Consider the following 72,089-nt stretch of genomic DNA (forward strand, 5'->3'; position numbering starts at 1 on the left):
GCAAATACTTCTGTATGTACATTTCCATGCTGTCAATACTCTGCAATTAATAATGCATAAAGTTTGAAATGGATAGGAAGCCTCTAGCAAGTAAAATTATTTTCTTCCTGAGCTGAAGGAATTTCAAGGGATAGCCTGCCTTTATCTCACCCTAACATTTTATGCCGACACAAAATCATGTTCAGCCCACGTTGTCAACAAATCATGTACTTCATGTGCATATTTTAAATTTTTTTATAAATTCCTGTATTCATAGGTTTGATAACTGTGACTACTTTCCACTTTAATCATACTGGATCTAAACTGGCATAATTAAGAGTATGGAAATTAAAAGGTGGAGCCTACACAAAAACAACTATACAAAATCTGCATGCTAGCACCAAGGTGGTATTGAGGGAATGATTCATAGAAGAATTCCAGTTGCTGGAACAGAAAGAACGGCAGGATGGCATAGTTAGTATTCTGAGTATACTAAGGTGTGAAGATCCTTGGCTTCTCCTGTAATCAGCTACCAAAGGTTATCCCAGCCACTAGTGTTATTAGCATATATTTTATACTTAAGACTAGGTTACTTCAGGAAAAACTACATGTCTATATTAGCTTTTCATGGGTATTTTATAAGCAAACAAATACATTATCTCATCAGGCTGAACTAGAAATAATTACATCATTTAGCTCCACTATAGTCACAAGTGCAGACAGCTGGTTTGAGTTCACTGGCAGTCTCTCAGCTGGTACTGAAATACACCATCATGCAAAAGAGTGGAGTAGAAGGCATCTCTCTGCATAGTTCCTGCTCTTCAGTGTTAATGTTGCTGAAAATCCAATCTTTTTCTACTTCTAATGCTGTTCCCAACAAGTTGTTTAGATATAATTACTACTAGTCTATAGTAATGAAAAAAATGTAATTTTAGGGAGTGATCCTTGAGCAAGGATTTGGGGACTGAGCATAGGGCAATCTCATGCAATCAGGCAGTTCTCTTTACAAGTGGTATTACATGAGTGAATAAGCTGTATTTGATTGCTTAAAATAGCTGGCTTGTTCAGCTCAGCTGTATTGTATCCTGTATCTTGTTAAGGAAACAGATGAAAATGGGTCCTAGTAAAAGTTACAGATATTTTCTTAAGTTGTACATAAATACAAAGCGTGGATGGATGTATTTAAATACATATTTGTAACTGTCATAGAGGAAATGATATTATAAAAAATAAATCTTTGAGTTACAATCTCCAGAAAGCAAAGAGGTGTTCTGGTCTCAGTCCTGGAGTACCAGTAGTTTCTGTAGATGAATAAAGCCTGGGATTTTTTATCATAATCTCCAAACATAACTGTAGTTTGTCAATTTACTACACACAAAGGAGTCATTTACATGTACAGTTTAAACTGATGTGCATCCCAGAATGAGAAGAAAGAGATTAAATCAGTGAATTGAAATGGCTAAGGTTTATCAAGTCATTTAACATGGAATCTGTTTAGTTCTTTCTTTCTGGAACTATTTAAGTTATTCAATTTAGGAACAATTTAAGTTAATGAAAGTAGCTACTTTTGATCATCTTAAGTTTTGTTGTCAAGTGTTAGAGTGAATTTTGGCACACAGAAAAAGAGTAACGGAATTAATTTAAAGTAATACAATACAATACAATACAATACATATTGTGAGAAACAACAGCTTCTAGACATTCTGTGAATTGAGATATTTATTGCTTTTGTTCTATTTATGCGACACCTGACATACATGTGGTATGCTTTCAACAAGTAAGTGAAGTATTTTAGATTTGTTCCAGATTAAGTTAATGATAACTGAAGGAAAGCACAGTGAAAAAATGGGAATAAATGATAATAGGATTTTTGCATATTTTTCTGAAAGTCTGAAATCCTGACCTGTAGATCCTTAAAAGAGGCAAAATGAGCAATTCATAAATGTCAGCAATTTGCTGTTTGAAGAGTGTCCTTAAATATTTCTCATTACTAGAACAGATTCTGGGATGCTTTCAAAGGGAAGTGCAAACTCAGGCTGCTCTTACATTGAATACCTATGCAATAATGAGAATATGAAAAACTGTATGAAATGGTGCAACAGGTATGGTCCTAGCTGGATGCAGCATAAAGATTGGTGTACATAAGCAAAACAGTCCTACCACCTGAATCTACTGCATGTTCTTTAAGATAGTTTTGACAACTTTTAGAGAATTTCTATGGTACCCTTCAAGGAGAATTCAACAAGTTTTTGCTTAAAATAGAAAAGATAGAAAAAAAAACCATTTAACAATGTATTGGGAAAAGTTTCACTGCACAACATGGTTCTACATGGCGTCTGCAAAGATTCTCCACAAGCAGATTCCTCATAGGCACTTGAGCCACCAGCAGCACCAACCCCTTGGGCGCCTGAGTCTTGCTGTGGGTCCATTCCCAGCCCAGCTCTGTTGCACCAAGGTTCACCCTGCATTCTCCAACTCCAGGAAAGTCCACAATATTGAGGCTTGTTTCTTATCCCATCCACAAGGGAAACTAATCTCTGTCAAGGAGTCCTTCTGCCCTTGGCATTCCTGCTCTCAGTGACTTAAACCCCTTTCTGCAGGAGGGCCACCTTTCCCTCCACACTGTCACAAATAACTTTCCCTTTCACAAATAAAATAAGACTTATTTTTCATGTCCTAGATTCGGATTCTTCTGCACAGAGCAGAATAAAGTGCAATCATTTAATCCCTTATTGATCTAGGGGATTTGCTTTCCTATTTTTCTTGCTGTCTAGCACTTGATATTATGCAGCTAATTCAAAGTGTATTTCAGGTATTTATATGGACTACTTTCTGATGTGGGATCATCAGCCAAATAACAATATTTAAAATAGAGAAAGGAAGGTAACTGACGTGGCATTTATTAGTGTCTTGCCTCCTCATCTGCTTGGAGCAAGAAGTCTGCCCTGGAGCACTGGCTCCTTATGGGGTTGCTATGGACACTATTATACTGCTGCAAACAGAAAAGGACTGAATTTTCCAGGGGTCCTTAAGTAGAGTAAGTTTAGCAACTTGGAAAATGTTGAACTTTTGAGGTTAATTTTTCAGCAGTAACAGTCAAAGTCACATTTGCAATAACACATCATTAGCATTTGAGCATGCATTAAAAGTGTTTAGGTTACTTTTTTTTAATACATGCCAGCAGTAATTCAAGTTTATACTCAGATTTTGCCTTAATTATTTTGTTCAAAGTCAGTTCACTGGAGTCAAGGCTAAAGGACTTTCACAAATGAGCAACTCAAAGTAAAGAGTCACAGCTGGAAAGAAATACAGTAAAATCTTGGATATTAAGATCTTTTCAAGACCAAGATTAAGTGAAATTTTATCAAGTCCAGAAGGGCTCTGCCTAGATGGTAACCATTGTCAGATCATGATTATATTCAGGGGATAATTCAAAATGTATATGTGGAATGTGAAATCTGCTCTCAAGTATGACCTGGGAAGTGTACTTTAGATGAGTTTTCCTAAAAGAAAGTTTTATTATGCTTCCTACGTTAGACCAGATACGCAAATGCTGTTAAGCAGGTTCAAACAGCGCAGAACTAATTAGCTGACATCAAAGACATTAGTTATTTGGAAGTGGATGAAATAAACATGATCCACCTGAGCAACACAATCATTTTCTGTGAAATAAGCAGAGCATGACCAAGAGCAGAGCTGTTGTTTTTGAAAGCCTGACATCCTAAGGAAGTTTCTAATGCGCCTTTAATTTTGAGCAAGCAGTAAATATTTTCAGAACATTTTAAAACAAATACAAATATGTATAAAACAACAGAATCTACTTTATTGGTTTTTTTTTTTTTTTGTTTGTTATTATTATTTGTTTGTTATTATTGTTTGTTTGTTATTATTTGGGTTTTTTTGTTTGGGTTGTTTGAGGGGGTTTTTTTGTTTGTTTTTTCTTTATTTGATTCGCTTTTTTTAAAACACAGATGAAAATTAGCGGTAACACTGTGAAGAAACAAAATTTCATCTATGTCTTTTTATATATTCATCTTCTAAGAGAAATAAACTTATAGGAATCTGCTATAGTACCTAATCACCTTGCCAAGTAACATGTATTCAGCAAAGCACATTTTTAAAATATTTGAGTTACTTTTTGCAATAACTTCAAATGTGCTAAAAATATGTGATTTGAAAAACAAGAGAAAGGTTTTTTCTTAAAGTTTTACACATACTTACTGAATGGATAGAATTATATAATTTTTCACTGCTCAATATACTCAAATGATCCCTTTTCTTCGGTGTTCACTCTCTGGTAGTGCTTTGATTAGTAGTTCAGAAGCTAGAATAGCTATTCAGCATAGCTCTGCTCTGTGCTAATTAGTTTGATTGGCAGAGCTAATTAGCCTGGATGTAGCATTGTATGCAATTATACACCTTTTTGATACATAAGCTAATACTGTTGCATGGCAATATGGTGTTTCAGTTCATTAATAACTAGATCAGTTCTTTCCCTAGCAGGCATTGCATTTCCTGCTGTGGATGGGCTCACAGGACTTTGCACATGGGACAATATCTGAAAATTTACCATAAGGATTAACGTCCTGCTGGAAGCACTTGGACATTTAAGGTAAGCCAAGTTCGTTTTGCTGCAGCTGATCTTCTACCCTGCCTTAGCAAGACTTCCATGAAACAGATGGATTTGTAAAAGACTTTGAGCTATATTCATTCAGACTAGACTTTAAAGGAAGAGAGGAGAGAGTTTTTAGATAGTGATTTGAAAATTGGCATAGACTATCAATAGCTTTGGATTTCTTTGTTTCACAGAAGCACAGATTGGCTGAAGCAGGAGGGAGCTCTGAGTATTGGCTAGTCCAGCACCCCTGCTCAAAGATGGCCAGCTAGGACAGGTTACTAAGCACTGTCTCCAGCTGGATGTTGAATATCTCCATGGATGGAGACTCAACAGGGGCAGTCTCCACAGACTACATGGGCAACATGTTCTAGTGTTCAACAGTCCTCAGTGTCAAAAAGCTTTTCATCTATTAAATGTAAATTCTTGCATTTCACTTTGCGCTCATTGCCTCTTGTCCTGCCACCGGACACCACTGAGAGAAGTTTGACTCTGTGTCCATTATAACTTCCCATCAGATAATTATGCACACTAAACCTTCCCTTCTCCCTGCTCTCTCAGCCTTCCCTCCTGTGGCAGATGCTGAAGTTCTGTAATCACAGAACATCAGTCTCTTCATAGCTGTTTGCCGGCGTTGGTCCCATATGTCCCATGTCTGTCTGTGTGGGGAGCCCAGAGATGGACCCAGATTTCCAGGTGTGTCTTAGCAGTGCTGGGCAGACAGGAAGGATCACCTCATACAACCTGTTGGTGATACTTTCCAACAGCCCAGACAGCTGTTGGCCTTCTTTTGAGAAACTGCTGGGTTTGACTCGTCCAGAGGACTCACATATCTTGCTTTCATTCAGTACTAACAGCTTTCCATCACTGTCTGGAATTGGGATTACATCATTGGCATTATTTCCTTTCTTGCTAATTATAGGAAACATATTTATCTTGGTATCCTTACATCTGACTATACATTTATTTCAGAAATCTTTAGATTCTCTAATCTTTTTTTCCTACACTTTATAATTTCATTTGTATTACCACATATTTTCTTATTTTAATTTTTTTTTTTAATTTAAATTTAATTTTTTAAATTCTTTTGCCCAGCTTGATCTTTTTAAGTGCAGTTCTCTGTTATTTAGACAAAGATTACCAGAATTAAGGAGTTCTGCCAAACACAGCATTTGTCATAACTTCAAATTTTAATTAAAGAACACACAGTTCAGTTTTCTCTGAACATCCTTCTCCCCAGTAATTTTTCTTACAGCTTTTTGCAGTGGGAAATTTATCCCTTTTGAACATAAAATTGCTTGTGGGCATTATGTTCTGCATTTCCATGAACACGTGTGTTACAATAACTGATCTTTAAGCAACCACAAGTTTGCAATCTAGTAATTCATTAATTTTTATTCTACTGAGATTAAAATAGATATTGGGTAGTTAAAGCAACTTTCATACGCAGTCACACTGCAAAAAATCTGAACTGCCATGTTAGAGAAATCAGTGGCACAGATCTTTCAACTGTAGGCCAAAACCTAGATCAGAATTATAGATCTTCATTAATTACAGGGTATTTCTTAGCCTAAATCATCTACATACCTATTTTACTGAACTGAAACAGTTGCATTTGCCTGCATTTGAAAATAAATTAGGTTTTCTGATTAAAATGGAGATTAACTAACTGCACCACTTCTGTTTAGGTACATTATTTTTGTCTTGATTTTTACAGCTGGTGGAAAGAACAATTAATTTGGATGCATGAGGCTAACCACTGACCAACTTTTCTTTCTCTTTCACCTTTTTTATAGCAAACTGACAGTGTTCCTGATTCATAGTATTATAAATGTGAGGAGATTCAGTTAAAAAAAATAATGATAACACAGCAACTTCAATGCTAATACAACATATCTCCTCTTTTGAAGAACATTCAAAAAACCTAGACCTAGAGGGAAGGGATTGACAAACCTCCTCATTAATGCAAGAGAAAGAGCAATGCAGAACCTGTAATAAGTCTTGAACATGTGGTTCCAAAAGTGACCCGTTGTCACTCCAGCAAATGCCACCATAAGCACAATTAAATTTGGTTGCCTTTAACAGGATGCTAATGTCTAGCACTATGATCTGTCAGTATGCTTAATTATTTATCTATCCTAAAAGTGATGAATCAAAAATTCTTTGATTTTGATAATTTACAGATGATTTAGAAAATTGTTTTTACACAGAGTTGATTTCCTTTCAGAGCATCTTTTTGCCTGTCTGTTACTAGTCCTTATAAATTTGAGGGGTTTATGTGGAAAATTAAGATTTTTCATTACAAAAAACCCGAGGGGGAGCCTATGTCACCACATAGTTTTGTTTTTTTTTTCTCTTAATTTGCTGAGCAAGTGATCATCTGTGATTTAAAGAGTTAAACAGGATGTTTTTTTGTTTAGTAGTTGCATGTCTTCAGCCTTCTTCTCAACAGCACCTGGTGTAAAGTTATCTGATATGGCACATTTCTGAATATGACCTTTATACAGGGGAACGATTAAACAGATAAGAATTTTATTTTGTATAAAACCAAAAAGAAACCCAACAAAAACGGGGGGTGGTGGGAGAGGGGCAGTCCTGAAGCTCATTTGTCTCATCTGGTCTCTACTGACTTCAGACATTTTTCTTCAAATTCCATTTAGGCTTAATTTTCTCCACGTGTTGCCACATTGAAGAGGAAAATGTTCACAGGCAGAAATTGTCATACATGCACTTTTGAACACCTACAGTCACAGAATGGCTTGAGCTGAAAGGGACCCTAAAGATCATCTTGTTCCAAACCAGCTGCCATGGTCATGAATGCCACTCACCAGATCAGGTTGCTCAAAGCCCCATCCAACCTGGCCTTCCAGAGATGTGGGACAACCTCAAATTACTCAGTGAACACACAGAAAAGCAGGTGAAATCCATTGTCAAGGCCGTACACTACAAAGAAAATACACAGCCTTTTCTGTTAATTACATGTGAGCATAGTGTAAGACTAGGGAGCTTAGATCTATAATGATCTATATAGATCTATAATGGCTTCCTAGGAAACTGTCTCAGCACTGTGAGATGACACAGAGAATTTGATGTTTGAAACATATATTACTAGGAGCTGTTACATGCCATTGAGTGTGTTTATTAACAAGATAGCTACAGGTTTCCAGAGGAGACATAGCTAGAGTTTTTTATCCCTAGTTACAGGAAGTCATTCTACAAAAGTGGCAATAAGAGAAAGATTAAAAAATTGTATTATTTGGACAAGGAAAGTGATTGACAGACAATGTGGGAAAAATATTTATATCAAGGTTTGCATAAGGTAACTACAGTAATTTGGATAAAACCATTGATAACTAAGATGAATGGGGAAGTGCTCAACATTTTGTAGGGAAGATACAGGTAAGATAACACCTGGATAGCTTAGATGTTTGCATTTGATTGGGCCTTCTGTGCTTCCTCCTAACTACTGTTCCTAAAGTGCAGGCAGATAAAACCTCAGCCATAGATATAAAGTTGTAATTGTGGAGAAATGGGTGTCGGAAGACTAAAAGCCCTTAATTAGTGCTTGCTTTTTGTTGTGCTATGTATAACTTTCATTCATTGAGAAATTTTCGGAGAAATAATTAAATTTCACTATTAGTGAAGGAAAAAAAAAATAGCAAAAGATAATAGTCTTTTTTTTTCTCTTTCAGTCAATCTTACCCTGCTCTGCAATATGCTAACAGACCTTGAAGAGAGCGTAAGAGTAGATACCAAATAAATTTTTTGGCACTATTCTCTGTGTTGTTCTCACAAGCAATCAAGGGAAACATGCTATATGCAAATATTTACAAAGAAATGAAAAAATGTTTGGAATCTATTTCAGTATATGGCAGTGGTTTGTTTTAGTATAGAAAGAATGTTTTGAGCTGTTCACAGTCTTTGCTCTTGGTCTTTTATAGTTTAGAGTTTTCAGTGGTGGTCCTTATGATGTTTTTGGCTTCATAGTTGAAATCAAACTGAGTGAGTGTGGCAGGCCTCTGCCAGTCAGGATTAGCTAACAAATCTGAGTATGTATCAGTAGTGTCAAGATGCTTCTCAAAAGGCAAGAAGTGAAGAAATAAGACAGTTTTTTGCATTTTGACTATTGGAATCTCAGAGCTTATTGTCATAGGGAAAAGTTTCTCAATAGCAGGACTCAAGTGGTAGTGTTGGCTATCAGTAGACTGATACTTCATATACAACTGGGAAAGCACACAGTTGCAAACACACATGTCTAGAAAAGCTATTTAACACATTTCATATATGTTTTGTGCCACAAATCAGTAGTTTGAGCTGGGTAACAATGAAGTAAGGTGAACAAATCCTTTAGTAGCAAACTCAAAATTACTGGTAAAAAAATTTAGCTTGTAAATACATTGTCAGTTATACAAATTTACTAGTTTTCTTCCAAATATTAGCTGTGGCTGCATGCTTCCTAATGAGAGTCTTAGATTGCACAGTAAAATAATTTTAAGACATAGATTACTAAGAATAATTAAATTGTTTTATGCAGCAGTCCCTTTGTGTGCAATAACTATTTCATTATGTATCCTTTTCTGTAAGTTTCATCCACTCTGATAAAGCAGTTATGGGACGTATTTTCGAGTATTTAGTAACACTTTTTTTGGTAGTTACATTAATTTTTAGCTCTGGTGCTGGGAAATTGTTGTTTTACGAAATCTGGGCTAAGTAATCTTTCTACTCATAGCTCATTTAATAAAACTACATTTCAGAGCCAATACAGCTTCCATTACTGGAAACAGAAAGGATCCTAGTGGTTTCTGTGAGAGGCAGGTTCTTTCTTTCCTCTTTGTTTGAGGTTCATCTTAAATTTATATATGCTTTTCTTCCCAGTGTTTTATAGCAAACTTGAAAAAATCTGGCTGGTTGCACAGCTCTGTAGTGACTCAAGAATTCCTATATCCACCTTTTTAATTCATATTTTTATTGACTGCTAATGGGACCAATTATGATGCTTTTATTCCCAGGGGTTACTGGAAAGATGTCAAGAATGATGATAACACAATCCTAGAAAATACAAGATTATCTTGGAAGACAAGTAGGGGAAGAATATAGGATTAAAATGATAAATAATTTTTGATCTTCTTAATATATCTATCATGTCAAATATGAAAGCAAAGAAGGAAAGAAACTACAGTATTTAACTGGAGTCCAATGAGTCAATTCAATATAAATATTTTATTTGCAGTACCGTAGTGATTTGAAGATTGCATAGGTGAACCATTAATTGGTAATTGACTTAAAAAATGCAATAGAAACCTGTTTCAGTGCTTTATTCCATAGGAAAATAATAATGAGTCTCATTGATTAACACAAGTTTTCTTATTTTCATTGGAAATTCATGTTTGTATCCTGTCTTACAGAGAAATGATTTGTGGTACCACAGTAAAGTTTCTAGTATTTACAATTGGTTTCATTCTACTGGAGTGAATAGGTTTCAGCGTGGGGGTAGAGAGAATTCAGTTGCCAAGGGGACAGAACGTCAACCAGAGGAAAACCACAGGGGGTGTCTGAGTGGGGCAGCCCATAATACCTGGCTTCAGTTCACAGATACTGGCATTCAGTGGACTGTAACCAGGAGAAAAATGAAAGAACTTACAAAGGACTTTAGATTGCTTTGTGAGGAGTGATTAAGGGCAGCCTTGTGATGTGATTATCAGCTGTGAACCTGCCTTCTGTTCAGAGGACAGGGTGGAGTGCAGGTCCCAAAGGCTTCACTGCACCACTGGGGCTGGGATGGGGGATTTAACTGGCTAAACAGGGGCGAGGAAGGACACAAACCCAGGCACTGTCTGCATTCACACACACTGCAAATACACACTGGCTGCCCATAAGAGTGAGTGTGGTGAGTGCTGTCACACTGAGAGCTAACTAAAGATGAGCTGCCAGTGAGCTGGGAGAGTAATTGCTTGCTGTTGCTGCCCACAGCTCATGTTTCATAACTCCTGAGGCTGAGCAGAGAGCAATGTGCCCAACTTACACTCTAAACTGCTGCATGTAGCTACCTACCAGTCACCCCTGAGTAGTGCATTTCTTCAATGAATTTATTTGTAACAGCAGACTAAGAAAACAAAAATTACCTTTACTGTCCATTATTTTCTAGTCAACATCTGTGACTTTAACTAACGAACGAGTTACATGGGACTAGAATGTAAAGAACAAGGGCATTGCTATAATATTACACTGAGGCTACCAACTTTAACTCAAACTGAAGTGAAACTTTGCAGCATGCAGCCACATCAGTAAACAGCTAGAGTTTTGCAAAGGTGTAGCCTATTCACACCTACAGAAATACCTAGTTAGTTTTGAAACATATCAAACATGTAACTAAACACACATAAGGCAGTGCAAACATAGCTATTTTTTCACATCAAAGTCTACACTTCATATATGAAAAACGTGGTACATGAAAAACATAGGTTTATATATACATGTACACATGCCTATGTGTTTTTAAATGTTCTGGCAGAAAACTGTCTTTCTTTCTCTTTTTTCTCCTTCCAAGACTGGAAGGAGAAATTTTGCATTTCTGTTTTCAAGGTACTTCTGCCAATGGATGATTACTGATAATTATTACTGATTACTGATAATGCTTTAGACATCCTGGTTGAAAAACATGGCAAAAAATAACTGACATTCAAATTTTAATGTGTATTAAAAATTATCAGTTTACTGGGACAATCCAGTTTTTTTGGCTTAAAATTTTTATTTTAAAAGCTTAAATGTTTTGGCTGGGAAGTTTAATCATCTTGTTTGACCTAAGTAAAGGTGTGAACAGTTGTGCTTACATTGGAAGGTGGATAGTAAAATTATGTCCAAGGAAAATTTTCCTTAACTGTTCCTGAAATGGGGATGTAGCTGCTGCAAACAGTGCTTGTTTTGCAGAACTGTAAATCTTTATTCCATGCAGAATAACACCTGGTGATAACTTAGTGGTTTTGACAGCTGGGTTGTGATTACCTGAGGGGATTAATCATCACAGCTGGTTGGAGATGTGTTTTTCACACTCCAGAAACACCACGTTAGAGCTTTTAGTGTAGATTGAGCTTTGAGAAGTGACCTGACCACAGGTTTGAGATAAATGAAGAGATAAGGCAAAACCCCATAAAATTCCCTACTCTCTGGTAGGCAGTAAGTCCTTAATATCCCTTGCCCTTACATGTATTTACATTCGCTAAAAAGAGATCAGATTTCATTCCAGATATTGAAACTGAACAAGAGTCATAACATGAATTAGTTCTGCTTGAGTATGTCACCATCTGACTGCTCAGATTTAACTGCATACTTTCTTCTCTAAAAGGATTCTATGCTATAACAGAGCTAGTTAAACATGGAAGAGAACTGAATATTTGTGTATATTTCCAATACATACATACATACATGAATATAGTATATAATTTCAATTGGTTGATATGCTGTGTAAGAATCTGAATATCAGCCTACATGAATTTTATGTTTCAGAATATATAAAGGCAAGTGATTTGCTAGGAAAAACAGTCAAACTCTGTGAAATATTAAGACTTGTTAACAGTGAAAGCTATGATATTTAGAGAAATAAAGCAACAAGATGCACAAGAACAGGAGAAAACTAGCCAATCTTTGCAATAAATAAGTGGTTTAATATTTTTCATACTACACAAATCTAAGAAGCAGAAGGAGTATACTGTGAATATGTGTGTTACACTAATATTGCTGGTTTAAAAAACAAAATAATTTTTAACATAAAATATTTTGTCAGTAAGGTATTAGTATGCACCATCCTGTGATAAAAGGAATCTTGGCAGCTAAAGAATAAACAGAAAAATAAGGGCGTGAATTGTGACATTTTTAAACTATCCAGATAAAGGAGTACTCTGGAGCAGCCTTGCTGGCTTGTCATCGAATTTCCTTCTAATACATGGAATCAGAAAACATCTGAATCTGTGGTTTCTATTTCTGTATATCTCTGTGTGTGTTTCTGACATTCCATTCGTTATTGCAAATAAGTGTGACACAGAGGACAGAGATGCTCAGCCAGATGAGACTTATTTGTCTTTTGTTTATAGCCAGTGGCCAGTCCTTTTCCTCAGATGCTTGCTTAGGGTGGAGAGCAGCAAATAAAAAAATAATGCAAATGAAGTTAAGGGTTATGTACACGCCAGCATAGATTTCTTCTGAAATGTAGTGGAGCTGAGTTTAGGTAAAATCCTTGTTTGGCAGGAGAGGAGGAAGGTGATTTAATAGATCAGACAGTCAATATATTTTATTCAGTAGCAAATTTTTCACTGTGATTTGTTGGGAGGAAATGCTGGTCTCTGACTTTATTTTAATCAGGAGCTCATCCAGCTGGTTCAGAACACCCTCAGTGGGCAACAAGTATAAATGAATTGAAATTAAGTCATGAAATCCAGTCTTGACTCCAGAACCTGTCTGACTTAAGGGGACAGAAAACTTCTCTGATGGTATATGGGCAACAGATGAAAGTGAATGTCAGCCTTGTGAGCTGCCTGATGCAGCTGTTGAACTCAGTACAGGCTGAACTGATGATTTCTGATTCAGATCTGTACAGGAGCATGGATGATATTAGTCTTCCTTGTCTGGACTAACTTCCAGCTGAAGTGGCATGCTAGTTTATTTCTGTCCAAATTAATGACAGCTACCCATTTTTAATCTCACATATTAGCTAATCAGCTGCTTATTAAGTACTTAAAAGATGAGTAGTACTCAAATGATCCTCTTAATATACATGTTTTTAAGCAATGTTCTGCAAGGAAATTTCTTTCTTATTCTCATAAGCATGTTCCACTTTTGTTAATCTTGTCTAAAATTAACATTTTACATCAATATATACAAATATATATGCACATACACATGAAATAATGTACATTAAAAGAACTGCATTATCTTCAGACCAAAACGTAGCACATAATAAAGCTATTATTTCTAATTAATGCTAATAATTAGTACAGTTTACTCATGTTAATTGATAGGGTGAGACTGTAAGCTACATGAATTTCACTTGAGAAACACTGACAAGTAGCACACACACTGTAGTGGTCAGCACACAGGTAGCAAGTGGAACAAGATTTGAACCCACTGTGTTAGCTGTGCTGATTAAGTGCACAAGGGTCCAATGCATGGAAGAAGTGCAGGCTCAGTGCATGTGTTGCCTCTATATCTGCAGAAGACTGGTATGCCCTAATGTCTGGTAGCCACAGAAAGCAGATGCTTTGATCAGGCTGCCAGGGATGCATAAAATCCTGTAAAAATGGCCAAACTGTAATTTCAGCTTGCACCAAGTTTCTGGGGAAAAGAAGGATCTCTTGGGGGAAGGTGGTGTATATGGATTACATGTACTAGTCCCACACTAAGCATCATCCCCTTCTTTTTAAGGGCTGATGCATTGAAACACACAGGTGGCTGACATCTTGTAGGTTTTATGGATTTGCAAAGCAGTTTTCTGTGTAAAAAGGGGGAAATATCTGATTACTTAGGGGTAGAAAATTCATAGTTCCTAAAGGTGACATTCCGTAAAAGTTTTCAGAAATTTCGTTATAGTATCAGTTGTTTTCAGTTAAACTAATTGTGAGAAATTGAGCAAGAGGAATGAATTTTTATCTGATTGAAGCAGTTAATACCTGAGAAACCAGGTTATGCATTATTTATTGGTAAGGATGACATACTTCAGATGTTGTAGTAATATCATCCAGTGAAAACTATTACCACTGGTAAGGAAGGATTTATTTTTTTTTAATAATTCAACAGGTCTTTTCCCTATGGCACATTCCTTGAAGTAAATTACACTAGGAAGAAGAGTGGATAGTACTAGAAATCAGCTGTACTGTTCTCAAAGCAGTTTTTAAGCATTCCATGCAAAGAACATGTATTATAAATTAGACTGATGGAAACAAATCCTTGCCCAATTTTCTGACTTTCTTTGACAAAGAAATTACGCAAGTTTTAAAAGCTCTGAGGTTGCTTAAAAGTTTTCTGTTAAGGTTTAATCTGATTGATTGATTGATTGATTTATACTGACATGATTCTTTGATTTTATAACATCTTCCTATTCCGTATCACACAGTATTGGGTATTATCAAAAATTAATGTATATCAAAGCTTAAGGCCAGATTCTGCTCCTCACAGTCAATTGGAATTGCTTGTGATGGATTAGAGCCCTGACAAGTCTAAAGTAAACCCAGTAGGGTACAAGCCCTTGCCCCAGGGCATCTAACTCTCCAGACTGGCTCACAGGAGTCTATCTGATATTTTTGTGTGGGGGGTTTTACATTTCTTCGTGGTAGGCTTCAGTTAGTTTTGACAGTAGGAAACAGTCATTGGTTAAGTCATATTATTGTAGTGAAAGAACCTTTCTAACATAATGAAAGCATTGTCTTCCTTTGTAATTATGACACAATCTTTAGTCTGAGTTTCCTCTTCCTCAGGGTCAGGCATCTAAAATTAGTCACTTGCAGAACAACTTTAGGATTGGCCTGATTTTCACAGCTGACAAACACAATCTGTGCCACTGTACACTTCACAGGACTAACTGAATTTCACAGTTTAAGAAAACAGCACTGCATGGATTTTGGAGCGGCCCCCAGTGATGTTGGCAGGTGGTGGCTGGATCAAAACTGAAGCACAGGGGCACTGCAGGCAGCAGGGGAAACTTCTTTTTTCCTGGGCTGGATAAATCAGTCACAGTTATCCCAGGAAACTCTTCACTGTGATCGTTAATATGTCCTTTAGGGATATCTGGCTTTAAATTAGCTTGGTTGAGCATTGGGATCATATGCCAAGTACTCGACTATTGCATTCTTCAATTTCCTATATGTCTACATATGGCTGCATGACAGGTGGTTGCCAAGTGCAACCAAATATAAACAAACCTGGCAGGATCCATATCCTGTAATTAAAGTTTCAGTGGAACTCCTGACAGTTCTTCTCCAACTTCTCTTCTACAGCTTTCAAACACCTGTTCCTCATGTTGGTCTTGTATTAAATATGAATCCCCTCTTAATTCTGTCCCTTCAATTTTGTAAGACAGAAGTGACTCTAGTCTTGCAAAATATGAAGACACATGGAAGTCATTATGCAATGCATCGAGAGGGGAGTTCCTCTTGTTCTTAAAATAGCAGAAATCACATTAGAGGGAGAGAATATGACATAATTAATTTTGTCTCTTTTCTTCTTCAGGTGGAATGAAAATATGAGACAAAAAAATCATTGTAATTTCAAAAAGATTTTTTTGTTTATCTAAGAGAGAAGGAAATATGTTAAAGGAAGCTGGTAATAAGAACAAAGAATAAAGTTGGAAGTAATGTAAGACATATAAGTAACATAGAACATTTCTCTTTAGGAGAAATGCTCTTCTCTTTTGGATGCTACTAGTTTCAGGAAATAAACACACCACAAATTTTCCAGCATATTGCAGGTTCAAGCTTATGAAGAGAAATTTAAACATGGACTTTCTTATCTGGGTGTATATTTGCCATATGAAAGCAGCTATAAACCCTACCACCTTGTCCTGTGCGACTTCTTTGGGATGAATGGACAGTTTAAGCTGCAGTCTGGTTTGTTGCAGAATAGAGAAGGTGTTTAGTGAATAATTCTACTTAGTCCCTAACCATAATCTGTATTTTCAAGGCAGTTTGTTCCCTAAGAGGCTTGAGCTGCAAGTGAGGTCTCCTGGTGGCTCCTGTTACACAGCAGTAGCTTTAATGGTAAAACACTAGAGAAACAAATAAGAATTGAAACCAAAACAATGTCTTTTGCTTTCTCTCTTACGTCACCCTTCCTTAAGGAAAAGTAAAATAATGGAAGAGGGTATTATTTACTTATTTCTCAGAAGAATTATAAATGGACTTAAAGTTGCATTTGAAAGACCTCTTTCAAACTCTGTATGTTAAAATTCTCACTTGGTTAAAATTTTCTTCAAATCTTGCTATTTTTCCAGAGGTTTTTCCTTTGCCAACATATAAATTTTTTCCTTTTCTTTCCTTTGATTTTCCTAAAACATAGAAAATTAAATTAGAACTTTATCAACATTAGTAATGTTGAAATATTCCACATTTAATATTTATTTATGGTTTTCCAAAAGTAAAACTGACTCAGCCTTTAAAGGATGTTATGTGTAGGTCTCTATGCCTATAGAACCTATGAAGGTATTTTTAAAGACACCTAGAAGAATGTTGGGTAAGCTTGGTTTTTGTTTGTGGGTCTCAGTGCTTCTGGCCAGCTTTTTATTGGTCAGTCTGGAATGCAAGGAGCTCAGCCTCTGCCGAGATGTCACTTTAGTTGCCATTAAAATACAGTTTGGTAACCACAGAAGACAAGCAAGGACTTGAATATCCTTTAGTCTTTGACTATGGCTGAACATTCCTTTTCAGATCCTGAGGATTTAATTGAAATATGAAAGCATTATTATTGTCATTAAGTGTGAAATGTGCTTTAAAAGCTATTCACAGTCAAAATGCAGTCATTCCTACAGGAATTATTTTGCACTTCAGGATGTTATAATCATGTTATTCTAATCCATAATGACTGTTGGTATTCACTTTCATATGTTGTCCATTATTTTTTCAAAATTTCAGATCTCATGGATAGAATTTTTTATAGCATTATGATATAGTTATTTTAAGTAGTAAATTTAAAATGACATAGCGCAGAAACTCAGGAAGAGTAGATTTTTAAAATAAAAGTTTGTGCTTTATATAAATATCATTTATTTAAAAAAGAAGTTCAAGTAAGAACAATTATGAAAGCGAGAACAATTATGAAAATCTCTGGCACTGCTACAATGGATCATTTAAGAAATTGTTTATTAAGAGCATAACTTTTTCAGTTGCTCTGGATTGCTTGTAAATAGTTTTTATAGGTTTTCTTTTTCCGCCCCTCAAATTCCTGAGTTCAAAAATATCCACTGTTCATCCTTAGTTTTAGTTTAAAAGCTATCAGTTTACAATGACTATTTGAAATTAGAGCTGTCCTTTTTTCTACAAAAGACAAAGTGACATGAGTTGTTTTTCCTCCTGTATCAGGTGAGAGAATATGATGGCCTCTGTGCTGAGAAAAACCCCAGGAGTCAGCAGAGCACATTCTACTGTCATACAGCTATAAAGTGGTATGAAATATAACATCCCACAGCTTTTAGTGCTGCAGTATAGTCAGCTAAAGCACTTACATGTCGTCACGGCTAAAGTTGAATTCATTGCAGCTGAGTGTGCATCAGCTGTTATTTTTGAGTTTCAGAAATCAAGTGCTTTAGGAGGATGGTCAGCCTGTCACCAAAAACATTTATGTTACAAACACAGAATTAACTCCTCATAAGAGTTCTTGAGTATTTACGTGAAGGCAATTTCACCGACAGAAAAAAAGTACATTGGAATACTTATTTTTTTAGTTTTTTTTCCACTTATGTAAATATTGGGAAAAGTGTTTATCAAGTCTGTTAAGGGATTTAGGCTCAAAAGAACATATTATTTTTCTTTATGCTTTGGGAGCAGGTGAGAGGCAACCCTCTTTATTAGTCCTTTAGAGGAAGAAATGTTCAATCAAATTAACTTGTTTCCTTTCTGATTTTATAGTGTGTTGCTGAGATGAATTGTCTTCTCTGCAATTTCCATGCTGAGAAAAGAAGACTCCTTAAATAGGTAGAAATGAAAAAATCATGTGGCTTTATAACTGTATGATTATTTTATGGTTTGTTTTATTTTTCTGCTCTGTAATCTTTAATCTCTTTTGGTTTAAATCCCACATTAATTTTGTTTAATGTTTTCCTCTTTAGAAGATCCTTTAGGAATGCTTTAATACATCTCCATTTTTGTTCACCTTTCCCATATTTTATGGCAATAGTTTTGGTCATACATTGTAATTAGCAATAACTTATGGTTTCTGAATACATTAATTTTATTTCTCTCATGATATAAAAGTAACCCTCCTCAGCTGGAGAAAAGTCAAATTGGCCATGTTCACAATTATTCAGCATTTAGATTTGAACTTTTGTTGAAGTATGATATATTCAGGAAGTAAATTCTAATAGGATTATCATCTCAAATGTTATTCTGACCTTTTATAAATAAAAAAACCTACACAGGTTATTTTCCTACCCTTATAAATTAAAAATACCAGGACTGACCTCTCTGGCACTGAGGTCAGTGGGCATGGCAGTGTTTACTTTATTATTGAACTGGATGTGCCTTCCAAAACAGGGCGGCCACAGCAGAAGTGGATCATCCCATCTCTCAGTCGGTGCTCATTGAGACAGAGACTCACGGGAGATGCTAGCTGTGCTGCAACTGATGATGCCTGGAATTGTTCTAAACAATCTAACAGAGTAGGTGGTTGAGTTCCAGTGTCTTTGTTTGGGACCTGGCACTTAAAGAATCATTAGTTGCAGTCATGGGGACTAAGAGAAACCATCTGGTTTTGGCTGAGGTAGAGTTAATTTTCTTCACACTGGCTGTCGTGGAGCTGTGTTTTGGATCTGTGCTGAAAACAGGGTTAATATCATAGAAACTGTTATTGCTGAACAGGGCTCACATGGAGCCAAGGCCTTCTCTGCTTTTTTGCATGGCTGCACTGGTGAGGTCTTTGGGGGTGTTTGGGAGCTTGTGGGGGCAAGCAGCCAGGACAGGTGACCCCAGCTGACCAAAGGGATATTCCAGACCCTCATGTGGCATCATGCTCAGTATGTAAAGTGTGAGGAAGAAGAAGGGCTGTTTGGAGCATTTATATTTCCAGGTCACTTTATGTGTGATGGGGGTCTGTTCTCATGGCAATGTCTGAACATCCGCCTGTCCCAGGCAAGTAGAGAATTAATTCCTTGTTTTGCTTTGCTTGTGTGTGTGGCTTTTGCTTTCCCTACTAAACATTATATATGCCTTTATATCATGAGTTTTTATATCATGAGTTTTCTCACTTTTACCCTTCCAATTTGGTCCCTCATCCTCCTGGTGGAGGAGTGAGCAAGCAGCCATGTGGGGATTGGTTGCTTAAACCTTGTCACCATCCAGAACCAATTGCAATGGAGTGTTGACCAGTGATGTTTTCCCCAGGAAGACTGCCTAGAAGTCTCAAGCTGTTGGAATCTAAATGGCCCTGTGGCACTGAGCAGCTCAACAGCAAAAAAACCCTCTTGGGATCCACAAGTGAGACATTCTTCCCTCATTCTTTTAAGGCTTGCCCTGTTGATGGTACACATAGTTTGACACAGAGTTTGCCTAACACGAATAGCAGAAGGCTTCATTATGTGAAACAGTGGCAGCCACTTTTGCCTAGGATAAATTAGGAAGAAATACTGAATATGTGTGTGTTTTTTAAGGAGGAACCTGAAGGTAAGAGCATTACACACAAGACTGGAGATGAATTCAGTCTTCCTCTCTGAACTAATTTCAGTATTTCTTGCTCCAGGTAAGCAAATATCTTTCAGATTGTCTTACAGCTGCTCAAGTGATTGAATAGATACCATTTAGTCAGAATCTGTGAAAATAATGTAAGATTTCTTGAGTCAGACAGAGAGAAATAAAAGATGGATTAGTGGTCAACTGGCATATGGAAAATTGTCATCTAGCATTTTTACCAAAGACTCTTTTTGTCTAGTTATAATGAACTGTAAAACACAGATGCTTAGATCAGTGGCTTTGAGCAGCTGTGTGCATCTTAATTCCATCACTGTCTCCAGTTTCTTTGTTAGGACACTTGCATGAGGAAAAAAAAAGGTAACCTTAATTTCCTTCAGGCAAGGCAGTGATTTAAACTTCAATCTTCTGATTCTGGGGAAATGTTCCAACACATTGAGCAAGAAAGTGAGATAGGAGGAGGGTGAAACAGTGACCATTGTGTTTGCAAGGGAAACCTGGACCTGTGTTTTTGAAGGAGCTTTGGCATAATTTTCCAGTAAAAGGTCAAAGCTAATAGCAACTGGAAGGAGGTATGTCTGTTTGACCTAACATTGTTTATCCCTGTTCTGAATAGGACACCTCTATGCTCTGTCATCAGCAGTGCTCATTGTTAAGAGGATTTGCACATAGGGAATTGCATTTTGAGACGTCCATTTCTTTAAGAACAAAGAAGTTTCATCAGTAGATGTGATTTGGTTTTGACTATTAGAATTGAAAAAACTATGTAGACTACCTAAGCCAAGGAAAGCTTCCTGTAAAAAATGAAATTCAAACATATTTATTGCTAGCTGCTTAAGTTATTCAAAAGCATTACAGATTTTGAGAATTGGCAATGTAATAACATGTCTTTAGAACAGTCTTTAAAAGTTTTCTTTTGGAGGCTGGAGATCTCGTTAGAGCAGCATGAGGATGACAGCTAACATGTCCAAATTAGGCCCAGCAGTCATTATCAGTTGTTTCAGCATCTCCATGGCTATTAAGTTGGTCATACAGACAAGCTTTTAAAAAGACTGCCATACTTAATAAATTTAGCAAGAGCATCTTGGGTACCTTGATATTTAAATATCAATGGTCTCTTGTGTCTTTTGCAGGCTGAAGATGCTTCACCTGAAAGGTTTATACCTCAGCCATGATCTGGAGTTTGTTAAAGTGTTATAATACCATGAAGGCAGTCTTTCACAGCATCATTGTCTGAACTGCTAAATTTTAAGGAGAATTTAAAAAAAAAATCTGTATTTCCCAAGAAGCATTTTGACTTTCAAACGTACCTCTTCTTAGACAGAGAACGTCTACTGCCACTTTTTGTCTCACTTATTTCACAAAGTCAAAGCATAAAATTGTGTTCTTTCAAAATATTATTTTTTAATTTCCTGGACTAAGTTTTTAAAGACATAGATTATGCCTTTTCCCCTTAAGAGTCATAATAAGGCAGTTTATCTGAGAAATACAGTCTACATGACGTCTGTTACCACATACATTACCCTTGTTTTTCAATTGTAGAGAGTAAGGGTGAATCATTTTTAATACTACTAAAAATTCTATGCAGCAGGGAAGGAGAGGATTCAGAAATGTCCCATGATCTGTCCAGACTTGGCATTCAATATGTGCACCTATCCTATATGTTTCACACAAAGTGCATGCCAGGATAGAACCATGTAAACAGTTAGTTTAATGCCATCAAAACAGAGTTTAATGCATCAAAGCACAGAAAATGACAGCTAAGTAATAAAAACGGCAAAGCAAGACACCATAAGAGAATGGCAGAAAATGGAAACCAGTGGGAAGGAAGAACCAGTTCCACAGCCCATCTCCTGGAGACCTCCCAGACTCCACTCTGCACATCACCCTCCTCTCCCCTGTACTTCATGTGCCCGTGCACACTGTTCTTCCCTTCCTGCTGGTAGGAAGGTAGAGATGGAGTGCCATGCTGGGATTGTGAGGCTTTGAGATGTATAGTGACTTGTAGAGGTAATAAAGTTTGTGTTGGGCAGGGGGGGAAGAAATTGGAGCAGGTTTATATAATTATGTTTCAGAATGTTGTAGTTAGTATGATGCCTTAGTAGGTTAGTGTAGTTAGTGTGATGTTAACTGTTTTCAGTATCACTGGTTGAGTCTATTTTACTTATGCTCTCTTTATGTCATATATTTGCCAAGTAGATTGCACAGCTTGTATTAAATTGTCCAAACGTAAAACAGAAAAACATGAATAAGACAGTAATTACAAGCACTGAGGCATCATCTCAGCCAACCCCAACGTTGCCACACCTTTCTCTTCTGGTTTACATTGCTCTTCCAATCTATAACATTTAACCTCTATCTCTATAACAGTGTCAAAATCCACCTTTTTCCAGCCAGTTCAACAGGACACTTTAGTAGCCACACAATGAATCCTTTCTTGTTCATCTGTTGCCTTAGGTCTTTCTAAAGAATGATTTAATTTTCTCTTCTGCCTCTTCAGCCAAATAGATTCTTGGGCTATCTTGTGAGTTTCATGGCACAGTGAAGCAAAACAGAAGAGAGACTGAAAACTGAATGCATGGTATATCTGTATCTTCAGTATCTTATGCATGAATTTAAAACTTCTCTTATTAATTTAAAAACTACAATGCCACATAAACAGTGCCTTGTATTTGCATATTTATTTAATTTAGACTGAATTTGAAGAGCAGGTCGTTCTAAGAACAGGGACATGATTTCAGAAGAAAGCACTGTTTCGCCATTGCCTGCTGGGAATCCTGGTCTCACCACTCATGCTTTGGCGTTAACAAACGAAACATTTATTATCTTTGTGCAGTTGTGTCAGAACTATTCAATTAAACCATGGCCTGTCAAGCAATCATTGGCTGTGCGTATATGCCCTCTATTTAGCAGCTCAAGGTCGTGACTTACACTAAAGATACATACAAGAGTACGTAAAAGAGTGGGTAGGATAAGGGTAACTGACCAATGTCAACTCATAAATCTGCAGCCACAAAAGCAAAACAGGTGAGCACTTTGATTCGACTGGGTACTCCCTGTCTGGCTAGTCAGACACACTCAGACCCGGATGAGGCTGTTCCAGTTCACCTCATGAGCTTGTCCATTCTGAGAGCCAAAAGTCCCAGCTCCTATAAACAGAGAACTGGGTTGTATATGCAAGAGAAGTTTGTCCCTTTGATGGTTTCATCAATCCCTAAAGTGTGCCCCATAACACACTTTAGGTATAAAAATTTGGTGGATAGATAAAAGACCATAGAATAGGAAGAATCCTTTTGTTAAATTAATTCTGTTTTACTAAAACACTAAGAAAATTATAATGAGACCACTTTACTACAGTTTTGCAACTGTGTGGTGGAATTGTAATGAAAAATGTATAAAATAAATTTAAGTTTTACTGTTATCTCATACTTTTAAGCAAAAACTTCTATTCCAAATTGCTTAACTACTTTATTTCCTTAAAGTATGGGGAAATTTTACAGAACTTTTTATTGTCCAAAGAAAGATTGTTATCTGTCTGTCTAATCCTGATGGGTTAATAATCAAAAGCTGTAAAAAACCCCCTCCCTTTGAGGACATTCCACGTCTTAGGCAGAGGAGTACTTGATAGTTCTCATTTACAGTGCATGATTTATTGAGGAGAGGTGAGATGGACTATTTGTGCTTTGCTGGATCACATAATCAGGCTATGTTTTGGTCAATAAGGAAATGCTATTTCGACAGATTTGTAGTCTGTTTATCCCAATTGTGTTAAACACAATTTACATTTGCAGATGGACATAAGTGAGAATGAGGAATAATTTTAAAATATCCCTTAGGTTCAAATGGAATCTGAGCCTTCAGTCTCACTTCAACAAGGAAAACATGTTGACTTCTGTCAAGACAGACACTACCTCTTCACAGAGCACTGAAAAGCCGTCTCCTCTGCTTTATTGTTTTGAATGCCTCTTTTGCATTTTCAGTTTAAGATGGTATTTTAACAACCTACATTTCTGAATGTGGATGGTGGGACATCTATGAGCCCATATCCGCAAGGTATAACTCCAAGGCTATTTGTGTCAGCGGGAACTTATCTGTTCAAACTTTGTGTCATCATGTGTGTTTTGGGTCTTCCATGAGGAGTATTTTTATCATGTTGGAAAACGGAAGCTAGGTTTTAACACCTTACAATAACCGCATAGTATCAGGACTCACATTTGATTGCTGCTGGGGGTGAGACGTTTTCACCCTGCCTTGCTGTTTGTGTTACCTGTGCCCTTCGCAACTCGCTGGGCTGGAGGGGGACCCCACACTCCGTGGGGCGGCCCTGTCCGGGTCCTGCCCCGCTCTCGGGGGTGCCGGCGGCCCTGTCCGGGTCCTGCTCCGTCCCGGAGCCAGCACCTGGTTCCGCCTCCCGGCCTGCCTGGCCCCGCGGGCGCGGGGCGGAGCAGGCCCGGCCCGCCCCGTGAGGCGCAGGTAGGGCAGCGCCCAGCCGGTCCCGCCGCGTTCTGCCCGCGCTCCGAGTCTCGGCGCCCGGCGCTGGCCGATGGATCCCGAGGCGGCGGGGGACGAGCTGTCCCGCTTGCGCGCCCTCTTCTTGGCGTGCGACGCCAGCGGCTCGGGCCGCATCGAGCGGGAGGACTTCGCTGCCCTCTGCGCCGAGCTGCGGGTGCGGCCGGCCGAGGCCGAGGCCATCTTCCAGCGCCTCGACAGCGACCGCGACGGGGCCATCACCTTCCCGGAGTTCGCCCGCGGATTCCGCGGCGCCACGCGGCCGCAGCCCGGCGGCAGCGAGCCGGGGGGCGAGCACATGGAGGAGGAGGAGGCGTCAGCGGCTTGGGTCGCCGCGGGGCCGGATCAGCCCTGGAAGGACTTCGAGGTGCGGCTCGGGGACGAGGCGAGGTACATCCCCAGGTAAGGTCCGGCCCCTCCCGCTCCGTCCCGCCCCAAGCCCGGCGGTGGGAGCGGGTCGTGGCCCCGGGGCTGGCGGGCTGAGCCGTGGGCACCCCGGTCCCGGGGCTGGCGGGCCGGCGCTGCCGTCCTGCGGGCGGGAGCGGCCCTCCCGGCGGGGCCGGCGCTGATGCAATCCCGGCTGGGGCACGGCCGAGCGGCCCGACCCCTGTTCCCCTCGGCCTGCAGGTGCAGAGAGCCCTCCGCACACCTGCTTCCCGGCTGGGGTGCCTGCCAGCGCTGTGCTTCCAGCGGGCGGCCGCTTCTGGCTTGCTCCGCTCTGTTCTGCCTGCGACCCACGTGGGAAAGTCAGGCTGCTACAGTGCACGGCATGTAAAGTTCTGCCGGCTCCGCAGCAACTTCCTCCTGCTGTTCCCCGGCATTTTTCTTCCAGCTCTGTCAGCCTTTTCCTGGTGAACGCTGACCGGCAACATCGTTGCCTCCACGTTAATGGTGTTGGTAAATACGGCCCTGGGTCTGATGAGCTCGCTGAAGATTGTGAGAGTTTTTGTCCCGGTCTCAGTGAAATGAAGACAGCTCGGTTTGAGATTTAAACCCATTTACCACGGGTCTGTCGATACGGTGCTGATTCTGGTGTACCGAGACACATTTTGATGGCTCTCACGAATCTGCCTGAATACTGTGGTGCTCAAAATTGGTATGAAAAAGTTGGCCATAGAAAGTAAAAAGTGGTTCTGCTTCATTTTAAAGTTGTAGTTTATGATGGGAAACAAGTAACTTGAGATTCAGGATTTGGCAGCTACTCAAGAGAGTTTCAAAATGTCATGTGTGCGAATATATATCTATGTTGTCTGTGAATAAACGGAGATTTTCAGTTACTTAACCTACTACTCGTGCAAATCTGGAGTCAATTTTCTTTTATTTTTGGACTCTTTACTCTCTAGTCTTACTGGACTGCCCCATTTCAGACAGATCAGTAAATTCATATAGGTCTTTCTTAATTTGTTCATGGTGCCTTCCTTGTTGGACACTTGCTTTCTACAGAAAGAGAACAAGAGGCTATTTGAAAGCTTGCAGACATATTTTATCACCTGAAGTCAGAAACTCAACAGGAGCTGAAAAAGATCTGACTCATGAACAGTGGTAACTTGTGAAAGCATCTGTCTCCTCTCAGTAATAGTTCTGTTTCAGTATTCTGGTTACTCTTTGCAGCAGCAGTTTCAGTGTAGTCTGATTGTCTGAAAGGAGAGCAGTAAGGAAGGGGAGCAGCTGTAATTGGTTCCACTATGCAGAAACATCTGATATTTTTGCTAAATTCGTCTTAACATACCGTTATTTCTGTTAGGATACTTTTACTAAAAAACTGGAAACAACTAACTTTTGTTGGCTAAATCCTATCAGATAGCCAGTAATTTGATGTAAATGTTTCCTATTCAGGTTCAGATTTGAACATCCTTCACAGTTGGTTGTATTTATTGAGTATCAGTGTCAACTGAAAAGCAGTGTGCCCTTTGTTTTTTCTCTGTCTTGTCCTGAAGTGCTAGATCAGGTCTGTTATACAGCTCAACATTTTTTCCACTTATACCCCCCATCTTTTTTTTTTTGCTGAAACATACCTGTGAGGTTTTTTTTTCTGTGAGTAGTCCCACTAAAATAATTCGGATCACTTACATGAGTGATGAATGTATTGAAATTCTTTGAGGAATCTTAAGCAGAAGAATATAATAAAATCAAGCTAAGTACAAGCTGGACTTAAAAATATTTATCTTTTTCTTTAAATTACTTAATTTGTTTTAGTTGTTTGTCTCAGGAAAAGGCAGTACTTTGAAAGCTACAACTGTTTGGAACACATCTCCATTTTCAGTGCTATAAAATAGTTGGCATCCTTATGTTGTGTTTTATTGCTCTTCATATATTTGTTGTGACATTGACATCTAGGAGAAAAGTAATTACAAAGGAGAAACTCCTCAAAGCCAGATGAGTCCATATTTTTTAATCTCAATTGTGTGGTTTTTATCTTGGTAATTTTGGGTTTCAGTTATTCAAAATGCTTTGCCTGTGGCTACAGACTTGCAAGTCACTGGCACATGTGACTTAATGCTATTCGGGTTTATACAGAGAAAAATAAGGCATAGCAAATGGAAGTAGTGAGATGAGGGTTGCAGTCAGGAGAAAATGCCACAGTAAACACCTGCAATCTCTGTCACTCCTCAACTTGAGGAAGTCAAAGGCAAAATTTTCATGATACACATGGCTCTGTCTCCGTTTCAGGAACTGAAAGTTCAGTTTCTGTGACTGAGCTTTTTAGGAGCATAAATAAGTCTACATACATGATGAGCTGTGGAAAACAGTAACCCTCACCCTGTCCTCAGTGTAGTAGAAGGCATTTAATGCAAAATTATTTACTGTCAGATACTAAAATAAGCATATATTACAATAAGCATATTTTGAATTACTTTTTTTGAAAGGGTAATTTTATTATTGGGTGGTTCATACTTCTGCAGTTTGGTGTATCAGTTGCACAGTCCTTTTAGATAAGACTTCAAAAGATTGAAGTCTGTGCTGAAGCTGTGTTTTAATTGTTTGTGGTTAAACAGGCAAAGTCACATTAAAGAGTTTCTTTACAGCCTTGCTTCTTTCCTCCTCACCTGACCAGATTTTTTGGACTAAATTAAGTTAGATTTCTTGGTAAGGTTTTTACTGTGATTCACAGTATTGTTTGTCTTAGCCTTTACTTGTGCTTGGTAATCAATTTGCCTCTAGGAAAAAAAAAAAAGTGGAAAGTCTTTCCAGGCTGATAACCTAAAATGTGTAGTGGATCTGTACAGAAGGTTGTTTTGTTTTGTCTTGTTTTGTTTTGTTTTTGGGGTTTTTTTTTTTGTTTGTCTGGTTTTTTTTTGGTTTTGGGTTTTTTTTTTGGTTTTTTTTTGTTTATTGTTTTTTCTTCTTCTTTTTGTTGTCTTGTTTGTTTTTAATTTCATTTAAAATGCAGCTATCCTTGTGCATTGTTACATTCAATCAATGTCTTAAGTTTATATGTAGTGAATTGCCAGCTGGAGATCTGTTTTATTGAGAAGTCATCCATGTTCATTAGTTAATTCCTCTAGAAAGTATTTGCAGTGGTACAGGAATGGACAAAAAAGAATCTTACCTTTTTGGTGCTCCAGGCAGTGAGTGCTTCAGTGTACTGCCACACTGGAAGTGTTTAGCCCTTGATAATGTTACTGGATGTTGCATTCTTTCTTGTGTCCAATCTCAGTTTGAATTTCAGTCGCAAGACTGAACATGCTCCTAATAGACAGGTGTGTTCCCTTGATTGTGTAGGAATGTCTCCCTAGTCGCAATCCTTTTCCATTCCAAAGCTTGAGCAAGGAATAATCTAACATCCTCTGACACTACAAGAGAAATCCTTTTTTTATGAATGCCCTCTGTAAATTGTAGGCAAAAAACAACCTGGAAAACAGATTTTAAAATTTCAGTATCAAAGACTTCAGGCAGAAAGAACAAAGATGTGGGACTGTCAAAAAGACTAAGCCCTACCAGGCAACTTTTATGCAATATTTGGCAAATAGGATAATCTTATTGGAAAATGAACTAAATTAATTAGAGCATGAGTTAAGAGCATGGATTAATCTGAAGCTGAATGTTTGTATCCCTATTTCAAGTTAAATCTGCTGCCTCTGAGAGGCCTCATACTCCATTGCTTTGCTTTTTTGTCTTTGGGTCTGTTTTATTCATGTACCTTGTACTTCCAGCCAAACCAACTATTCATCAGACTCAGATTTCAGTGCTGCCTGATTGTTGGATTTTATGCCTCATACAGTTCCAAGTCTTTTAATGTGATTATGGTAACAGTGTGCCCCCAGTCATTTTGTGTGGAGCTGTGTAGAAAATGTGTAACTGGGGGATGTGATAAAATGTGAAAAGCATGCTGTTCTTAACGTGATACACTTAAACTGCAAAAACAGGTGATGCTCATGGGATATACCACTATACTACAGCAAAGAATAGAATCTCTGCTGCAAAAAAACCCGTCCAAAACCTGTCAAGCTCTTGCTGTCATGAACTAGCATAGACTTTTGCCGAAGTCAATATAGAGCACAGCATTAACTTTTGCCAGCAATTTGTGTTTACTTCCATGAGATGATGAGCCATGATGTCAAAAGTGGAGAGGTTTCCCTGGAACTTGAAACATGTTCCCTAGAGAAGCCATAGAGGCATAAATCCTGAGGAAACAAATGCAGTGTCCTTTTTTTTTTTGCCACAGTGCTGGAGAGGGGATCTCTTCTGTAAGAATGTTGTCTTCTTTTTTTTTAATACATATCATGGCGGGCTTGAGAGATTGAAATGTGAGAGAGATGGTGCTCTGCTGGAAGTGTGGTGGATGTCTTTCTGTGAGCTAGAAGACTTTCTGAGCTACCTTACGGTTTATTGTTCTTCTGATTTTTACTTTAATTAAAACAGCATCTGTGCCAACTAACTTAAGCACTGTAGCATTCATTTTTTTTCATTTTCCTGGGTTATTTTCCTGATACCATCATGTGATCATTTGCCATAATGTCTTTGAGGTGTTCTCCTATTCCACATACTTTATGTTTCCCTGCCTGTTTCACAGTCTTTTCCATCTCTGCTCCACTGGTTCTAAATCACACCTCTAAGGGAACAGCATTCATGCTCTGGAAACATTCAAAATCTTCCCTCTGGGAATCAGACCTTGGCTGGGCTGTCCCAGCCTGTTTGATAATCTTCTTTTAAAGCAGCCTGTTTCTCAAGGGGCAGATACAGAAAAAGAAAACGTAGTCTTAACAAACCCATAGAGCTCCATGTTGACAAATATTTTGAATTTTTTGTAATCTGTTTTTCTTCAAGACACTCAATCTAGAGAAAGTGTTAGACACTCGACAGTGATAAAGTTAGATCGTTTCCAATCTGTATCAGATTTCATTTTTCTTTTCTGCTGACTGTTACAGTGGCATATCCAATGTGCCTGCTTTTCAGAAAAAGGTACTTCTCAATCTCTTTGAGGCACACATAAACTGTTGGTCTCCAGTGTAATGGCAATTATCAGATAAATAATGTCTGAGCTTTGTTTTGTTGTGACCACCCAGCTCAGACCTTCCCAGCTCAGACCATCTTATGCTTCATCTCTTCATGTCCATACCAGAACAGAACTTCTGCAAGTGATCAGAGAAATTTTAGAAAGAGATCATTTAAATCTCTTTAGTAGAAAGAGATCATTAAAATACTGTTCTTAAATCTAATATTGCCCTTAGGGTCAGACTGAGGCGCCCTGTGTACCATAGCATATTCTTTCTGGCAGCTACCTAGGGAGCACATGTAGGATATTGTGCAGTTCTGGACTTGTTATTAGTTGAAAATTTCATCATCTTCCTCTGAACTGCATTCAGAGTGTAGATTATTAGGTAAATGGTAACTGTGCAATCAGCAAACCAGAAATAATACTGTGAATTGATAAGTATTAGTGTAGATTAAAGGAAATTGCGACGCAATGTAATTGAAATACCTGATAACCCCAAAATCATTGTTGTGGGTTTTTTGTTGTGGGTGCTTTCCCCCGCTGCCCTCCTGCTCCTGCTCTGTTCAACCATGGCATTTTAAATCTATCATATTAGAGATTGCATTATAATCAGAGCATTTTTATTTTCTTTATGCAGTTCTTCCAGGAACTCTCTGAATACTGTAACTTTGCTTAAGTTAACTCATGTGAAGCTGTGCAAATATTGACTAATTACTCTTACTAAGTACTAATTTTACAGATGGTTTATGCTATAAAACCTTTGAGATGAAGTAAGGTAAAACCAAAGCAGTCCTTGACCACAATCTTATACTTTTTGTGGGTACTAGTGCTTGGTGTCTGCACTTTGCAGGAGCAACAGAAATAAACATGCATGATGAGTAGTATAACCATAGTGCCAGATGAACAAAGTGACAAACTTTCATGCCATATATTAATAAATGTTCTTTCTATTAGTATTAGTATTTGTGAATACCTTTAATATTAGCATTGTGAATACCTTTAAGTTCCACACTAACACAGTTGTGTTAAATACACAGCTAAATACACTGAAAAATGAATTAAAACCAGTTTTAAAGGGCAAGTCCAAGCATTTGAGATTAGTTTTGCTGAAACACTTTGCCCAGCAAAAGGCAGACTATTTAGAGTTCAAGTTAGCTTAGTGAAATCCATTTGTAAAATCTTCTTTGATAATTAATTTTGCATAACTAAAGAATTTGCAGAAAGAAATAGTGTGTATTCAAGAGGAAGTGAGGAGAAACAAATTGGGCAGTAGTCATTGCAGTTAATTTGCCATGCTATAGCAGTGTCTCTGAAATTCACCAAAGCATGTGAAAACAGAGAAATTATTAAAAATATAAAAATGAAATTTTGAACAAATGATCTTCAAATACTTACTGCATGTTGATACAGAGTGCACATATTTGCTGCTACCTTCATGGATACTTGGAGTGACTAAATCACTGACAGTCTTTCCAATTAATCAAAGTGTATTATGTCTTCCTGAAAGCATAAGTGATTAAGTAATCCTGCTAACTTTGTTGCATGCTTTTGATTTCTCATCTGTTTTGTTATTGTTGTTGGTTTTGGTGGTTTTGGTGATTTTTTTTTTTTTTTTGGGCTGTAGTTTTTGTAGTTATGAGCCTACTTTTAAATTCAAACATCCTGTATAGTTGCTGTAGAAGCTCTCACATAAGAATCATTGAGAGTTTCAGTGACCAGTTGTGATCTTTCCAGGCCCTTTCCAGAATCCTGCATGGTTGTGGTTGTGTGGATATTGCTTGACTTCTTAAGCCTAACTATTTCTCCATAAAACTGTGTTACTGAAATATTTTGAATCCAGCTGTGTGGAAGATGGTCATTGGGCTATGAAGGAATATGAAATATAAAAGTTTTTTTTAATGCCAGAGGGGGAATAAAACCTCACAGTAGGTACTTTGAGTTTCTGGCTACTGCATTGTAAAGCAGTCTAGCTGTGTGGCAGAAGGTAAGCATCACAAGAATATTGATTTTTAACTTCAGTTCAGGCATGTATTCTTTCATATCACACAATATTCTGAACTGAAGGGACCAACAAAGATCATCAAGTGAATGGCCCATACAGGTATTGGACCCAAAACCAGGTGTTATTAGCACCATCCTCTAACTGTTCTCAGATTTGCATATATTTGAAAAGAATTGCAAAATAGTTACAGTTGGAAAGAACCTTTGGAGATCATCCAGTCCAGCCTTTCTGCCAAGGAGGGTCAGCTAAGAGCAGGTTACACAGGAATCTGGCCAGGTGTGTTTTGAATGCCTCTGGAGAGAGAGACTCCACAAAATTTTGGGCAGCCTCTTCTAGTGCTCTACCAACCTCAATGTAAAGAGACTTTTCCTCATGGTGAGGTGAAACTTAGTGTTTTAGTTTATGGCCATTTCTCCTTGTTCTGTCTCTGGGCATCACTGAAGAGTCTGGCACCATCCTCTTGCACCCACCTTTGAGATCTTTATACGTATTAATGAGATCCCCTCTCAGTCTTCTCCAGACTAAGCAGGCCCAGCTCCTGCAGTCTCCCCTCATAAGAGAGATACTCCAGACCCCAGACTATCTTTGTGACCCTCTGCTGGACCCTTTCCAACAGCTCCTTGTCTCTCTTTCACTGAGGAGCCCAGAACTGGACACAGTGCTCCAGATTCGGCCTCAGCAGGGCCAAGCAGAGGCACAACTCCCTCAGCCTTCTGGCCATGATCTTCCCAGTGCAGCCCAGGATCCCCTTGGCTCTCCTGGCCACGAGGGCACTGCCAGCTCATGGACAGCCTGTGATCCACCGAGAGTCCCAGGTCCATTCCACAGAGCTGCTGTGCAGGAGCAGCCCCTGACCTGTGCTGGCTCTTGGGGCTGCTCCTGCCCAGGTGCAGAACTGGCACCAGCTCCTGTTGAACTCATTTTCTCTCTGCCCAGCTCTCCAGATTATCAAGGTCCCACAGAATGGCAGCAGAACCTTCAGGTGGATCAGCCACTCCCTCAGTTTAGTGCCATCAGCAAACTTCCTGAGGGTGCATTCTATCCTTTTATGTGGGTCACTGACTAACAAGTTGAACAAAACTGGTTCCAGTACTGATCCCAGAGAATGCCACTGACTACAGGCCTCCAGGTGGATTCTGGAAATGTCTTTAACCATTTTCAAAATGCAAATAATTAATTGAATAAATATACATTTGAGGAGTTCATTAATGTTACATTACTTATAGAGAGTTTGTAGCATCTGATGATCGGATAAATATGTTTGTTATTGCTACCATTTGGGAACCTAAACCATACTATGTTCAGAATACATTTTGGAAAAGAAATTGTGTGCATTGGAAGATATTTAGCTTATTAAATGCAGGTAAACATTAGCCTTTGTAAAGGAAATCCTTTGCAAGACAGAAAGATGCATGTACACACGTATATGTGTTTACATGTATGTACACAAAATTTTCTCAGGCAACAGTAAATCTTTATCTCTTTGTGTTGGTTTTATGTTTCTCTGTCTCAAAATGAATGTCAACATTTCAGCTGGAAACAAGTTTTGCGGTGTCCTGAAGTAGTTAAATTGTTTGAAAGGGAATTTGAGCTATAAGAACAGTTATGTACTGTTTTAATAAATAAGTTAGACCTTCAGTGGAGAAATCAAGTATACAAGAAGCATAGTGTTGCAGCATTGATAATCAAAGTTATGGAATTGCTTCAAATGGGAAAAAATTAAGAGAATATACAGTGATTGTTGATATGATGTGTTTGGTGAAGGTATTAAGTAGCACTGCCTCTACTGAAGATAGGAAAGCTTCAGCTGTCTAACAGAGAGGATTGTTTAATCAGAATTTGTTCATTAGCAACAAAAAGAGGGTATTCGTGATGTTAGATATGATGTTAGACTTGAACTTGCAAAACATTGTTTTTGGTTGTATTTCTGCTTCTGATAACGTGTGTTTCCTCATTACTGGCCTGTTTTCCCCACTTCTCTAGACTTGATCTTCTCTGTTCCTTTTTTTTTTTCATTCGGTTTTTAAGTTATTCAATAACTGTTCATGTTCTAGCATATAGTCTATGTGAATCACAGCTAGAACAGCTAAATTCTGTTACAGAATATTTTCTGGTATATTGCCTAATGAAATTCAGGAGTTGGAACCTAGGATATGAGACAAAGGTTTGATTGACATACCAGTATCATGAACAGAAAGTAGCATGAACAGTGCTATTTGTGTAGTGATGGACTTTGTAAAAGCTTTTTTGTTTTTTAATCTTGTAAAGTTCTTTGTTCTGACAATTAAAACAGTGTGCAATCTATGTAAATGAGTCTAGATTAAACAGAAATCAGAACATACTATTCCTGTATTGAGGCAGCTTTGCACTATGAATTTCAGGAGAGCTTTTAACAACTGAAATACCTACAGAAATGTTTTCTTTCCTCTTTATGAGATATAGCTGTAATTTTTTGTGTAAGAGTTGTATACATAATTGACTTCTTATAACAACAAATTTATTTGGGTATAGACCAAAATAATTTGTCTGAAACTGAAGACCTCTATTCTTATTTTGCCAAAAGCCCACGTCTCTCTATCTCCTTTCCCTTTTAACTTAGGTAGTTGGCATTAATACTTATCTTCAATCCTTATGCAATCTCCTGCATTCTTAGGTTTCTTCACAGATTATGATTAACATTAGAGCAATTAAGAAACTTGATATACATTGTGGGTTACTCCAGTGGCATTCTTTTCATTAAACTGTGAATAGAAGTTAAAAAAAAAAAATCATTAGGCAGGTTGGGGTTTTTTTTCTGTTTTTGTGTCGGGGGGGGGGTTTGGTTTTTTGTTTGTTTCTTTTTTGGGGGGGGAGGGGTTGGGGGATTCTTTCGCAGTAGCTATATTAAAGTGGAAATGGTAAACATAATTTAAAAGAATTTACACATACTATACTGAGTGTTCAAAGCCTGTATCTAGCTTGTTAAATTTTAAAAAGAGGCAAAGAGAGGAATATCTTAATTTGTAGTAAGATTTTCAAACCTGTAATAGAATATTATTCCAAGTAAAGTGCATAAAATTGTGCATATCTCTCTTTTTCAGACAAGAGCAGGTCAGTGTTCTGTATCAGAACATACACATAGCAGAACCAAGATTAATCCAGCCGTATGAGCATGTTATTAAGAACTTCATCCAAGAGATCAAACTTCAAAGCACAGAGATGGAAACTCTGGCCATAGCAGTAAAAAGGTATACTGAATTGTGTTTTTGGTTTTTTTTTTCTCTCTCTCCTTATGCTTCTTTTGATTAAACTTCTGAGAGTTAATGCCAAAATATGCCATGCAAAGTATTTCCATAAACTGAGTTCTGAAGTTAGCTTAAATGCATGCCCTCATGGATAAGCACATATGGCAGCCTGCAAATGATTACCTGTCCATACTTTTAATAAATTCTGGACCAAATTTTTGCAGACTCTGTTGTTAGTTAATTGTTGTTAGTCAAAACAGTTTGACTACCCATCTTTGGCTGCAGTTTTGAGTTTTATCATACATGTCCACTGTACTTTCATTTTAGAAATCATACTTTTGCTCTGTGAGCTTCAAGGAGTGTATCTACCTGTTTTAACTACTCGGCACTGTCAGTCTCACATCATAACTGACAAAACCAAACAGATTAGCTCAGGACAGAGATCTCATGTGTGTGGGTGATGGAAGTTGCTTTTGAAGTATCTTCATAGGATAATGAGAGGCACCTTTTATCTTTGTAACTTAATTTTAAAAATGCAGATGTGATGTATTTCATGCTAATCATCAGCTTGCAGCTATTATTTATAATCTAATTTGCCAGTGTCTTCAAACTAATTTGGGATTTAGGTTCCCAGCCGCACCAGGGCCTGGGCAATGTTAAACTGTTTCCATGTCTGTCTGTCTAATTTGTTTCAGTTAAGGTAGGCAGATGTGTTTCACACAGTGTTTCTTTCAAGCCAGAATGCAATTCCTAATAAAATATTTTCTACTAAATTTTAGAGCTCAGGACAAAGCAGCTATTCAACTCAGTGAGTTGGAGGAAGAGATGGAACTACGGATACAGGCTGCAGAGCATAAAGTTAAAAAGGAAGTGAGTATTTTACATTTGCAGAATTTCATAATTTCTAAACTCTCAGTGATCTTTGGCAGGATGGATGGCCATGTGTGGTCCTGATGGACTGACTCAGAGGGCAGTACACAGGGCCTGGATATAAAAAAGCTATCTGTGAGATAAAAAATGAATGATCTTAATGCTTTCCTAAAGATGAGTATCTGCTTAGGTGTAATAAATCAAGAAAAAAAAGTCTTTCCCTTTTGTGGGAGCATACTGGCCAAGAAGAGTTTCTTTCTGAGACCAGTATTGGAAACAGACTAGAGATAATGATATTTCAGCACTAAAGAATTCAATCTGTTCTCCTACTAAAAGAATTTATGTAGAATTTAATGCTTGAATGATTTGGTCCTGCTTTGTCTATCTGCGTGGAGTAATGATCCTTCTTTTCTCCATTCTCCTGCAACTACATTTTAGAGATTTAAGAGAGGGCAACTGCAATAGCAGTATGTGAGGGCCTGGCCCTCTCAAACCTAATGGGAAATTCTGTTTTGATCTGCTCAATTTTAGCCATTGTTTCAACTTGCTTGCAGTCTATATGAAAAGGTGTAAAAATCCTCTTTTCTTACTCAGGGAGAGATGTATTAGAGCCACGTGTGACTGCATAATTCAAAGGAGCAAGACCAGCTGCCTGCTTAATTTTGAATTGTTACTTCATTCATTTAAGATAAGCTGAACTTTATATGGGCATAAGAATAACAGTTTGTGAAAATGTTCTAATATGGGCATAAGAAATGCATTAATTGAAACATATACTATAGGCATAATTATTGCTTGGTAGAACACACAGTATGCTGACCATCTATATGTATTTGCTATGGCTTCTTTCACCAGAATATTTGCAGAACCAGAAGCAATAAAGTGCTGTCTGCCAGCTTGCTGATTTTAAGTAGTTCATACTACTGATATGTGAAGGTAAATGGTATTCTGATGGATTTACTTCAAATAGCTTTTTCCTATTCAAGAGAAAACAGTCCTGCCACACCGTAAAAGCCTATTGTGCTCCTAGAAACAAAATATAATGGCATAAAAATGTTAAAGATATCACCCCTGTAAAAAAAAAAGATGTGTTTTAGTATGTTGAACTAGTGGTAATGCACCTCTTAGTAGAGATAAATTTTCCAGAGAAACTAAGTTGTTAATGTTTAGAAAACAAATACATTTTCTCTGAAAAATTACTGTTCTCAAAAAATGATAAAGCCCTGAATACTCTTTTTCACTACTTTGAAAAGATGACTGGGATGTGTGTGTTTCCTTACTCTGAGAACATGTACTATTATGTACTAGCATTATGCAAAATTCAATCTTCTATTTGTTATCTGCATCTCGTCTGTATTCTCAATCTCTGTTTGCATCTAGCTATAGGTATGAAAGAGACGATCTGTTAACTTTTTTCTCACAAGGCTTTTTTAATTTTCACTCTCCAGTTTTCCTTGTAGCTCTTAGCTCCACATACCGCACCTACTAAAACGCCCTGAGAGTAAATGTTAAGTTATTTACTTTGTGGGAATGTACTAAGCCATTAATCTTAATGTCTGTAATCAAGGCTATTGTTTGTCAGAGTGATCTCACTCATGCCACCGGGACACCTGCTTCTGCATGAGCCTATCCTGGATTTTGTTCCTTCAAGGGAAGCAAATAGTTACCAAACAATATTTAGGAGTCTATGCAGTTGGCAGCAGTAGGGGAATCCAGCTTAAATTGATTACTTTGATTATTATTTTAACACATGACTATCAGTGTCAACTATGGGAAATTCTAATTCTGAGTTGTAAGCAAAGTCCATGCCTGCCTTTCTCCATGTGAAAACTCGGCTTGTCTCTTTGGCTTCACCTGTCACTGCTCCATTCTGATTTCTTTTGTTGTGAAACTGGAATCCCTGGAGACTGACAAATGAGTGAAACACACCAGTTTATAGCACTGCTCTTCTCCTTGTGGTTGATGCAGCCTCTTTCCAAAAACTCTGTTTTGATTAAAACAAATTTCAGAATGCTGTACTTGGTTTGATACTCAAACTGGGTACTATATACAGATATTAGTATTTAGACTGAGGATCTGTGCTGGTTTCCAACAGAGAGAAAAATAAACCCATTCCAGTTGTCACCTTTTACCCCTTCTGCTCCTTTGAATAGTAAAGGAAACTAGGAGAAATTATAAACTAGAATTACAGCTTACTGGAAAGCTGCAATAATCACAACATATTAATAATATAGGGTATACAAAGAGAGAAAGTTTTACCCATGAAAGTGCATTCTCCACTGAGTGTCCCCATGGGCAGTGCAGTCTCTAAACACAAGCAAAATGTGACCATCCTGATGTGGCTCCCCATTCCACAGGGAGGAAAACAAAGGCAGCACACCTGGAGGCTCTCACAGCTCAATCTCCTCCCCCTGGACCTGAAGGGAAACAGGGACAACCCAAAACCTGAAAACAGAGCTTGTCTGAATAAGGAGTTTTGCTGCCAAGTTGCAGACTTCAGTAGTGATGGCTGCACCAGTGCAGCCTCTCTCTCTCTCTGGGGTCGTGGTGGGGACAGCAGGGCATATGTCTGGGCTCTCTCTGTGGTGATGGCAGAAGTTGCAGGACAGTGGCTCCAACAGCTGCAGCAGCTGCAACAGTGGCTCTGTCCTGGTGCTCAACAGCCGTGCAGTCCTGACTCCGGTCTCTGCCTGCACCCTGGTAAAAGATGGTACTGCTTCCTTTTCCATCATGGTACTTTTCCTGCTGAGACCGTGCTGGTGATGTGGGAGGTATTGAATAGACAGCAGTGAAACCAGCCCCTTGTCTCTGTTCCTGGGACAGAGACATTTGAAACTGGAGATACTATTGTCTGCTTGCCTTTTACTGACATGGGCCTGTAACGTTCCAACACTTACAAGCAAAAAAAAAAAAAAATAAAAGAAAAGCACAAGTAAAACAATAAGTGACATTGAGAATGTTAAGCACAGGAATCATGAACAAAAAACACTGAATGGACCCATATCTTTGCTTTCATGCTACCATTTTATTTCTATGTGTGTTTTGTAAGTGGACTGCAATTACAGAATCAGAATCTATGGATCTTAAAGAGAGGACAGAATGGAAAGATGCATTTGTCTAAATGAAAAGTGTATGCTTTCCAAACTGATGAATGAATTTTTTAATAAACATTTGAAACCTGTCTCAACTTCTAATGAGATTAAAAATATTGCAGGAGAAGCAGAAAGCTGAAGAAGCACTAAATGAGCTGAAGCGCCAGTATGACACTGAAGTTGGGGATCTTCAGGTGACAATAAAAAAGCTTAAAAAGGTGAGTTGATGTCTGGTGAGTTTTTTTAAGTGTTTGCGGAGATTTTGACCTAATGAAATGCCTTCCTCAGGATGTATAATCATAATTGTAGATTTCTTATTTAATTTGTATTAGTCAATGGCAACTGCAGATAATTTTTAGGTTGTGTTGTCATTCTGTGCTTTTTTATTCATACTGTGTAATTTGTTGAAATACTTAGGAAATAGAGCAGCAACTATTACCTAAATTTTGTGGCTTAATATTTTTTCTAGGTCCATTGGGTTATTAGCATTGTAGCTATCTAGTCTTGTATTTGGTGCATTAGAAATAGTCCAATATATTGCCACTAAGTACTTGTAATTTATGAATAAAGATGGATTTGCAACCCAGATACAGTAATTTGTAGTATTCACAGTAAGTTACAGGTCAGTTAGCCTGACCAAAGTACCAGGTAAGATAATGAAACAGTTCATGATGAGTGCTGTCACACAGCACTTACAGGATGGCCAGGGTATCAGACCCAGTCAGCATGGGTTTACAAAGGGTAGGTCATGTCTGACCAACTTGGTCTCCTTCTATGACCAGGTGACACGCCTGTTGGAAAGCAGGAAAGGCTGTGGGTGTTGTCTATTTAGACTTCACCAAGGCCTTTGATACTGTCTCCCACAGCATTCTCCTGGAGCAGCTGGCAGCGCTCGGCTTGGACAGGAGCACTCTGCTGGGTTAGGAACTGGCTGGATGGCCCAGAGAGTGCTGGTGAAGGGTGCTGCATCCAGCTGGGATCAGTCACCAGTGGTGTCCCTCAGGGCTCTGTGCTGCAGCCTGTTCTGTTTAATATTTTTATAGATGATATGGATGAGGGCATTGAGTCCTTCATTAGCAAATTTGCAGATAACACTAAGCTAGGAGCTTATGTTGAGCTATTGGAAGGAAGAAGGGCTCTGCAGAGAGACTTAGATCGGTTAGATAGATGAGCAGAGTCCAACAGCATGAAGTTTAGTAAGTCTCAGTGCCGAGTTCTGCATTTTGGCCATAAAAATTCCCTACAATGTTACAAGCTGGGGACAGTGTGGCTGGATAGTGTACAGGCAGAAAGGGACCTGGGGGTGCTGGTTGAAAACTGGCTGAATATGAGCCAGCAATGTGCCTTGGTGGCCAAGAAGGCCAACGGCATCCTGGCCTGCATTAGGAATTGTGTGGCTAGCAGGAGCAGGGAGGTCATTCTTCCCCTGTACTCAGTACTGGTGAGACCACATCTTGAGTACTGTGTCCAGTTCTGGGGCCCTCAGTTTAGGAAGGATGTTGAGATGCTTGAGCGTGTCCACAAGGCTGGTGAAGGCTTGGAACACAATCCTTATAAGGAATGTTTGAAGGAGCTGGGGTTGTTTAGCCTGGAGAAGAGGAGGCTTAGACATGACCTTATAGCTCTTTACAGCTTCCTGAAGGGAGGCTGTAGACAGGTGGGGGTCTGTCTCTTCCACCAGGCAGCAACTGACAGAACCAGAGGACACAGTCTCAAGCTACGTCAGGGAAGGTATAGGTTGGATGTTAGGAAAAAATGTTTCACTGAAATAATAATGAAGTACTGGAACGTTCTTGCCAGAGAGGTGGTGGAATCACCATCTCTGGATGTGTTTAAGAAAAGGCTGGACATGGCACTTGGTGCTATAGTCCAGACTCTGAGTTGAGGTGTTGGACATAGGTTGGACTCGATGATCTTAGAGGTCTCTTCCAACCTCATTATTCTGTGATTCTGTAAAGTACCTTTTAGAACCCAGCTGCAATCTGATCTTGTAATTTGATACCTACTAGTAAAGTAAACTGAAATCTCAGATAGGAATGATGTTTTGGGATATTTTGCACTTCGGGTTAAATTTTGACCTTGGTTTTTGCTGTAAGTTTTACCAGAATTATAGCAAGCAAAGTGGATATATTTGGGGGGTTTTGTATTTAATTGCTCTTAAAAGAACATTTGTAGAAATGGAAATTTTTGCAAGAAAGCCTCTTATCCAAATGCTGCATAGCTAAAGTAGTAATAATTTATATAATTTTTTAAAGTTAGTGTTTCTATCTGTTTCTATCTTAATTGCTGTTTTATGTGCCACAGTTGTGAGTATTTTGTACCTAAACAGTGGAAAATGCATATCAGTTTTCTAGAAAGCCAGAAGTTTTTGAAATGCTGTCTGCTAGTACATTCAGAAAAACTCTTTAAGTTTTAAAAACTTTAGTAACTGTAAAACCTTGTAAGCATTATTTATTGTGATTTCCATAAGGGTTTTTTTAAAAATCAGAAGAAGCAAGTACATTAACTGTGCATTTCTTTAATACTTCAAGCTGGAGGAGCAATCCAAATATGTCAATCACAGGGAAGATGTAGCTGAACTGAAAAAAAGAATACATGATATGTTGCTGGTAAGAGATCATTATCATAAACAGTAATTTAGCCTCAGTTTTAATGTCTGCAATACAGATTGTTATACTTGAGGGGATTTGGTTTTGATTCTTGTCGGTTTGGGTATTTTTTCTTTTTCTTTTTTTTGTACATTTATTGGTAAGCTAGAAGGTAAACTTTTAAAGTCATGGTTAAGTTGAAAAAGTACCTTTTAAAATATATACACATCCTATGTAGGACATCTAGAAATGGCTTGAGATGATGTTCCATTTTTTGTATCTGAGTGAAAAAATAAGAGTTAAGATATTCTTGCATGTTAATTTACTGACTTCCCTGTCAATTTAGCATTCTTTTATTTTCTTTCCCACTCTATGCCAAATTGTATAGTGTTTCATTTTTATTTAACCTTGTTTTTTATTCTATTATTATTGTAATATATCAACATTTTGTGGAGGTGACTATGACAGCTAACATCTAATATCTTCCTTTTTTACAGGAAAATCAGAGACTTAAGAAAGATCTTTTAGAAGCACAGACAAATATAGCTTTTCTACAGAGTGAATTAGATACCTTGAAAAGCGAGTATGCAGATCAGTCTTTGAACACGGAGAGGTAAAGTACTTCTGCATGATAATATTTTCACCTGGGAAAAAACAAAATCTATTTTCTGATGTGATTATTATGTATACAGTTGGCAGCTGTTATTTTCTAAATTTGCCTTAAAGGCTAGGTACATGTTTGACACCATGTCATCAATAATGTTCATTTTTCTTGTTAGGTTTCTAAAAGAAAAAAGTTCTGGCTATGATGCAAGCCCTCACAATCTTGCAAGAGTACCCATTGATTTTAGTGGGAATTTATTAGGAATAAAACAACAGTACAGCATCAGGCATTTTTTTTTCTTCATGAGTATCTGTATGAATATTAGGGAGAATAGTTTTGGAAGACTTCCATGTCTGTCTCAACCATTTGTTTTTCTAAAGTGAATGAAAGCTACTCCTAGTTACTCTTTTAAAGGAGCATAAAAGGCATAAAAGTTTCATTGTGTGGTTATCTTGAAGTAATACAAATTATATTTCAAGAGAATATAGGCAGTCCCTGTGGTTATGTTCATCTTTCATTTTTCATTCACAGTTTTTGTTGAGTTATAATGGCAGATATTAATGATGTCACCAAGTGATCTTACTTTACATAAAACTGCTCTCAGTATATTTCAGCATAAATGCAAACTTTGCCTATGGCAATATGGTGAAAATGTAAGAACATCCTGTTAAGTAGGAGTTCATTTAAGTTTGGTGTTCGTTTTTGTTTTTTTTTCCAGGGATCTAGAAATCATCCGAGAGTATACTGAAGACAGAGATAATCTGGAAAGACAAATTGAAATACTTCAGTAAGTTTTTAGTAATTCAATTTTTTATTACCAAACTTTGTCCAGACATATTTGTTATAAATGTTTTGAAATTTGGAAAAAGGTGCCAGGTGAAAACACTGAAATGGCCTTAACTATCAGAAATAGTTTTGTTCTCAGCTGTCATAAATATTACTGTGATATTAACTCTACTGTGGTACTGACCCACTAAAACTTCAGTTGGTTTCTTTCCATTTCTTTTCTAGGTCCCACTTTCATTTCTTTCTAATAAGCTGAAGGTGTTTTGAGTCTATCCATGCTATCAGAAAAATTATTGCCTGGCTCCTATTTCTATTTGCTTTGTTCCTCCAGTAACTTGCTGTCTTATTATTGTCTGGAAAGCACTAAGACTGTGTAGTATTGTACAATAGATGCACAAGAAGGGTCACAATTAAGAGATTTCTTAATATCTTTATTTAATTTCCTTAGCCTAAACAAATTCTTCCTTTCAAGCAGATGAATTGTATGTGTCTTCAGAATCACCTCAGCAATACGTAAAGGGTAGTAATTTTGTACAGAAATGGCTGGACTAGTTATTTTGTTGTGTGGTTTTTTGGGTTTTTTTTTGTGGCCATTCCTACAGTGTCTTTTTTTCCACTCAGCTGACCAGACACCATGCTGTACAAGTGAAAATGGGCTTCCTGGGCTGCCACTGAAGCCTAAAATTCACAATGATTTTTTTCAGATAATTTGAGTACCTGTCAATGTGTTTCTAGTTTCATGTTACTCCTTAGAATTTAGCTAAAGAAAAGAAAGGAGGCTTTAGAAGTATTTCTAAAATTTTTCTTTTTCAGAAATTATATCCTTTAAAATATTTTCTTTAGTTCTGCAAGTTAAACTTTTGTTTTCTTGTTAGATCAGCTAATAGAAAATTACATGACAGCAATGATGGTTTAAGAAGTGCACTTGAAAACAGTTTCAGCAAGTACAACAGATCATTGGTATGTATGATTTTTGTTACATTGTCATAGAAAATGTAAGAATCAACACAGCAAATTTAAATTGGTACCTCAGTGGGTACTCAGAAAATTGAGTTTTATTCAGTGGACTCACTGCAGGAATACTCTTGTGTAGTTTTGTTAGATTTTGCTTAAGTTTTGTTAAATAATGGAAGTTTTTTAGAGCATAGCTGCTTCCTGAAGTACTTTGGAAAGTAACTGTTTTTTTAATATGCTGTGATATTTAGTGAGGTGAATAAATCAACAGTTTCTCTTGCACTAAAGGGAATGTATTTGTGTACGGGAGTGTCCTACCATTGGCAACACCCTTTCTCAGAAAACTGCCCTTTTTTAGCAGCAAGGTCTTAACCTAACTTGAACTTTTGTCTGGGCATGTCACTGGAAAAATTGACAGCATGGACTACTGATAGAGACGTTAGTCAGACCCTTTTGGGCTCTTAGTACTGCACTGGAGTCTCTTTCTACAAATGTCACTTGATGTCCTCCAAACTAGAGAGGGAAGGCTTGAAATTAAGAAAAAAAACTCTACACTGTCATTTTACAATCCTGTGAAACCTGTTAAAGCTCTTAAAAAATGATTGGGCATCATGAGGAAAGCAGACAGCTTTTTAGAAGGATGGGACCAAAATAATGGGCCACAAAGACAGTACTGGACAGGAAGGAGGAAAATGGGGTCAGGTCACTGCCTATTTCCAGTACTCCATACAAGTGAGTGACTGCTTTTTGCTGATACAACCAGAGATTTTCTGCAGATGCAATGATGGATACTATTTCCTACCCTCGTGCCTAGAAATATATAGGAGCATATTCCAGAGAAGACAGAAGCTGTTTCCAGTGAATAAATGTATGAAGGCATAGCAGAATGTACAAAATACTTTGTCACATGCTATTAGTTGAGACCTTTCCTTCACTGTCTCTTTCAAGAACTAGGAGGTAGCTCTCCTGAAACTCACTCAGCTGGTGGCAGTTCCTCCTCTATTTTTTTTTTTTTTTTAGTAGTTAGCATGCTTTTCAAAGTAGGCAGCTTTTCAAAGGTTAGCATTTCAGAGTCCTCAGGTGTCATCAGTGAAATCATCCTCTTTGTAGTTCTTTTGTGGCTGAACGTGTCTCATAGCGTAGTTAGTATAAAAGCAGTGGTGGAGCCTTAATGCTGTAGGTAGTAGGCCTTGTGACCCTAAGTCATATATAAAGCATGAGGTTTAACTAAATGTAATTAGCTAAATATATGTATATATATGTGTGTGTATAATATAAAGAAACATATGTTAAATACATCCAGTTTGTAATTTTGATGATGCACAATTTTTTCTAAACAAATCTGGATACTTCTCTGTGTTCATCCAAGTTATGATGCATTTATTATGTGTCTGTTGCAGCGGTTAGCAAATACCTCACCAGGGAGTACCATTTCTAGAAGCAGTCTTAAATTTAATGGTGAACATTCTCCTTTAAACCCACGGTATGACAGGTAAGCTAAGCTTGCTTTTGTTAATTTAAAAGTGGCTTGTCTTAGAAGAGCAGATTACTGTTAAGTAAGAGAGAATTGTTCTGTCTGATTTGGAAGTGATGTGTGACCATAGCACATGGTCCAAAATATATTGAAGTCAATAGGAATATTCCAATTTACTTCAGAAGGCTCAGGATAACCCTCTTCAGTGGAAACCATAAACTTATTTAGAGCTCAGAAAGCTTCATCTGGTCTTGGCCTCTTTTTGATTCTAGTTTGATTCTTAGTCTCTTTGTCTCCAAGAAACTATGTAATTCTTCTGAGGACCTTTATTAGCTTTACTCAGTACTTGAACATAAAACCAAAAACGTTTTATTTCTCAGCTTGTGTGCCTTTTTCCCATGTAATAATTGCCACAAATATGGGCCTGATTCTTAAAAAGAAAAAGTCCCCTCATCTCACACTGACATGCAAGAGTAGTGAATGCACTTGGATATTAATAGGATAAGAGTACAAAACCAGTTAGTTTTCTAATACAATTAGATTGTCAGAGGTATTTATTTTTGTACTTACTGGATGCAGAACATCGATCAGAAATCCATAATTTCAGAGACTCACTGAGGACAGTGGGTATTGGGGCAGCCCTGAGTGCTGTCAATCGTGCTATGCTTTCACACTGGGTTTATTAAACAGTTAGGTCTGTCAGCAAAAATGTGTGTCCTTATTCAATCAATGGATTATTTTGTATTATTTTTCTTTCAGTATTCCAAACCATAAAGAGATCTCTAGTAGAGGTCTTAGTAGTCTGTGTTTTATATTTTGGGAGAAAGAAAAATATCTTGGATTTGAATAAAATTTACTTCTTCTTCACACTTATCCCCATTAATTCAGTAATGTCATTTTGTTGTCTCCATGTGACATGTGTTTGCTGGCTGTAAAGTTTTGGTTGTCACAAGCTGTTTCCTTTTTATGAATGCACATAAACCCAATTCCCTAATGTTGGACCCTCTGCAAATTTTTAGAGGCATCCACTCTAAAGTTGCATATTAAATTCAGTAATTTTCTCAGGGAGTAACCTAAGTCTCTTTGGAGGTTTAGTTATGTTATTCTCTATGAATATTTATTAGCACGTACCACATGGTGCAGTCCTTGCATTTCCACAAAAGTGAGAAATACAAGCGACTTTAGAGGAAAGTTTATGTGGTTGGAGTAAAGTTTAATCTTAATGTGTGTGTACCAAAAGATAAAGAGAGGTGTGAATGTCCCAAAACCTGTTCTCAGTACTCTGTCTCCTGACATAAGATCAACATTAAGAGTTTTGCATACTAGTGTGTTTTAACCAACTCATTCTAAAATGTATGATTTTTCTTTTTTTTTTTTTTTTTTATCTGTAAAATTCATATTGGTCTAACTTGCTTTAAGCATATATGAAATTCCCAGCATTGAATTCATGGTTCAGTGAAGCTGAAAATTGCCTACTAAAGAGCTTTATTTCAGGGAATGCCTGACAAGCTTAACTTTGTTATAGCATGTACTCTTCCTCAGCATTTCAGTGATTTGATATAGGCTAGTAGGTGCATGAATGCAAAGACCATGTATTCCTTTATATCCTGCAGCAAAGATGGTGTGCATTTGTATGATTATTCATTAGCCTGAAAGAGTGTGAATTGGATGGTTCTGAATGTTACTGCATGGGACAGTGATGCTGCTGTCACCCCCATCTGGCCAGTTGCAGGGGGGAATTCGACCCAGTAACGACTTCATCATGCGGTGATTTTCTCCAGTGAACACTCCTGTGTTGGGCCATAGCAGGGGAGCCCCTCTGGGAGCAAGGTGTTATTACAAGGACTGATGCTGAGCTTGTCTGCTTTAGTTCTGTGCATCACATCCATTCCCAGCAGGGCTAAGCCAGACCTTCTCTACTATGACTTGGAGACCTTTACATCCTCACTTTAGTCCTGTCCCTGTCTTGCTGAAGGAGCATCATAATGATTGTAGCCATTGTAACCTTTTTTAGAAGACTGTTTTTTTGGTTTTTTTGTTTTTTTTTTTTTCTAAGATTAACTCTATTAACTTTCTTTTCTGTGTTTTTATGTACATAACTACAACCATTTTTTTTTTTTTTTTTTTTTTTTTGTGTAAGCCATACTGGCATTAAAGTGTTCATTAGAATATTTTTCTATATTACAGTATCCAGAATAAAAAATTAAAAAAAAAAAAAAAAGAGACTTTTGAAGGAAGATTAAGGAAAAAGAGAGGAATTCTATGTAAAAGTTTAGGTTTTGCATAGACTGCCAAACTATAAGAAAATTTTTCAGTGACTTCTTCCACCATTACCTATGTCCTGAACTTGGCTATAGCTTCTTCTGTATTTATAGCTGTTTCTTACTGGCATGTGTGCCTCTATGAGCAAGTGCATTCTTATAAATGAGATGCAGTATGTCAAGGTCGTGTTATGAGTCAGAATAGGTCAAAACTAGCTAAAAGATGGTATATATTTTTCTTTTTCTGATGTCTTCATAGTACATCTTTCTTTTTTTTCTTTCTGAATTATATTTAGATAGGTTTTTTAATAAATAGTTAAAATTACTGAGATTTGGAAAGTCATCATCAGTAACATAGATGAAATAATTTAATCTGAGCATCCCAAGACATATGATTGAGAAAGAAAGTCTTTATAAAGGCAAGACAGGGGTTGAAATATGTCTTAAAATTAGTATTAGCATTTCTAAGAATTGGCTATTCCAAAAGGGCTCAGATTTTCTTGGGAAGAGCAGTTATTTATTATTGGAATTTATTACATGTAATAATTTATTCTTCCCTTTCCAATATTTTCTTGTTAGGTCATCTCATTCATCTTGTGTCGATGAAGATTATGATTCTTTAGCCCTTTGTGATCCAATGCAAAGGATAAACTGTGAAGTTGACAGCTTACCTGAGAGCTGTTTTGATAGTGGTTTGTCTACCCTGAGAGATTCAAATGAGTATGATTCAGAAGTGGAATATAGGCATCAAAGGATTTTTCAAAGGCCACAGTATATGCATGAAGGCTTTGGTGGTGATGCTTCTGATACAGATGTAAGTGCCAGATTTGCTCCTTCTCTGAGGAAGGCCTTTGGAGATAAAATTAACTTCATGTTCTTGGGACATAAGCATTTAAATTAATTAGTGATTTTTTTTGAGAATGTATAAATAGTTCTCCTTTTGTTTTTGCATTTTTGAGGTAATAATTTCATTTTTGAAGTTTATGTAATTTTTGAAGATTGTTACACTGTGTGCAGAAAGGAGCTCATTTTCTAAAGAGAGAAAAAAGCAGATAGAAGTAAAATAAGTTTCCATTCACTTCTTCTTACTGTGCTGTGGCAGTGGAGAAAAAAAGCACATATGAGATAGAATACTGTTAGTGCACACATTGACTTACAGGCTAAGTATTGGAGAATTAAAAAAATCTAAGATTATGTTACTGTTACAGTTTTATTGTTAGTAACATTGTAAGAGTTACTGGGGACTACATAGCCAAAACAGTATCAAGCACAGTAGAATGTTTGGGTTGGTTTTTTTAAAGTAAACCATTTTCTGTGCATTTAGTAAACATTAATCTCTGTGGAGACTTTGCTATTAATAATGTTGATTACAGCTGTGCTCTACTTAATTTAGTTTGAGTAGTTATAGCATAGACTAATGTATTTGGGGAAATTCTTAATGTAAGCAAAATAAGCTTTGAAATAAACTATTGTCATAATTGTTTATTGTGACTATGTTTTAAGCAGAAATTTTCATCTAGAAATTAATTTTCTTTATTAGAGTACTGAAAGAATGGATGCTGAAAAATAAAAATGTTGAAAGACAAAATGTAGATAATAGTAAAGAGCAGAAATGAATGAGAACAGGGTAATCACATTATTTTGATTAGAATTGCACAGCTGTATCTGGTAATTTATCTCTGTTTAATTCAAACTTTTAAAATGTTTTAATCAGTTTTAGCTGTTCCTTTACAAAAAGGCACACTTTTCTCACTGGAGAACTCACTCATACTTCCAGGTTCCAGAGATCAGGGATGAGGAGACGTACAGTCCTGCTAGCAGCACTCCAGTTTTAGACTGGAAGCCCTCACGACCCGTTAGTCGAAGCAGCTCAGTTGCTTCAACAAGGAAACACATATCTGCTCTCACTCCTCAGGTAACCAGTTCTTCAGGGGACAAATGGAAAAGAATGATACAGAGGGTTTTATTTTATGAGTTGTTACAGAGGGTTTCTTTTTATTTTCAGTCAGATGCAGCTGAATGCACTCCAAAATACCCCAATTCAGAGAAGGCTTACAAGATTGTTCTTGCTGGAGATGCAGCAGTGGGAAAGTCCAGTTTTCTTATGAGACTTTGCAAGAATGAATTTCAAGGCAATACCAGTGCAACTCTGGGTATAGTTGATGTTCTTCCTAAAATATTGAAGTGAATTTCACTGATATTTTGCAGTGAAATGGGTGAACCGTTTACCTTTGTTGTTGCTTGCTAGGGTTTCCTGGATATACACACGCAGGTTCTCACATGGGCTGTGAGATTTAGTTGACTACTAAAGCTTATAACAGATGTTTGTGGTGGACAATAGGGTACTGGTCTAATTTAGTTTTTCTTTACAAAGCCTCTTTCTGAATAATACAAAGCACCAGAGAAGGAATGTCAGTGTAAGGAAATTTCAGTGTGTGTATGAACTCTTCTGCATTTTTCATTGCTTTCTTGTTTCCTCAATACTTCCCTCTTCCCTTAATATTTCATACTATCCTTTGATATCTTTCCTACTATTTTTTGTTGTGATTTCCTCAAAGTGTTATTGAAGATTTGGCTTTTTTTTGGGTAGAAGGATTTTTGACTGACTTCTTGTGTGTATTAGTGTAGTTGTCAACCAAAAAACTTAAGTCTTAACAGTCCAAAGACTGAATTTTATCTTTCAATAGAATCATACCTATATGTTTCTTTTATTGTCTCTTGTCAGGATTTTTGTTCTAGTTTATCTTTCTCTTCCTAGGTATTTGAAACCAAGTTTTTTACAAAACATTTTCACTTCTTTGATAGAAGTTTAGCAAAATAAAGTAGGAGATCTTATTTTTTGTTCAGAATGCAATTTGTGTAAATTCTGGGAAAAGACAAATACAGTCAAGGGATTATTGCAAGTAGTATGTACATGACTGAAATCTCATAACCTATTAAAAAGAGATTAATTTTGGAAAATCTGTTGTATATAGCCCCCGCCTTTTAATTTTCTGACTTTAAGATTGTTAATGGATTTTTTTAGACTATACACATGATTCTTTTCAGGTGTGGATTTTCAAATGAAAAGACTAATTGTTGATGGAGAACCTACAGTGCTACAGCTGTGGGATACAGCTGGGCAGGAGAGGTTAGTGATCCTCTGCACTTACCTAATTTGAATTCTTTTGTTTTAGAAGTCATTTGCCTTTTTTCATCCAGCTGAAAAAAGCCATTAATTGAATGGTCTATATGTAAATACCTGTAAACAGATAGAATTTTTTTCTGCTGAAACCTAGAATGTTTTTGTGTTAGCTTTGGTGATACTTGAGGCAATCTTTTCTCACCATAGAGAGAAATAGTTGCGGTGTACCATAGGATTAATTAACTAAGTCCATGTGTCCTTCCTTGGCAATACTAAACCATTGAGTAGATGCATATGGTTTCTTCTGTTTTTAGTCTTTGACTTTTTTGTTCTTACACACTTGTATTTTTGAGCAGGATTTTTCTTGGAGTTTCTCTTCCCTCCCTCCCCGTCTCCTACTCTTTCCTTGAAAATCCTGGTCCTGATTTGCATTGTATTTAATATATAAAATCTTCTTCCCAAAGACTTTGGAACTTGGCCAAAAATATCTTTGCATGTTGCTGAATTTATATCCAAGATTCTGCAAAATATTGTGTAAAGTTTTCTCAAAATCCTGTGACGTCTTTACTTGAGAACCTTTACTTTACTAACAGCTTTTAAGGCTTATTATGAGGTTTATCTTTTGCCATGGAAGTCAGTTTAATATGTTAATTGACCAAGATTTATGTTGGGCTGTATGTAGGTAGGGATCCAGTAAGTCTCCTCTCATGTAGTAAATTTGTGAAGAATATTTTAATATCTGGCATAAATACATAGTTATTATGCTTGGTTGAGTAGATTATATAAAGCTTGTGACAGAGATGACTAATTGATCATGAAGTCCTGGAATAATTTTGCCGTATTTCTGTCTTTTTCAAAGGAAGTAAAGTGAACCAGTCAGTTTAGGAAGTTACATGTAGGTGGATCATACAACTATTAAGGTTGCAAAAGACCTCCAGGCTCACGGGATCCAACTGTTACCCTAATACTGCTGTGTACACTGCTAAAACATGTCCCCAGGTGCCATATCCACCCATGCCTGTTGAATGCTTCCAGGAATGAATGTTCTGCTGCTTCCCTGGACAGCTCCTTCCAATGCCTGACCACTCTTTCAGAGAATAAATTTTCCCTATTTTCTAATCTAAATGTCTCCTGGTACAATTTGAGACTAGACTATCTGTAATAGATACAGTGTAGATAGTTATGATATACAAAATATTGATCGTTGTTTAGGCAGAATCCCATTGATCCTTAAGGAGCATTTGTAGACCTGCATCAGCAGCTTTCAAGAATTTATTGTATTATATGAAGATAATTGTACTCAATAGTGAAATTAAATAATGCTGTGTTCTTAATGATGTTGAATTGAACCATTATTTGATAATGTGGTCTTAACCAAATATTTTCTTTTTTTTGGGAAGATTTAGAAGTATTGCTAAATCATACTTCAGAAGAGCAGATGGTGTCTTACTACTGTACGATGTAACATGTGAAAAAAGCTTTATTAATGTGAGAGAATGGGTGGATATGATAGAGGTAAGACCCTTACAACTTAGAAGCTGTGCTTCGCTGCATTGCTAGCCTTATTTATCAAATTATATTTTATGTAAATTGTAATTATCCAGACTAGAGGTTGTCATAGAAATAAAAGCTGCATGGAAATCCGAAATGTATTCTGACATACTCAGAATTTAATCTGATCCATTTTTTTGTGTTAAAGGATGTTGTGCAATGACACTCTTCTTGTTCAGTTCCTTTTGAATTGAATGTGGCAGCACATTTCAGATATCCACAAGAAGGTGGCTTGAATATTCCTTGGAGTTTTTGTGTTTCAAACCAATGCATTAGATTCTGTAAATTAGCTATAGCTCAAGTGAAATTTTCAGTATTCTTTTCTGCTTGTATTTCTTGGTTTTATAACTTTAATATGAATTTGCATTTGGTGCAAGGGGTTTTTCACTTGTGTTGGGGATACTTAATAGGAGGGAAAGTGGCAAGCAAAATACTTAAATTGTCTTATGTGAAAGCATTTTCTTTTAGGCATGGTATAGAAGTTAGTTACTTTTCCATTAGTAATTTTGTCATACAGCATTTAGATGCAGTAACCAATTCCATTCCAGTAACTTAACACATTAAATTCCTTTTTGAGAGACAAGGCTTATGGGAATGGAAGCCTATCTTTACAGGCTGATAGTTAAGCTGACTGCTTACATTTTGAGTGTTTTATAAAATGTTCTCATCATAGCTTTCATAATTTGTCAATATTTTTCTACTAGTGTTCAAGACTTTGTGGAAATTAAATTGTTATGTCATGATGGTGTTAGCCACTTCTTCGTATTCTGAGTGTACTAGCAATAAGGAAATAAAATTCTCTTTACAGGATGCGACTCATGAGAATATTCCAATTATGATGGTGGGAAACAAGGCAGATCTCCGTCAAGATGTTACAGAACAAGGGCAAAAGTGTGTGCCTATAAACTATGGAGAAAAGCTGGCTATGGTAAGGTCCAAGTATGCCTCATTAGGATAAAATGGTTTAGGAATTTTAATCTGAAAACCATGTGAGAAACTAGTAAACAAAAGTAATTTTCTGCTCATTTGTCCAAGTCAAGTAATGAGGGTTCATGCATATTTTACATTAAACTAAGATGTTTTGATGGTGTTTGTTGGGCTAAATCACTTCTCAATGTCTGCTGAGGAGAATTTCATTATTGGCTGTGTAAGACTTCTCAGTCTTTTTCGTAAAAAAGTGGATGGATGGATGGATGGATGGATGGATGGATGGATGGATGGATGGATGGATGGATGGATGGATGGATGGAAGACTGAGTTTTTCTGCCAAATAGAAGTTGCCGGTTCAAATAGGAGGCACACTGTTGACTGATTTGTATCTGTCCAGATTTAGTGTGGAGTATTTGCATCTTCAAGAGACTCTTTTGTATTCCTGCCACATGTGCAGAAAGAAAAAGGAATTCTGTGCTATAAACAGAAGTGTGGGCAAGTTTTTTTTCATGTTTTCATATAGGGTAAAAGAGATGCACAAATCCTGTATTTCTAGAATAATAGGAAGAGTCTTAAGGGTCTTCAATGACTGAGCACTTGCACAGCTAATTGATTATACTGGGGCAGATACCATGTCTGATGGAATGATGTCTTTTGGTTAACCTACAATAACCACATGCTGTAGTTGTAGTAGCTAGCAAGTTAGATTAAGTAACCTGTCCTGGCAACTTTCTTACTAGATTGCAATCTTGTCGACAAGACTATTGAGTTTGAGCATTAAGCTTACAATATGGCTTTTACTCAGTTAATTCACAATATATTGATTATAAACCAGAAATAATTAAAAAAACAATTAGTGATTTATTTCACTGTACTAAAATGAATAATGTTGGACCATGGAGAGCACTAGAAGAAATCTTGTTCATTTAAATGTATTATCATTCTTTGTGTTATTCAGGAAACAATTTGTAGTTAAATGTACCCATTCACATGGGAACCATCTCAGATCAGTTAGCTTAACATTTTATTTTTACTTACAGACTTATAATGCACTATTCTGTGAAACAAGTGCTAAAGATGGGTCCAATATTGTGGAAGCAGTTCTTCATCTTGCTCGGTAAGTAACTGTGTTTCTATTTTCAACTAATCACATCTGAGTATATTTTATAATGTGAATATACATAGAAAGATACACACATAGTTTTAAAATTGTACTGATTTAAAAAAAACCTTAAAAAATACTCTATTAAATCATTATAGGTAAGTGCAAGGTGGGATATATTCTCAGTTTAATGAAGTAACATTTTTGCTTTACAATGTTACAAGCTCTCTCAATAGTTATACCAAGGCTCAGTTACAGAGTCCACAACTTTAATACCTGTTTGCTGAATGAACTGTAATTTTAATTCTATATGGATTCATTTTCTTAACTCTTTCATAATTTATATTGAAACATAATAAATCTATGTGTAATTATTTTTAATTCTTTCACACATATTAATATGTATTCAGTTTTCTTACTGATCATTCTAATTAAACATATTTTCTTGGATGTTCTCTTCTCTAAATTATTTACAAGATAAAAATTTTGTTAATGGTCATTTAGCACCCTAGTGTTTCTATGATAGTATGTGAGCCAAATATTACAATTCTGCTACCTTTTCAAACCATTTTTGGTTAAAATATGATTTCAAAAGCTAAGGTGTATAATCCATAATCAGTCATATGTGCACAGCTTTTAAGTCTGCGTTTCTAAAAAACATCCAACAACATACTTTTTCTATGAAAGTTAATTTATACTTGAAACTGAAATTATCTGGTTTTATACTTAGAGCTATGAGCATTCTTTTTTTCTATGGTAAAATACCAAAGCAAAAAAAGAGAAACTTCTCAGAAGAAAACTGAAGATAAATGAGAACATGGAGGAGTTATTAGATATTAAAAAAAAGTTACATTTACATACATCACTATGAATTGCATAGAAACATCAATATGATTCTATGATTCTCAAATTGGAAATCTGTGAGACATGTTGATTCTGTGCTAATTTACATTGTATTAGCCATGCAATAGATGATGATGAACTCTGCAACATATAGTGGGAAAAATAGAAGAGTGAACATGAAGAGAAATATGTTAATTGAGCTAAATTTTTTTTTTTTTTTTTTTTTTGTACAGTGAGGTGAGAAAACGAAGTGATAATCAAGATGATACAAGATCAATAACCAGCCTGGCCGGGACACCTGTCAAAAAGTCAGCACTCATGAAAAACTGTTGCAATATTTAAATGACAGTTAATTTTCCTTAACTAAATAACTTGTATATTTAAAAAAACCCAAGCCAATAACCAAACTGAAATATTTCTTGTGTTTTTATTATGGATTTATACATTTGTATATTTAGAAGCTTCACATAATGTTCAAAATCCAGGCTCTTATTTTCTATTCATTCAAATTTGTGAAATTGCTTCATCCCATACTCTGGTTTCACCTTTCTTAAGGAGTATAATTCAGTGCAATGAGCTCAGAATCAATGCTGCATGGTCACTGCATACAATATTGTCATATATATTACTGTGTCTACCTGCTTGTTTCTTTATGGCATCAGTATTTCCTATATACAGAACTTAATAATATCCAATATCAGTCACAGGTAAAGAAAAGATTACAGCTTCAGTTAGTTTAATCTCTTTCTGATCGTCTGCCTGTCTAGTTTTTGACAGCCTTAAGTATATGGTGGCTAAACATTTCTTAGGAAAACTCCAAACTATTAAGGGTTGCCTATGGCCAAGTAATCCCTAAGTTTAGGTGAACTAGAATGATCTTTGCCAGGAGAAGACAGTGGCAGGTGCATGTTGTTCTGTTGTAGTTTCTCAAAAGTTGGCTAGTTAGAGTGTATTTCATTTTGAGCATTGGGGTTTGACTAAGAACTGAGAAGTGTTCTTTACGTTGTGTCCTACACAGCTCAGGCGTATAAGAAACAGTCTGTTTATCTGGACTACTACAGTTCAAAATTCCAGAAATAATGTAACACCAGTGATTTGTAGGATTGCTGAAATGAGTAATGATTCAATATTTATCTGTTTAGGCTAGATCATTATTGTTATTACAGAGCAATAGGAGTTGTAATTTTTATCTTGTTTTTTCAAATATCTTCTATTCAGTCAGTAATTGAAGGATTGTAATAGTACGTAGGAGTCTGATTTAATAGATATTTTTTAATGCATTTTTTAAGTTTTAAATCAACAAGTGAAAGAATTGCTGCACATGCACAAGCATTTGTATACATTTTTCATTAGAAGAGAGCCCTAGAATGAACAGCAATCACCTTAATGAGAGTACTTTTACCTGACTTTAGACAAGTTCTGAGAAACTTAGCAAGGGGTGGTAGCTTTAGGTGTCAGAATCTCTAAACATTGAAATAGTATAGATTAAAATAGTTCCCAAGAGTTCTGAAGCATAGTAAAAAATTATGGGCATTTACACAGTTAGTGGTCAAAATCCAGTTCTTCTTAACTTTTCACTGATTTTGATCAAAATAAGATAGGACTTTTTTTAGAGCCAGCAAACTGTTGTCTCCTCTGTTTCCATTAACAAAACATCTCCAGGCCGAGGCCTAGTTCAGTAAATCAAACTTGAATTAAGTTTTGTCAACTGATGGAAAATCCATATGACACCAGTTATATAACTAATTCATAATTTGTAAAAAATAAAAAAAGGTTTCAGCTAGGGAAAGTAATGTGTTTAGGTATCCTTTCAAGCCTATAATCAGAGCAGCTAATCCTTGGGAAATTATCAGAAAATTTTTTAACAAGAGAGATCTAATGCCAGAATGAATAAGGCATTTTATTTCACTTTATAACAGTTCAGGGTTAGGGTCAGATTAGAACACAAACATATTTGGTGAGGGTTTTTTGAAGTACTAGGAGAATCTTCACATGCTACCTAATTCCATGCAGGAGATTTCAGATTTCATCTTCCCATACAGAATACAGGAGGCCTCATTGTAGTTCTGAGACTTACTTGAAGCAGGTGGCAGAGGATGCAGGATACTCAGGTGTATCAGAGACATAATGTTTGCTGTTAACCCTATATTATTTACAAAATACAAATACAGCTTCAGTTAGCTTCTTTGAGGAGAAAATCCAAATTTAACTGGCTGCATTGATGAGGGCCTCTTCTTTGTGAACCCTTCCCTATGTCCATATGAGTGAAGTGGAAGTAAAATTAATTTGGAATGTGTTTGCAATAAGGAGAAGAGAGGAAGGTGACTCAGTGCTTGATTTGTGAAGTGTGAGCCTTCAACATGTAGGTATTTGCATTTCCTCAGGATAGGATCGTGATTATAGGCTGTTACTTACGTTTCAAAATGTTTCTCCTTCAGTGTTGTTAACGTGGAGAACCTGGACTGGGGATCTGTGTTCTAATTGTGTGTCCTGAGCTGCTGTGTTTGAGCAGCTCTGTGGTCTTGGCCTGCAGTAAATGAGGTACAATGTTTGTCTAAACATCATTGACACACCTGCAAAGTGTTTTGGCTGGATACAGAGTATCACATAAAGTGATTTATAGGAAGGATTTCTGGAAGTGGTTTTGTAAAACCTTCCAAGGACCCCAGCAGAGATAGACTTTAGCCAGCCCTTGGTTTGGTTATCTGTGGGTTTGTGTAACCAGCCTGTGAAAATGCCCCAGGACAGAGGTACTGTCACCATTCTGGGCAATACGTTCTCATATTTGTCCTCCTTTTCTGGGTAAACATTTCTCTTCACGTCCAACTTCAGTTCTCCAAATGGCTACAAATTTATAACAGTTTTTCCCCATTATATCCTCTCCTGCTACAAACAGGAATTTGACTACAATCTTGGTGACTTTCCTTTCAGTATCTCTAGATCTCCCTTGACCTTCTCTCCACCAGTGTAACAACATCAGGAGCATCTCTTGCAAAGTATCTCTGTGTCCAAAATTAGTGGCATGTGTGCATGTGTAGTAATTGCTTTCATATCTAATATTTTTTTATCATACAGAGGTTGCCATGTGAATTTCCATGTTTGTAGAGAGACTGGTTGAAAGATGTGAGTTCAGGGACCTGTCTTCACACCAGTTTTTCCCTCTCATAGCAGCCCACTGATGTTTTGGGTACTTTTGTTTTTCATTTATTTTAATAACCAAAATCTATCTTCTGTTATTCAGACAATTTATGTAGCCTGAATTAATTTATAAAGTTCTGTAGTTTTTTTGTGTCATGTAAAGCAACTTTAATTTGAAACAGTGTTGTTTTCTAAATAAGATTCAGGGTAGAATGTTGTTAGCTGTTAACAAAGTTTTACCTTGGAGTAAATTTATGATCAATATCTAGATGACTGAAAAAGCACTATTAAATGGGGATATAGCTATAACTCAGTTGGAACTCATTTTAGAAATCCTGTGATGGTCAGATCCATCATGTCTTGAACGTTAACATAATACCATGTTGAATTCATGTTAAAGCAAAATAACTTAGAAAAATATTTAAATCTAGAAATTAAAGCATGTCTTTATACATGGAAATAATGAATGCATAAATTTTTCTGTTGTTTTGCTTTAAAAGGTTACCTTGTCTTCAATCTAAAAGGTAAAATGTAAAGATCAGCTTTATGCTCTGACATGGTTGCACTATTGTCCTTTGAATGTTTTTATGTTTTTTTTCAGTACATAAGAACTATTCATTTAATTGCACAAATTATTTTGTTTTTAGTTAATGGAAGTATTCCCTTAATACATGTATTTATTTGAAAAGGAAAGGTCTTTTATGTTTTTCCTCATGATCTGTAAATAATTTTTTTATTCAGTTGACATGGAAACATTATTTTATCCTGTATTTTTGACCCTTTTTGATTGTAATTTATTCCATACTTCTGAGGCAATTATTTTTCTGACACTCTTCAAATATGTTTTGATCATGTAAAAATTCTTGTAGCCACTTTGTGCCTGTTTAGCATATATTAGTGGCTTAATAAGACAACCTTCTGCTTTTAAGTTCTGTTATGGCCTTACATGGCTTAAGTATTTTAATATTTAGTCTGTATAACTACGTTTGTATTGATGAAAAAAATTCTCTGTTAGAAAAAAAATTGCAGTTATAAATCTTATACGATGCTAAAATGTAGATTAAGGAAAATATCTGTACACCACCCTCCATGGAACATAATTTAGTTGTGCATACATGCAGGTCTCCAAGTAAACTGATAGGTTCTGTGCTACTGCAGGCAATCCACATATCCATCCTTTTAAAGTGGTTTTCTGTTTTTCCCCCTATCTGCTGCTATACAGCAATGGTTGGGGCAGCATTTTAGGTAAAAATACTGCAGTCAAGGATCCCCAATTCATTAACCAAATTGAACCATATATTCATGTAGTCATGATACTTCATTATATTATAAAGAAACATATTTTCAAGATGTTTCTGACCGTGTTAGAAAATTATAAAAATGGACCAATATCTCATGTTCCAATGGGCTTTACCACTACCTCTGCCAGACTTGATACAGCATGTAATTCTCTCTAACTCTGTCTGGGCTACTATCGATTAGAGAAGCTTTTTGGAGTAACAGTTATTTTATTCCTTAATCTTCCACTGTACTGCTATGAGTTCCAATCCTTTCTTATTGGTATTCTTAGGACTAGTAATATCAATATTCATCATTATTATTTTTTTAATTATCTCCTGTGAAAACTTCCTATAAAAGAAAATCTGACTCAGTATGTAAAATGTTACTGAGTTTGTACAAAGAAGTCCTTTCCCTACAATTCTTCTTGAGTTATGGTTTCAGATAGCTGGACTAATAGGAAATTAGTCATTAGGTGGCTAAGTAATAACTAAAACCAAGCTGTGGAGGTTTCCCACTGAATATAAAAGGTAGTATGTAAAATGTAAGTGTATTTTCATACCAGTATGAGGAAAAAATTCCACCCATTGTATGTTCATCTTTCAATAAAAGTCTGTATATAAAGGAGTTATAAATTGTGACAAGTTTTTTTAAATTTTATACTATTTACAAGTAAAACTTGTTTTAATGCAGCTTGTTCCTCCTTAGAACAACTAATTACTTCACTTACTGTAAGTTTGTATGTTTAAAACTGACACCTTTCCTGTATTACAAATTACTGTATAATAAAATACTCTTGAATAGCCATTTTACTTCAGTGTATTTTCCTTTTTTCAGTGCTTATGAACAGCAGTCCAGCATAACATCTGTGACCTGTCAGCTTAATATTGTCATGGTTTTCCAACTTCTGCACCCAGTTGCATGCAAGAGTGATGCAATCAACCACTGGTATCTGGCTGCCTCCAAGTTTTTTAGCCTCAATGAACAGTCATCAGCTTTGAGCTGAGAGATGTCCCTTGCTGTGATTCTCGAATAAATCTTGCTGTACCTCTTTACAGAGATGCTTCAGCCAGGCTGTCTCTAACCACTAAGATGTGATATTGGTGAAATAAGAGAAAAAAAAATAAGTAAAAAAAAATAACCAGCCTCATGCAAATGCACTTTATATAGGACTTCAGGCATCAAGCAAAAAAAACTTAGGGGTACATATATCAGAGACAAAAAATGTCCCAAAATCTAAATTAAAAGCTCCATCAGGTAAAATTGGCCAATTTAAATATTACCATAGAATCACAGAATCATGTAACTTAGAAAAGACATTCAAGATTGAGTCCATTGTATTCAAGTATTTTTATATTTTATTTTTGTAGCCTATTCTTCACCAGCCACAAAAGCAGTAGGAGTTAAAATATGGTTTTGCTTTCTTTATTATTTCCACAAATTAAAAATTATTGTTGAAACTGAAGCATTTAGCCATATTTAATACTTGATGTTATCAATAGATAATCAGAAACTATTTTTATAATTTTACATTGGGAGTTATATCTTCTTACTGATATTGTAATCAGCAAGGAATTCTTGTTCACAAGCTAATGGTGTAGTCCAAGAAAAATTAGACAAGAGGCAACAAAAAATGCAAATGCAACAAAAAATGAAAACATGATTGTTTTCTGTTTACACTTTCCTATTACTTTCTGCCAATAATCAGAGATTTGCTAAGAACTTGCTGTTGTTTCCATTTTGAAAAAGGCTTTTAAAAGAAATTTTTACTTAAAAATAGGAAATAATCAAAGACAATCAAGGGTGTAGTCCTTAAAGGAATGGAAACTCCATGAGTTGCGTATTTTTTTTGCTCCCCACAACCAAATGAGAACTTCCACGAGGACAAAAATTTAAAGTGTTTGCACCAGAATAAAAGATCAAAATGGAATATACAGGAATAAAAGATAGGGACTATATTTAGTACACCATACTGACAGCCTTGTGATTGTTTTACCTGAATGTAGCTTTCCACTTCAATCTGTATCCATTCCTGTGGAGTATCCATTTCCTTTTTGTAGCTTTTAGGGAATTGTTCTTTTCAGGCTTGTGCTTGTTTCACATGGCGGGGGGAGGCGCCTGAGGAGCATCCCGGGGCTGGGAGCAGGAGGGCTGTCCCTCTCTGGGAGCTTTCCCTGTGGGCTGCGGGGACCAGTCAGAGAGCTGATTTACTGGCTGACAAACTGACTAACCAATTACAAGTCATTTCGCTTTCATAAATTACACTGGTAAAGTTATACCGTTCTCTTTTGTCTTGCAATGCCACTCATAAGTAGCTGAAAACCTTTTTTGTGGGCTATGAGGGGACTGTGACTACACTGAAATTCCTTTAAACTGTGAAATATACTTGTGGAGGATAAAGTGCTTGATAAGAGGATCTTTTGCCTCAAGGGAAATGGGGCTCTCTGTTTTGGGACTAGAAATATGGACAGAGACATTTAATAGAAAAAAGAGATGAAGAGAATTTTGTTTTTAGCAGCTTGCCTTTAAAAGTAATACCCCAAGTGTGCAGCATAATCCATAACACAACTCTGGAGGGACTGTGGGGATGAGAGGAAAGTCATAAGTTGCAGTTTTTACCCGAGTGGGCACAGATTGCAAAAGTAAAGACACCCCCTAAGCCTAAACCAAAAAACAAAAAAAAAGAAACTTTTCTCTCTAGAGTGAACGGAAATGATTATTTAAGTAAGTAATTGACTGAAGCGTTCTTTGTATGTTGCTGTTAAGAAATGTGGAAGATGAGGGAAGGGGGAGGAGGGAATAATCTGGAAATGTTATTCTGAATTTCTTTTTTTTTTGTGTTATTAATAAATTTCTTCTTATTTCCTTTTAAGTTTTAAGCCTGCCTTGTTTTTGCTCCTAAATCCTATCTCCAAAAGAAATTAAATATATTAAAATTGGCAAACCCAAGTCAAACCTTGACAATATCAAAAACATATTTTTAGAGGGATAACTGTAATTGGAGTAGTTGGAAAAAATCTTCAGGCATTTTGCAGTAAATTTATCGAAGTTCTCTTGATCAGTTGAATACGTCAAAGTGCCTGAGATTTGCAATGGTTCCACAAAACAAACTCACTGAAGATTTATATACTGAATAGATGCACATGCTAAGATAAAGAAGCAAATTAACTGTGAAAGATATCAAACTAAAACCAGGTCTGAAACTGTAAGTGATGAAAACAAAAATGAAAGCTATTAATTGAGTGAAATGTTTTAGATTAATCTAAATCTCAAACCATGAATTATCGTAACAGTTTGCGAAGTAGTTAAAATTTTTCAAAATACTTCTGCTAGTGTTTATGCTAAAATGAAGACAATTGCTCTGGTACTATCAGAGCTGTAATATTAAACTTGCCCATAGCTGAGTTCTAGGCCAACAGAATCCTAAGTGAACCATACACAGCCCTTGTCAACTGTTGGGATTCTTATTCATTGTACTGGATCAAACTGGTGGACATCTGTATCAAAGGTGTAGAGATGAAGTAAATTCTAATAAGAGAGTTCTGCAAATGCACAAGAATATATACATTTCTTCCACATTTGTTTCCATCAGAAAGTGACCAGAGTCATCAGAAGTAACCAACATGAGTGATAGCATAAGGCAAAGCAGTGACTAGTAAACTTGCGTTGTATAGCAATGTTCTAATTCCTGGAATCAGGTTTAGGGAGGTATATATTTATATATTCCTGTATACACATACGTATTAGAATATATATTCTTTCTTCTTTTTGTATATTTACAAACATGCACCTGTATACGTATACATGCTGCATGCATACATACATGTGAAACAATGACTACTGTCTTTCCCTCAAAAAAATTAAAATCCTAGATCACAAAAGCCTTCCTGTAATGATTTCGTAAAAGATGATGTTGACATCAGTTATCTTGTCACATTTTTCTCTCAGTGTATGTCTGCTCTATATCCAAGGCTGTATCTTGCTAAACATGTACTGGCAACTACTTTTGCTTTTGAAATCCAGAGAACTTTTAGTGTTTAATATAGAATCACAGAATTATTGAGGCTGGAAAATATCCTAAAGATCATCAATCCAACCGTTAACCCAGCAGTGCCAATACTAAACCATGTCCATAAGTGCCACATCTACTTATCTTTAAAATCCTTCCGGGGCTGGTGACTCAACCCGTCCCTGGGCAAAGCTACTGTTACAATTTTTGTATCCCATTTTGTATTTACCTGAGATTGTGTATCAACATGAGTATAGAAGTGTCTGGAAGTAATTTCCCTCAAGATTTACATAGATAATTTGCATTGCAAGTAGGTTCTAAAGAACAGATAGAGGTTTTTTTAAAGAATTAATGTACCATTTAGCCATTACAGTTGTCATAGAATAGTGTGCTTTTTGAAAAGGAACATGAATAATTGTAGCCTCAAAGTGCTGTGATGGACATAAAATCTGTCCTTTCTATGTGAGAAGGGTGCACAGTTTGTATTATGTGCTTAATGGATAGTTTTGGAGGGTTTTTTTGCCTGCTAAAGAAAGTTTTGTGTCTTTTTGCCTCTTTCTCTCTTTTTTTTTTTTTTTTTTTTTTTTTTCTTTTTCCCTCAGTGTATATACAAATAATGAAAGGTGGATAGAAAGTCATGCAGCCTGTGTGCAGTTGCTTTCCCAAAGAGCATGATGACAAATAGAAGTTTTAAGTGAGATCAAAATAAATATGACACTTAAAAGTGAATGAAACAAATAGGTACTTTAGAAAGTGAAATATCTTTGGTGGTTAGTTATTGATAAGATTTTGTTGAATAAAAGTAGTAAAATTTTGCTTCCAAAGAATACATTTGAAGCTAGATGGGGAGCCTTGAAACCCAACCAGTGAAACATGGACATGTTGCCTATATAATCTTGAATGAAAGATGTATAAGCATGTTTAACCTTAATCTTTTTCTTTAAAGACCAGTTCTTAAACATTTTGTTAAATCAGAATATTCAATCTTTTCCTTACTTTCATCTTATATTTGAAATTTAGGCAAGTGAGTACTTTATATATCAAGAATTTGAAATATTTTCTTTTTCAAGCAAAGTCATTTACTGAAAAAATACAAGCAAATATTTGAAGATCAAAAGTCTATCTGCAAAGTGCATGGAAAAAGACTTTCTGTTCTGCTCCCAAGTCCTGGAGTTTTCTCATTCTTATTTCCATATTTTATCTTTTGTTTTGTCCTGGGACTCTACCTGTCTGTCCATCCCATACTCACTACCCTCTCTCCAGGCTTTTCCACATGCTTCAAATCATCTACATGCAATTACTCAACATTTCTGATTTTCTTGCACCCATAGCTATTTTCTTGCAAACCTCCATCCCTTCTGCTCAACAAGTTTCTCACAGACCTGTGTCACAGAAAATTTTCTCAGATAATCCTGGTAGTTTCTTTGCCATGTTATTAAAAAGGGGCCTAGGTGATGGGCACTACCTCTGAGATATTCCAGGCAGGGAAATTCAGGTAGGGATATTTCAGATGGTGTGCTTTTATCACTACTTCTTTTCAGATCATGAATTATTGGTTAAGTAAAGAAGTGCAGTGCAGGAACCTAGAAGAGTGCGTTTATGTGTCCCAGAGATTGATTATAAGTTAGATAGCTGTTTAGTATTTAGCACACTTTGTTCTTCTAAGTTCATTGCAGAACTAAATGGTTTACTAATGACAGAAGAAATAGTTTGCTAGATTCATCTGGAGCATTGTAGTTCTGGGTTAACCAAAAGAAGGAATGTGTTCTGCTTGTCAGAGCAAAGGTGTGAGAGAATTCAAAAGCTGATGGAAAACTGAAAGACTAAAAGTGCATGAGCATGCTTTTTTTAACTATTTATCTGAATGAAATGAGAATTTTACTGAGTCTAGCTACAGAAGACAAATTTGAGAAATCAAAAAAATGTTGTGTCCTCAGGGCTGACTGATCTGTAAGGCCTGGGAGTATGCTCTGATCATGTTCCCCATAGGAAACACACTTCCTGGTGAAACAGGTAGGTTTAAGATTTTGCATCAAGAAACTGCATCAAAGGGTATGATTTTAATAATTTTTTGAAATATGAGCAAGGTCCCATCAGAATACAAATCTATAAACTAAACAAAGAGAAAATAAGTCACAAAATATTGAAAGTGTTGAAAATTTGGAACAACAATATTAAGGACTATCAAACAACTCATCAACCATATAGCTCACTTCTTTGTGGAAAAAAAGAAAAAAAAAGGTTAATTTTTAGCAAACATTAAAGCAGTCATTTATTCCCATTGAAATATTGGGCAATCCTACAAATGTGCAATTTATGGAATGAGGGCAATGATGCACATTTATAATTTGCACAGCTTTTTGTTGAAATGTCTGACAACGTTTATTGTAAAATATGTATTTATTTACACTCAAATAATTTGTTTAATCAAACAATATTTTAAGGCTAAGGTTAATTAAAATTTTAGTATAATTTAATTCTGTCATAATTCCATGATGAGCTGATCACTTACCTTGAGAGCAAAGCAACCTTTTGCAGCAAAAGCTCTCTTCCCCAAATGCATGTCCTGTGTCATCACTGGAGGGCAGCAATGTCCAACATAAAACAATTTTATCACTCAGGTTTGTCTCGTGTTACAAAAGCTGTCACACAAACTCCCCACCTTAGAAACATACAGTCCAGACATGGGTTTGTACAACAGAACATTCACCTTGTGTTAATTGAATTCCCTTCTGTTTTCAGTAAAACAGCCTTTCTGAGCAGTGTATGACTTTCTTGTGAAAACACTCCCAAGGCTAAAACCTCACATTCAAGAGTCTTACACCACCTTCTCACCCTCTTTCCCACCCCCAGCACATTGGGTTTTTGCTATTGATTGGTTTGTCTGTTCTCTTGTTGGGGTGTGTGGTGCAGCAGATACTTCTGGGACTATGGGTGTCAGCTGCTGCCTTGCAAAAGTGGTTGGATGAATTTCTTTCATTTGTCTTTTAGGTTACTATTATTATGAAATAAACATTGCTTAGGGCAATTTTCTGTAATGACAAGCATTTCATTATAGATTTGAATGGAGGGGAAAAAAACCCATTCTGCCTCCTCTGACTGACATTTCACAGAATGAAGAATGTGTGCTGCCTTTTGTGTCCTAGACTATCTTGTGGGCTTAAGAGATTACTTCTTCTAAGAATCTCTTCATATGTGTATCTTGTTAGCCTAACTATGTTAATTTTGAGTAAGGAAACAATAAAAATGTAAGAAATAGAACACATTCACTTTGAGACTATCCTGATCATAGTTTTCTGTAGTGTAGAGGCATGCATTAATTGAAAATTAACCCAATTCAAATGAAACAGCTGTAAATGTTAAGACTGGCTAGTCCCAAGGTACTTAATTTTGCTCCATTTCATGGATGCAGAAATATTACTTTACCCTGTTGATCAGCCTAGGGTAATGAACAAATGTTTGCAGTTGGAAACAAATGAGCTCCGAATGCTAGTGTTACTGTGTGCAATGGAAAGCACTTGCAAACATAGAAAAAAATGAGTCATTGAGCAGTGAACTCTGACCCTGGAGCAAAGACACACCTGATGCTTCTGCCTTTGCTATGGAGGCTGTGGGATGAGGTGGGAACTAACCCACCACTGCTCCCACAGTCCCTGCCAACGAGGTTCAGGCTGACTGCCTGTGACTGTGAAGGGCTTCATGCCACGGTGGGATCATGGTATCCTTGAGCTAAAAATTCTCACATGCTGCATAAACAAAAGAGAAAAGCCCAAATCACCTTTCTGGCCACCCTTAAGGTCCCAACCCTGCAAGGTGCTGGTGGGACAAGGTGGGCTAAGGATCTTGGGAGCTGGAGAGTGAGAGCAAAGAAGGACCCTGGCCCTGGGGTTCACCCAGAGCTCCCCCTCAGCAGAGGGGCTGCTGAGTGGGAGTGGGAGGGTGGAGCTGCAGGGCTATGCTCCCAGCTAGTATAAAACATTGTCCCCTGGCCTGAGTGGTGTGGTGAGTTGGTGGATGCTGGTATCTCCTGCTGGGTGTATACCCAGGGTGTATTTTTTCAAGCCAACCTTTTCCCATATTGTGTGTAGAGGCCCTTTCTGTGGGAGAAGAGAGAGCAATTATTGCTCTGTTGCAGACTAGTAAGGTTGTGGTGAGTGTGGAGAAGAAATCAGCATAATGAATGAAATAATTTCATAATTAATGAAAGGGAATAGCTAAGAGGTTTGAGAAGAGATGGTGGGTGAGTGGACGCCTTGAGAGAGTGCTGTTTATATGGACAGCCTGCAACAGCACCTATATTTGAGAGGATGTCAGGGCTGTAGACTCTAAGCACGCTCTTTCTGCACTGCTAGGTGAATTGCATAAGGAAAAATAATATTTTGTGCTCAGCCAGCTGGTCTGTGGCATGTTGGGTGCTGGTGCTGCCTTGAGCACACGCTGTGGGGAGCAGGGCACAGCCCTTCCATAGGACTCTGCTGTACAGTTTTATATATACTCCCATTTGTTTATGTAAGTTTGGGGTTTTTTTTTTATTTTTACAAGAGTATTTCAAGGTTGTTTCACGTCCACTGTCTGGAAGAGGCCCAGATCTGACATCACCTACCTCTCTAAAGGGTGTGCTGGTGGCTGGGGACTGGGAGCTGGGCATTCAGGCTTAAGTATCCAGTAGACCCCTCCCCTCGCCCTGGGGAGCAAATGCCAAAACACCATACAAACTTGGGCATAAGCTTGGCTATATAAAAGTAGGGTTTAATCCCATATTAGATGGTAACTGAGTAGAAGTTGCATTAGTGATCCCTTGGAGACCCCACAAGGAGTTTATAAGACAATGAGTGCTGAAGCTACTGTGAGATGATGGTGTTTTCAGAGACAAAATGGGTTGTGAATTGTTACTTTTCCTTTCCCTGAACTTAAACAATGAGAAAAATAGATTTTTTTAAAGTCTCATAGAACCCTTTAATTTCTGTCCTTTTTTTCTGTGTTTTTCAGGAGGAGTTGAGTGAGATAACATATGGCATATATATGTGTGTGTGCGTGTCTATTAATATATATATATATATATATATATATATATACACACACCCTTTTTTTCCCAAAATGAGTTGCTTATGTGGTTTCAAAAGCCATGTTTCTATGATTGTTTTTGTGTTGCTTCAGTAACTCTGGAGCATTTATCCATGTAATAGCATGGTCTTCTGCTTCACTGATTATGTAGAACTCATGCCTCAATAACTTTGTTTGATAGGATTCAGATGAAATGTTGCTTAGTATATTTTGTGTTTAAAAGCTTACTTTTAGCAAATAAGAAAAGCAGGCATTTAAAAAGGCATAATCAGGTTGGCTTAATTGGCTAATTAGGTTTAAATATATATATTGAAATAAATGGCTGAACCACTTTAATTTTTTAATTGATGCAAATGTTTCTTTTTATTGTGATACGATTGAAATGTGGACTATTGCCAAACACAGTTTTTGTAAATGAAGAGATCTTAATTCCTGTATAAATAAAAAATATCCTAATTGGCAGTGTATTTTAGGAATTGATTACAAAAGTTGTTTTAGGAAGACAAATATTCATATGACTTTTACAGATTCTTCACAACATGACAGTGGAACAGTTACTACAGGGCATTGTGATGCTAATTTAAATTAGCCTGCAAGTGCAGGCTTGACCCTTTTATTACCAGTACTCCAAAATTATTAAATTGACAGAGCAGAATTGGTTTTCCTAGCAGATGTGTGAAACTCCATCACACAAAAGTCAATCAAGGAGTGGGAGATACAGAAGGGTAGTACCCGTATTTCAACTATGTCTCTGGTCATTCTCCAGTCACTTTCTCACACGTTCTTGCAGTTACTTTCAGAGTGTTCCAGTGACAGATAAGTGTCTTCTCATATACCACTGAAATTCCATCTGAAACTCTGCTGTTAGTAATTCCTCAAGTATGGCAAAGCAGAAGGGCTGTCTTTCAAGTGAGTTCCATACATAACAAATCTAATAGCTTGAATTTCAAACCTAGAATTCAATACAGACTTGAAACAACTGATTGCATCTAGGGAAAGAGGGATATGACAGGTATTTGGGCAGCTGTTTTTGAGTGCTGGACTCAGTAGGATCTATTAGATAATGTTTAAAAGATTGTTAAATTCACTTAGCTTATTCGCTCAAAACTTAGTAAATAAGAGACTACAAATGCCTGGAAGATTTTTTTCCTAACAAGAAAATGACCTTTAATTAGAGAATTTATTGGGAGAAACATGACAAATCCTGGTTATTACACTGTCTCCAGAGTACTCTCTAGAGCCTGCAGGATATAGCTGTTTGCCAAAAATTACTAGAAATCTACAATGGTGATTTGCTTCATCCTTTTTTAACTGGCAGGAAATGTGCTACTCAGTGGATATGGAGTTAATTGGATGGCCACACTCAGAGAATTGCAGTCAATGGCTCAATGTCCAAGTGGAGACCAGTGATGTCTGATGTCCTCAGGGGCTACTACTGGGACCAGTGCTATTCAACAGCTTTGTTGGCAACATGGACAGTGGGATGGAGTCCATCCAAACAACACCAAGCTGTGTGGTGTGATTGACACCCTGGAGGGAAAGGATGCTATCCAGAGGGACTGAGAGAGGTTTGAGAGATGGGCTCATGGGAATCTCATAAAGATCGACAAGGTCAAGTGTAAGGTCCTACACTGGGGTCAGGAAAATCCCAAGCACAAATACAGGCTTGATAAAAGCCTTGATGAAAGCTTGATACAGTCTTGATGTAAATGCCTTGGGGGTGCTGGTGGATGAGAGGCTGGACATGAGCTGGCATCCCAATAAAACAGTCATGTCCCAGGCTGCATACAAAGCAGAGTGACCATCAGGGCAAGGGAGGGGATTCTGCTCCTCTGTTCTGCCGTGGTGAGACCCCATCTACCATGCTGCATCCAGCCCTAAGGTCCCCAGCACAGGAAGGACATTGGAGCAAGTCCAGAGTAGAGCCATGAAGATGACCAGAGAGCTCAGCATCTCTCCTGTGAAGATGGACTAAAAGAGTTGTTCAGTCAGGAGAACAAAAGGCATCAGGTAGACCACACAGCAGCCTTTTGGTAACTAAAGAGGGGCTACAGGAGATGGACTTTTTACAAGGGGGCTTATAGGACAAGGGGGAATGGCTTCAAACAGAAAATGAGTTCACTTAGATCAGATAAAGGAGTTTTCTACAATGTGGTGCTGAGACACTAGTCCAGGTTGTCAAGAGAATTTGTGGGTGACCTGGAAGTGTTCAAGGCCAGGCTGGATGGAGTTTTGGGCCACCTGGTCTAGTGGAAGGTGTCCCTGTCCATGAAAGAGGGGTTGGAAGTAGATAAACTTTAAGGTGCTTCCAACCAAACCATTCTATGATTTTATGAAATATTGACATCAGATATTTGCTCTTCCTTTTTTCCATAGTAATCTTGGACTTGCTATTTTCCATTCATGATTCAGGAACTTTTCACAAGACATGCATATATACTTGAGCTATGGAAATTAATTTTTTGGCTATGTACTGTGAGTAGGTACACTTCAAACACTTGAAAAAGAGAACTTCTTGTTTATTATTTGTTCTCTCAACTCTGCAGACAAATGACTCTTCCTTTATTTGGTTGCATTAATTTTTTTTTTTTGTGTGTGTGTGTGTGTGTGTGTGTGTGTGTGTGTGTGTGTGTGTGTGTGTGTGTGTGTGTGTGCTAAAAGATAAAGCTATTCTAGCACTCTGAAAATTGTTATGACAACATTAGCTTGGATACTGAAAATCTAAACTTCTACTATTTACAGTTTCAGTATGAAACTACACTAGTAAATGAAGTATAGAGCAGGAACAATTTTACCTTTATTGCAAAACTCTGTTTATTTTGAGAAAGCCCTAGGCTGTGTGCCTCCATCCAAATTGTTTTTCCTGCTATCTGGGTAAATGAGGTATTGGTGAGGCTGGGTCCATATCAGTCAAGCTCACCAAACAGCTGCTTAAGCTAAGGGTTTTTTAATTGCAGCTTGATTATCTTCAACGAGAGGTAGCTGAATGCCCAGCAGTGAGGAGGCAGAAACATCTGGGTTGTGGAGCTGGTCTCTACTATATATTGGAAACAAGTAAAATGTATAATGGCAGAGCATAATATCTAAAATAAATAGCCTGAAATAAATTATTCGGAATAGTAAGCTCTCCTCAATGGTGAACACCATTTGCCTAGAAGAAAATATGGTTTTCAAACCTTGCCTAGAGTGCAAGTATATGTTGTGAGCCACTTAGACTGCTGGAGCAGTGGTCTGGCTGTTGTAGTTTGATTTAGTTAATCTTTTTTCTTCCATTGTTT

General features: G+C 37.1%; 1 protein-coding gene across 1 annotated transcript; it reads left to right on the top strand.

The window, feature by feature from the left end:
* Nucleotides 1-24,397: 24,397 nt before the first annotated feature.
* Nucleotides 24,398-57,436, top strand: RASEF (RAS and EF-hand domain containing). Its single transcript, XM_079331102.1, has 17 exons — nucleotides 24,398-24,882; nucleotides 35,000-35,146; nucleotides 35,923-36,013; nucleotides 39,228-39,323; nucleotides 41,637-41,714; nucleotides 42,191-42,306; nucleotides 43,016-43,084; nucleotides 43,959-44,043; nucleotides 45,438-45,529; nucleotides 48,352-48,586; nucleotides 49,550-49,687; nucleotides 49,778-49,925; nucleotides 50,821-50,902; nucleotides 52,297-52,411; nucleotides 53,256-53,375; nucleotides 54,418-54,494; nucleotides 55,556-57,436. Exons 1-17 carry the CDS (start codon nucleotides 24,515-24,517, stop codon nucleotides 55,662-55,664), a joined length of 2,166 nt encoding a protein of 721 aa, XP_079187228.1. The 5' UTR covers nucleotides 24,398-24,514; the 3' UTR covers nucleotides 55,665-57,436.
* Nucleotides 57,437-72,089: the final 14,653 nt, after the last annotated feature.

This window comes from Erithacus rubecula, assembly GCF_903797595.1.
Source record: "Erithacus rubecula genome assembly, contig: SUPER_Z_unloc_2, whole genome shotgun sequence".
Taxonomy (NCBI): domain Eukaryota; kingdom Metazoa; phylum Chordata; class Aves; order Passeriformes; family Muscicapidae; genus Erithacus; species Erithacus rubecula.

Coding starts and splice junctions, on each gene's coding strand:
- RASEF (XM_079331102.1), top strand. CDS start 24,515: ATGGATCCCGAGGCGGCGGGGGACGAGCTGTCCCGCTTGCGCGCCCTC. Junction 42,307..43,015: donor CAGTCTTTGAACACGGAGAG/GTAAAGTACTTC, acceptor TTTTTTTTCCAG/GGATCTAGAAATCATCCGAG. Junction 49,688..49,777: donor TATCTGCTCTCACTCCTCAG/GTAACCAGTTCT, acceptor TTTTATTTTCAG/TCAGATGCAGCTGAATGCAC.